Raw genomic sequence first — 72,089 nt, 5'->3', positions numbered from 1 at the left:
CGAAATTATCCACTTCCATCCCAAAATAATGCACTTTTTTCAAAGCCTGATTTCGGCATTAAAAATAAAAAATTTCACCTGCTGCTAAAATATGATAATAGAAGAAGTCTGGACGAAGAGATTATGCCCCAAAAAATTGCTTATTATAATCCCCCGTTTAAGAGGATAATTTTTACAAAAGATGTTTTTTTTCTAAAAAATTCGATTTTTCGAAAAATTTTCCAAATTTTTTTCCAAAAAAATAACTAAAGGTTTGTCAACCTATTACTCATAACTTCACCAAATATCAACTTTAAAATCGAAAAAGAAAAAACGTTATAAACAAATTTAAAAACGAATATTTTCGCTCATTTTTTTTAGTTTTCTCGGCACCTACAAATCTAAATCGGACCAGACAGACGTCAATCGATAGGTTTTTTTGAGATCTATAACTTTTCCATTTTATTTTATTGCACTGGACTTTGTTTTTTTTTTGCAAGAAAACAATTTTTTTCTATAGGGAATTTTGTTGGTTAACTTAAACACTGATTCGCCGTAAAAATAAATGGCTATGTATTGCTATGGCCCAATATTTTGTAGGCCACTATTATCCTCTCTTATTAAATTCAATTATCTTGTATTTAAGAAAAAAGCAAATGGTTGTTCATATTTTTTCAATAGGTCGTTTTATTGACATGTTTTCCGTTTTCCACATTGAAAACACCCCAATTTCCAAAGTTTTTGTAAATGTAAACGTTATAGGTTACAATGAAATGATGCCACTAACGAAGTTTCATATGAGTGTTAGTCACGAAATTATACCCCCCATCTGTACTGTAGACTATAACGTTTTAATCTCAGTAGACTATCTATAACGTTTTAATGAGTTATTTAAATTGAGTATTAACATTTGTTATTTTATAATACATAAAATAATAATTAAAAGCTAAAACATTTTTATGAGCTCTTTAAATACCATTTGAGATGGTTTATAGAAACCAGTCAAGTCAAATAGTTAATTATCGTTCTATATTTACAATTTCTTACCTGTATTCAATCGTAGATGGCTCCTTAATATGGTCACCCAATATAAATTATTTTCTCGATTAGCCTTTTCCATCACAGCTTCACAAAACTTCATCCTGCGATAACGGTCAGGTTTTTCCATATTTTAAATATCGGAAATTGCTCCTATTCCAAAAGTTTGCAACTATAAACTCCCGTAGGCCCAGTTCTTCACCAACTTCTCTTGTCGATTTTTTATCTTCAATAAATAATAAACTACAAACTGTTACATCTCTCTCGTCATATTTGTGTGGGGCTGCATCCATCTTTATCTTTGTAGCAGCATTCTCAACTAGACTTACAGCCTCATTTTTCAAAACAGCTAATCATATGAGTAATTGTTCGAATACTTTGCGACTGCCATTTATTCGGATGAATTCCAGTGCGTTGCTTCTTAAGCCGTTCCAAATAAATTTTTCACAAATATTTTAGTACATAAATTGCATTTGAATGGTTTGCAATTATTGTTTGAACTATGCATTTCATCGTTATGCCTAAACAAGAAAGTTTGCAACTATAAACTCCCGTAGGCCCAGTTCTTCACCAACTTCTCTTGTCGATTTTTTATCTTCAATAAATAATAAACTACAAACTGTTACATCTCTCTCGTCATATTTTTGTGGGGCTGCATCCATCTTTATCGTTATAGCAGCATTCTCAACAAGACTTACAGCCTCATTTTTCAAAACAGGTAATCATATGAGTAATTGTTCGAATACTTTTATTCGGACGAATTCCAGTGCGTTGCATCTTAAGCCGTTCCAAATAAATTTTTCACAAATATTTTAGTACATAAATTGCATTTGAATGGTTTGCAATCATTGTTTGAACTATGCATTTCATCGTTATGCCTAAACAAGTTTTTTGTAAAACATTTATATCGCAAAGAGTACATTTACGGGTTGCATGTATTTGTTTATGTGCAACTGATAAACATTTTTCTGGAAAGTGTTTATTACAAACACTACATTCGTAATATTCCATTTGATTATCATGAATTCCCAACTATGTATGTCAAAATCATTATTATTCTATATTATAAATATCACACACAATTTTTTGCAAAATAATTTCTTTGTTTCAATACATTCTTGATCCGAATTTATGTAATAAAAATGGTCTGCTGGAAGTGTATGTATATATGTATCTAATTTTTTACGACGATCTCGAAATTGATATGCCGCATCTAATTTCGCAACACAACTATTGGGTATGAATTGTAGAAGTCCACCGCTTTGTGATATCTGTAATTCAAAAAGCATAAAGAAAGCATTAATTAAACTCGCTGAAAATGTGGTTTTAGATAGTTAAAGGATTTAAAATGACATTCCGAAGCAAATACTATGCTGGAAATTCCTTAAGAGCTTGAAGCAAAGCTTTTTATTCGACTTTTTATCTGACTTTCAAAATTATCTGAGATATGCTACTTTTTACGATAAGTTCTTATTTTTATGTTAGTATACAGAGTGGACCATTTTAATCGATGGGTAGGAAAATTTGTAGGAAAAGTAACATACGAAAATATTATACACAAATAATTTTGAGCTGAAACATTTTTTGAGAATCTAATAGTTATGGCAGAAATCCAACGCGAAAATAGACAATTTTGAATAAAAAGTAAAAAGTAAGAATAGTCAAAGGCGATAAAATCTTTCCACTAAACTTCACTAGTCTTTTATACACCACCGATCTTAACCAAACCTTTCCAGTTTCTCTTACTACAGTCAGAAAGTGAAAAAAAATTAATTTATCATGAATAATAAGATTTTACAATCAATGTAAACGGGGACTCAAAACCAGATATGTTCGGATTACTGAGATTGTATAAAAAAAGATAAGTTTACAGTGTGTCGCATTTAAAATGAAAACATCCTCATATTTTCGTAATTTTAAGGATATCGATTTGGAATTTTGCACAGTTATACAGGGTGATGGGTCACATGTTTTAAGATACTTAATCGAAATTTGAACTTTAAACTAAGCCTACTACAAAGTGACAAATAGGGCCGATTCTTAATATTTTGCCTAGCGGCAGGGATGGTTACAGATATCGCAAAAAATTATTAGAAAAAGTGACTTAGAATATTTTTTTATACCCATAAACCGATTTTGATGACAAAATTGGCATTTGTAATTAGCAAAGTTTCTTGAAATATTTGAAGACATAACACAATTAAATTATCAATTTGTCCAGTTTTTACATTCCATAGCACACTGGAAATAAAAGTTTATGTTTTAACGTCGTAGACTGAGTTTAAATTTCAAATTTCGGTTAAGTATTTTAAAAAATGTGAACCTTCACCCTGTATGACTTCAAAATTTTAAATCGGTATTCCTATAAATAACGAAAATATGAGGGTCTTCATTTGAAATCCGACATACTGTATATTTATATACATATACCATTATTTAGGAGATTGAACTATCACAGGTGTAAGAAACGCCGCGGAAAGAGTTCGAAATCTTAGAACCACTCTGACTTTTTACATCAAATTAAAAGCTATTCCGGATTTATGAACATTTTTTGACTTTGAACACGAATAACTTTTTTTCTATAATCGTAGCGTGTACTACAACATTAATGAATTTGAAAATAAAACGCAGACAAGTCCAAAGACATCAAAATCATAAAATTTGAATAAATAGAACGCAAGATTTGGCCCAAAACGAAAAAAAAAACTTTTTCCTGCCAAAAGGATTAATTTTCGAAATACACAAAAGGTTTCCAAACAGCCCCCTATTGAACGGACGAATAAAAAAATCTAATGTCATAAACATTTTGAGTCAGTTCGTAAGTGCACAGGATTTTGGGCTTGGATTGGTCAACAGCAAATCAGTCAATTTAAGTGATAGATATATCAAATTACGCGTAATTCACCACTTTTTAAAAAACGTTCCATTGATCAACAGCTGCGGCGCACTATTTAAAAACTATTTGCAATAAACCCGTTACAAAAAGAAACTCTGAAAAAGAAATCAAAAATTTTGATTTCGAACACATAAACTTTTCTATCAATCGTGTACTTTGACATAAATGGGTTTAAAGATAAAACACATGTAAAATCCAACGACATCAAAATCATCAAATTTGAATGAATAGAACGCAAAATATGGGCAAAAACGTAAAAAAAAATCATTTTCCAAAATGTTGGCGAAAAGATTCAAAGCTTTTGGGTCATCCCTCGACGATTTACGTCAGTGCACTGGACTATTATAAGAACAAAGCAATAAAAGCTAACGTATCATTTCCTCTATGGTGATGTTACCTCATCATACAGAGATATGGTAGCGCTCTTTATCTTCATACGATAAATGTCGATAAATTGTTGATAACAAAATTTTAGCTTAAAGATGGAAATTTATTTTATAACGCTTATATTTCAAAAAAGGTGAGGAGAGGAGAGAAAAATAGTCAATAGACAAAAACTAATTAAGATGGTCCGGAATATAATAATATATATAAGATCAAATAAGTTTCAAATCAAATATTTTAACGAAACCAAAATAATCATTAAGTTCGACAATATCAAATTTTCATCAAAATAAGTTTGTTTTTCTTGAATTACTTGCATCTCAAAAACTTTTTTTTAGAGAAAAATGGCACTAGACAAAAAATTCTTAGAATAGCCCAAAATAAAAGATCCAAAGGCTGTTTTTTTTTCAAATTTCATGATTTTTCAGCAGGAAATTTTACTATGTTTACTATGTTTTACATTTGTTTACTATGTTTGAAGTTTTACTGTGTTTAATTAACCATATTCCATCGTCAAATCGTGGCGCCACAGTTATCGTACTCTCCCCCTTTAGATAATCAAAATTATAAAAAAAGAATTAAGTATCACCAAATTTATTGCAAGTAAAAACGGATACAACCATAAAATTAGTTGAAAAGAAAATAGAAAAAATAGTTTTGAAGCATGTTTATAGCATTCGTTGTGTGCGTAGTCATGGTAGGGACAATAAAATCGATGCCAGCGCTTCCAGTGAAAAATTTTGGCGTTAAAGGGGGCGGTTATGACTAATTTGCAGTTCTTTACATGTTAATGTTATAGAAATGTCAAATTAAAATTATTGAAAAACACGAATTAATTAAACTTAATGCATTAAAAATTGTGAAAATAAGAAATCAAATTGCACAAATATTATTTTTCAAATGTAAATTATCATAATTATTTATTTAAATTTGTGAGACAATAATATTTAATTTTCAATGTAAGTCTTAAAAGCAATCCATACAATTATATATGCATCCATAGTAAATAATAAACAAAAAACTTTAGATAAAGAAAAATCAGGTATTTACCAAATTAATAGTGCAGAATGTCCCGTTACGTATGTGGGGCAATCGGGCCTCGCATTCAAAGAAATAATAGAAGAACACAGACCATTGCATTCTAAATGCCCATAAATTTGATGATAAATTCAAAATTTTGAATAAAATCATAAAAAAAAACAAATCAAAAATATTTTTTTAATAAGTGCTTGTACCATCCTGCTATTTTATACAACGGTAGCCACACCCAAACTATCGCGCCAAATTCTAACTATCGTTACCAAATTCTACCTTCCGTGAAACACAGAATGTCTACCTATAATATTTATTGTGAAAACTAATTTCTAAAAATTTTCTTAATAACTGCGCTTGAAGGTTGAAAAAATGTTTGGTATTGGTGCTATAATTTTCTAATTCTATTAATTTTTAAAAAGAGAACTGTAATTTTTAAGCTGATTATCAACCGTGTATAATTTCGAATATAATTTAACGGAAAATTTTGCCACTCACCTTAGATTTTGTCGAATACCATGTCAACCATGTGGGTACTATAATGAGCAAGGATAATTAATTGGATTGAAAGAGAATAATAAAAAAAAACACGTGTCGTTATCGCGCACAAAAAACTAAGGCCTCTAATTCACAATGTACTATTATTTTTAAATTAAATTATTAATATTCACGAATAAATGAAAATTACTAATATTCTAAGCGGTGTAACTATAAAATTATATTTTATATTTTTGATGATTTTGTCAAGCGGTTATATCTATGCGATGTAACTAACTGAACTATTGCTACTGAACTAACAAAAAAACATATTATTCCAAACAAACAAAAATAAATTTGCAATTTGGACTTATATAATCACTGATCGATAAAATTTAAAATTGTTTATCTATTTTTGCAATTTTGCATATAGAGGTCCAACACTATCCAGTACTTATGTCAAAAGCACATAGTTTTTGAATTGAACTGTAAAAACTGAAAAAAGTCCGAAAATTTTTGAGTTTTTCACGTATTACGCAGGAAGCACAACTTTTCTTTATCGGAAATACTGGAATTTAAATGAAAAAATTTTTTTCGAAACAAACTTCAAAAATGTTTTCATCGTTAAATACTAGAAATTAAAAGTTACAAAAAAGTTACAAAAAAAAAAGTTTGAAGGGGTACAATAATCTACGGAAAAAGAGCAAAATTTTTTTCTAAATTAAGTTATCAATTTAGTGATTAAATAACGAGATATGTATTAATCCTGAAAGGAATAAATTGACAAAATTAATTAAAATGACAACAAATTTTTAAAACTATTTAACCGAAACTGTTAATACTTTTTGGGTATGTTTTCAGTATCTTCATAAAGTAAATTGGAAAGCGTCAAGCAATTTTAATTGCCGTGGTAAAGTCATCAGATTTTGTGCGGAATAGAACATGAAAAAAGGTACGAGAAACTTTCTTTTCATTATAACTCCGTTAATTTTCGTGCAAATGATTTAAACCTTTTTTCATTTTCAAGGTTTTTTAATAGTATTTAAAACTGTATGAAACAATTTTTTTCAAAAAAGTCAAATTTTTCCGTTATTTAACGTTAAGTACACCGAATTTCAATCGCCAATAACTCGGAAAGTATTGACTTTTCGAAATATACTTAAATGACACTTTTTGTTTAGATTTCATCGCTCTATTGATTTCCTTTGATATTTTCAACATATGTGTTTCGATCCTTTCGAAGGGATGGTTACCATTCCCTGGGCAAAAGTACCACTAGGCACCATATAACTTTTGATCTGGAGGGTGAAAAAAGCTTAACCTTAAATTTTCAGGTCATTTGGAGCTATAGGAAAGAATTTAAAGGTTTTAGCCTCGTGCACTGCAGTATTTCGATTTAAAATGATATTTTCTAAAGTAATTATAAAAAACTTCGAAAATCGGTATGTTTTGAACTTTGGTTACGAATATTTTTTTAAACGCTCACAGTAATAAACAAAAAAAACCGATTTTATAGATAAGTCAATTTTCTTCAAAAATATGTATTTCAAATTTTGTTCTTCAATATCTTTTAAATGATTAGATTAGTGGACATAGTCTAAAGACACCTCTTTTGTAGAACGTTCAACTTCCTACAAAATATGTGTTGAGATTTACTTTACGTTCAATAAATGGCAAGATATGGAATTTTTTCATAATGGGTCGAGGTAAAAATGACTTTCGGTATCAAAAGTAAAAGAAAATAATCGATTGTTTTGATCAGCCCAAGTGTAGATGCAGATGCATCTCCCTGAATGTAATCCTGACGACGCCCATGTTTGACTTACACATTAAATCTCGGTCTCGATATTGCTTTTACATTTTAAGCTTATTCTTGATTTTGGTCTTTTAGTTATCTTTCTCACAGGGAAGAACTTTAATTTAGAAATTAAAAAAATAATCACCCTTCCATCATGTTACTTTATTTAATAGTGTAGGTATACTGTAGGTAATGTCGTACGATCTACACATGATCTGCGATTTAAAATTATCTATCCCATCAGAAAAAGTACCTGAATGTTTGTAATAAATATAATGGCGGTAATTGTCATGATATCATTTATATACACCTCAATTTCTGTTAGTATACTATAAAATAGCAACATAGGACTTTTTTTAAATAAATAAATACCTATGTGTTTTTACACTAAAACTTTAAAAGTTTCTCTCTATGAACTGTGTTGAGTTTTTTTCTTCTTAAATTTTGTAAATTATCATATATCCATAATTAGATAGTTACGAAGATAGAAGTCAAAAAGGAAAAAAGCCACCTTTAGATAGTTACCCCATCCGAGCTTGTCTTCCATCCTAGGAGACTTATTATATTTTTTAGTGTAAATTTTATATTCCAACAAACAACCATATCAAATTTCAACTTTTGAAAAATGTTCCCAACATTTTTTGTTTTTACACAAAAAAGTAAACATATTAAGGTATAAACAAAATTTAAGCTTTTGTTCTAGTCTTCTGAAAGTATTTATTTACAAACTTACTTGAACAGAAGCACATTCCATGATAACACAATACACTCTTGAAAAAAAAAAAGATGAGAAGTTAAGTATGATACTTGATTATACATAAATATTTAATACTTTTGTAGTGTATGTCAAATAAATTCGGCATGTACGTTTGATTCTACAAATCATCATTTAGTATTTCATATAATTTAATTTTTTTTCGTATGTTTCTGCGTCTTGAAAAACTTATTTATTTATTATTTTCACCACTAGCGGCAGTACTACACAAATGGTACGAATAGGTTGTTTTACCTTTGAGGCACTTGGTTACACATTTTAACACATTATTTTTGCCGATACTTCGACTTAAACCTTTTTTAAATAATGATAATTTTTATTTGAAACATCAAGTGATAGTTAAATTAATGACATAATTATAAAAAAAGTAAAAATAAATATTTAATGTTTAAATATGAAGAATTAATAGACACTTCCAGTAAATTTTTCGATATACCAAAAACACGTCGAATCGATTGTAGCGACCAAAAAAATGATTCCTATAATGAAATATTTACATTTAAAAGTGTTTTGCAATAAATATAATCGTTTAAGAATGTATAAACACGGGTAGTGGGGGTACAAATTTAAAAAATTGATATTTTCAATATTGATTGTTAATTATGTTATAACTTGACGATATAAGAGGAAAAGTAAGAATACAATTTTTCGATATCTGGCGTATTTTTCAAAATATCGCTAATTGAAAATTTTCTTTATTTATTCAGCTTTCGATATTTGGTAAACCAAGACAGGTATCGAAAAATTTTGTTCTTATTTTTCGTCTACATTCATAAAGATAAAGTAAAATTCATCATCAAAGTTGAAAATAAGATAAAAATATTTTCAATCCTAAATCTACCCTGCTCGTACATCCCTTATATGGATGGAGACACTTGGTTTTTTTTTTCAATGTCATTGTTAATACGTTTACTTTCTATTAAAAAGTTTTTTTTTTTAATTTGTTCTCAGCAATGTATTTTATATCGATTTTCAATGATATATTCCTTAAAAATTTCCATGGAAAACACTTCAGAATCGTGCGCCATGAATCATGACTTCATCTGTTATAACAATTCATAGTATACCAAAGAGTTTATACAACTAGAAAACGCCAGGGCCTAAAACTTCCTATATGATGAATGCGAGAGAAGACTGCCAGTGAGTCCCCTGTGTCCTTGTCTAATCTATATGTCGTTGGCTAAATATTGATAACATTATTTAGTTAAAAAACGATTTATGGATTATTATTTAATACATTAAAAGTTATTCAAAAAGTAGAAACGCCAAAAGAAAATTTATTAACATAACAAACACAATATAAACAGTTTATTTAACAATTTTTAATCAAATTAACTAAAATTTTTATTGAGTTTAATTATTATTTAAATTTAAGGGCACTTTCATCTAAAAATATTTCTGAAAAAACAAATTGTGTACTTAGTATAAACTGCGGCCACATATTGGAGAATATGCAAATCTGCATATTAAACACTTTTTCATTTTTCAGAAAATAAAAATAAAAAACTGTATATAACCTCTTTGTACAAAACAAATATAATAGCAGACACAAAATCTGTATGCATCATATGATTCTGACATGTGGCTATGAAAGGGACACAGGGGAACTCACTGACTTTCTTCTCTCTCATTCATAATATCGCATCCACTTACAGTTAAATTTTATTTCCGAAAAGATGTGTAAATACATATATAGGCTTGTCTCAGTTAAAAAGTTAAATAAAAAATTCATTCAGTGTATATGGGGATTTTTCAAGTATCAATCCTTCTGTACAGAAAGAAGAAGCTTTGCAGACTAGCAGATCCCTCGCATGCATGGTTTTGAATCCAAAGAGTTTATATAGATAGTAATATAAACTCTTTGGATTCAAAACCATTCATAAAAGAGGTTTATATTACCTTGCAAAAATTATAACTTTAACATTAAATTTTTAATTAAATGCACGATTAAAAAACGATTTCGATAGCTTAGATAATCTTTTTTTGAAATTTAACTAACTTTTAAGACACGGTGTAAAACTTTTTTCGGATGTGTCTATTACTGTCAGGTTCGGATTTAAATTTCTGCCGCCGTGGGGCACTTAAGAAAATGCCGCCCTATGACTGAAATTTTATTTTAATAGTTTTGATATCTTATTTAAAAAAAATTAGAATAACTAATTAATTGCAGAAAATTTATTATGTATTAGATATTATTTATTACTGTTCTTTTAATATAAAATTATTTAGTGTTATTGGATAATTCTCCAATTTTAGGAAAATTCATTGATCAATTAAAGTTTCTGCTATCAAAAAGACATACATAATTTGAAAATCTTTTTAATTCTTCAAAAAAACTATATTAATTTATCAATTCCAGAAAATAAAAATATCAAATTTTATTTTTGCAAACCTTTATGGAAATAAATTAAACTATTTTAATAGTGTTCTCTTAAATTTCCTATATTATAATATACAAAATTTTGATTTGATACATAATGCATAAATTATATTTCTTGAAAAATAAAAATTTATTTAAAAAAATTAGTTAATTATATATTGTATAGAAAATATTTTCTCACATTCCAAATTTTGCCGCCCTAGAAAATTTGGCGCCCTGGGCACTAGCCCCGACTGCCCCTAGTGTAAATCCACCACTGATTACTGTAAATATCTAAGAATGGATTTAAATATTACAAGTAAAAATAAACAATGGACTGAGTTAATTGTTCAAATAGCCTGTTTACAGTGTCAAATATCATTGCTTGTATTATTTTGAAAGTATAATTACAAATCGATACCTTCGTTGTTTAATTAATATTCCTAAAATAAACGCGATCTGTTTACATACACTAGATAATGGGACAATCCTACTAAGGAAGACTTTATCTACTGATTTTAATAGGAACATTATTATAAATCACTTTATAAGCATAGAATATTATCCGAGTATATTTTTAAGAGCGTCGCGATAGTAAAAAATGAACTTTTAATTAGGTCACCCAGCTGATCATTTACATTGAGTAAAAAGATTATAGAACGATTATAGAATACGTTGATATATTTATTTATTTTGTAGAAACTTTGTATTATTGTGTTTAAAACCTGCTTTTGAGTTTTGACACATGATTCCTTTCGTTAATTAAAAATATTTCTCTCCTGTGTTGTTGATATTTGAAATTTTCCGATTAGTGTTTTTCTTGTAAATTTTGTACTTAAATCGTGTTGTGTGTTTTTATTATACATTTCGACTTTTGCGTATTTTGTGTTTTTAAAAATACTTAGCATTTCTAAATATAGACAACCAAAATTATTATTCGTAGATAATCACTATAAATAGCATATAATTAACAATCATAATTATGGCGAAGCCGTACATCTATATAATATTCTATGTCTATAAAGTGGCCTATAATAAGGTTTCAATTAAAATCGGTAGATGGAGTCTTCATTAGTAGGATTACCTCATACAAATGTACGGCTTCGCCATAGTTATGATTGTTCATTATATCCTATTTATAGTGATTATCTATTTTATCTATGATTAATTGTTTAGGTTAGCTTTATTTGGATATATTATTTTTGAATTGTTTTGACATCAAAATTTCTTGAAATCCATTAAAATTCCTCTAAAAAGAATATAATAAAAATAAGTCAAAAGTACAAAATTTATTTTAAAAACACAACGCGATTAAAGTACATTCTGTAAAATTGTCAGATACCTCTCGCATAATACCCTAATACAAGAATACTGGCCTGGCTGGAGGATAGCGGTATCGTAGAATCCCTGTATTATCAAACATATAACATATTTTCTTGCAAAAAATATCTTTGAGGCAACTTGTATTTTTTTGTAAGTAGACTTAATTATTGAAAAATGAAGAAACTAAACAAGCCAGCGATTTGCTTGCAAAAGTACTATTCTTGTAATTTTCTTGATCAACTGGCAGGTAGAAAATCCCAACAAAATGACCTGCTTTTTATAGAATATTTATTTTTAATACCTCATAGAAATTTTTGGCAACAAAAATTTTATATGTTTAATAATATAGGGTTTCTAAAGATACCGCTACCTTTCAGCCAGGTCTGCATTCCATATTAGGATAGTATGGGAGAGGTATCTGACGAATTTTCAGAATGTCCCAAACACCTACCCAATGTCTACCAGCTCTCCTACTATTTCTGCTGAATCACTGTTTACAAAAAATAAAACATTTTATGTTTTGTAAAATAAATCTTAGTAAAAGAGAGATTGATATAAGATAAGATGAGAAAAGAGAGATGAGAATTAAAATTATGATGATAACATAATAAAAATGTATTATTATTATGTATCATCATAATAATAATGTATTATTATTATGATGATACATAATAATAAATCAGTTAATTTTATTTGAATTAGATTAAAAAAAATGATTGAATTATAATTATGTACATAATGGAAATAGAGAATTAAAATTATGTACATAATAAAAATGATTGAATTAAAATTATGTACATAATGGAAATAGAGAATTAAAATTATGTACATAATAAAAATGATTGAATTAAAATTATGTACATAATGGAAATATATAGCACGCCGTTTTACTATTTAATATGAATTAAAATTATGTACATAATAAAAATGATTGAATTAAAATTATGTACATAATGAAAATGATTATTATTATGATGATAACATAATAATAATGTATTATTATTACGACCATTTTTTTTTCGGACATTAAATAGTAAAATGGCGTGCCATTTATTCAACTGAAAAATTTCATCCTTCTTCTAAAAAAATAAAGTGAGGTATTTTAAATAAAATCACAAGTATTAATAAAATAATGATTTATTACAATATTTAAAACAAAATAGCGTTCATTTTTAATTATTTACAATAACCTTTTTAAAAAACTCATGTCAACTTTAGAGTTTTACCAAACTTTAAAAAACAGCTCTTTTCGTGGGTACTTGCCAATAACTTCGTTGAAATTTTTTTAAAAATTCCTCTTGTTTACTTTTATCTTGTAAAATGTTTACTGGCCTTGGTGTAATATGTGAGAATTTCATTCTTTATCATTACTTATCGGATTCTATTCTCATTTTTTTATACTAATATAAGGATTTTCTTGTATCCATGTTTCAAATTGCAGAGTTGCCTTGATTCAATCTAGTGTTTCTATGGCGTTAAGGTGGAGCAAACCATGTAGTCAATGCGGTTTTTGGAAAGCAATATATTTTTGCCACATTTAGTATTTTTGCAACAGGCATTATTTCAGCATTTTTTTTGCTGATTCCATCACTTTTTCATCTAATAGTGTGGGTTTTAATGCCATTTAATCTCGCTATTTTATCTGTTTCAGTATGGACTTTTTCTTATTTCTTGTCGATCTGCTCTCTGTGTAATGTAAATTGATATTACGCCGTTCGGAATATTATAAAAAAGGCAAAATATAAGGATGATAAACATGCATTAGAGGGACTTGGTTGTCACCAGTTCACATTAAAGATTAGAATTGGTACACGTGTAAGTATTTTGCAATTAGAACAAGAAGAGTTAGACAATCAAAGTGGTAATGACTTACTCAGGAAAAAACTGAAGATCTTGATAGCAAACATATAGAGCTTTCAGATAAAGTTAGTAACACAACTTTACAAATAGAAAAATGGCACGAAAACCTAAATCAACAACAAAGATGAACGACTCTATTATGAGTAATGCAAGTAAAAATTTCTTAGCGGGGAGTGGTCAAGATAGAAAACAAGTAGTGTATGCTTCTGCCTAGGGTTTGACTTTCCTGGTTGTAATGTACGTATATATAATAAGAAGTTAACTATTAGACCTTCGAAAGAAAGTATTAAAAGACTTCTTAATAAAACACGTATATTGATAAAAGCAAATATAGCGAACACTCATTCTATTATAGTAATTAAGTTACTCAACTCTCTACTGAGAGGATGGGGAAATTACTATCACCATGTGTGTGCTTACGAAGCGTTTAGAAAGATCAACAATGAAATTTGGCATAGTTTATGTAAATGGGGAAAGAAAAGACATCCACGTAAGGAATCATATTGGATAAAGAATCGTTACGTCAAAGTAATGAGTCAATGCCAATGGGTCTTTGCTGCACCCATATGCAAGAACAAACCAAAAAAGATACGGTATTTAAGACTGCTTTAGCTGATTCATATATCTATCAGAAGACATGTTAAAATCAGAGCGGATGGATTCAAGAAGAGATTCTCTACTATTAGTATCAACACTATAGTTGATGTGTTCTGAGAATTTATGAAAGACAAGCCGGTTCGAGAAAAGAAGAATTTAAATATGCTCAACCGTAGTGCGGGAAAGCCTGTATGCTGCGTTTTAAAGAAAGGAAGTAGACGTAATACTGCTTCCTCACCTGATCAATTCACCAAGAATAAGATAAGATAGTTGATAGTGGCGTAAATTTGATGGTGTTAGGGTTGTAGAAAAAGAGGCATCCAAATCGGCCATGAAAAAAGATAGAGCGGAAGGCAGCCATCAAATCATTCAAATTAAGAAACAGAAAATTTATTGACTGTTATAGCTTACCAAGCTATTACCTAAAATTTTAAACGTCTAACCCACTTTCTATATTAACATTTTCCACATTTTGATCAGATTTTTTTAATAACTCTAACAACCTACTCGATATATTTCTATGTTTATTAATTATAGCAACTTGCAATAACGTATTTCCTTGATTATTACGAGCATTTGTTATAGCTTCAATCTCATCGTGTTTAACTGCTTTCAACTTGCTGTTGATTCCAATATTGCCGTTTTTTGCATCTTCAAACAGTTCTGCAACTAGCTTCAGTAAGTTTGTAACGTTGTGGTCATTAGAAAGATCAATAGGTATTTTACGTTCTTTATTCTCAATGTTATAAGTTGCACCATGCTTCAGTAAAAATTTGACAATATCTAAAAAACCATTCTTAGCTGCAACATGAAGTGATGTACTACCACCAGAAATAGTTTTGGTATTAATAAAATTATTTAGTTTATCATGACTTACATGCTGAAGCAAAGCTTTGACAATTTCTTCGTAGCCTTTAGAGGTAGCAATATGAAGCGGCGTATTACCCTTATTAGTAATTTGAGTGACATCAGCTCCATGTTTCAAGAGAATGTTTACAATTTCTAAATTACCATTGTTAACAGCGTAATGCAGTAGTGTTCTATCATCATTATCCTTAGTTTTAACATCTCCACCATTTTTAACTAAGTTTTCTACTTTTTCTAAGCTATTGCCCTTTACAGCAATCAATAAATTGTTAGCTGCCATTGGTAATGATTGTATAGTACTCGCAATATTCCTATGTTTATTAACTACAGCAACTTGCAATAACGTATTTCCTTGATTATTACGAGCATTTGTTATAGCTTCAATCTCATCGTGTTTAACTGCTTTCAACTTGCTGTTGATTCCAATATTGCCGTTTTTTGCATCTTCAAACAGTTCTGCAACTAGCTTCAGTAAGTTTGTAACGTTGTGGTAATTAGAAAGATCAATAGGTATTTTACGTTCTTTATTCTCAATGTTATAAGTTGCACCATGCTTCAGTAAAAATTTGACAATATCTAAAAAACCATTCTTAGCTGCAACATGAAGTGATGTACTACCACCAGAAATAGTTTTGGCATCAATAAAATTATTTAGTTTATCATGACTTACATGCTGAAGCAAAGCTTTGACAATTTCTTCGTAGCCTTTAGAGGTAGCAATATGAAGCGGCGTATTACCCTTATTAGTAATTTGAGTGACATCAGCTCCATGTTTCAAGAGAATGTTTACAATTTCTAAATTACCATTGTTAACATCATTATCCTTAGTTTTAACATCTCCACCATTTTTAACCAAGTTTTTTACATTTTCTAAGCTATTGCCCTTTACAGCAATCAATAAATTGTTAGCTGCCATTGATAATGGTTGTATAGTCTTACTAATTCTTAAAGTTTCTTGATGTACTGGCCCACTTCATTACGCCCCTGCTCCACCCCTAAAATAGCTTCTTGAGAATCAAGTACTTTCTTAAAAGTTTTCAGAGCGACGTTATCCTTCTCTTGATTTGAAAGTATATGCGCTATGTTATTCTTTACCGTCAACGTTACATGATGGCCAGGATGTAATGTTTGTAACGTGCTATAAACCTCCCGAAGAATTTGTAAGGCTTTATCATTTTCCTTTTTATTACTAAGTGCCATACCTATGTTAGCTTTTATAGCTAAAGTGGTAGGGTGATTTTCTCCTAAGTTAGTTTTTTGAATCTCAAGTATTTCCTGATAGAGTTGAAGAGCTTTATCATATTCTCCTTGCCTTGAAAATATTAAAGCAATGCTATTATGTACATTTAAAGTATCATGATGATCATTACCTAAAATGACTTTTCTCTTACTTAATACTTCTTGATAAACTTCCAAAGCATCACCATATTTACCTTGGATTTGAAGTATGCTTGCTATGCTGAACTGTGTTAATAAGACCTGAGGATGATCAGGGCCTAGATTTCTTTCTTGTTTATTAAAAACCTCCTGGAAAATTTCTAAGGCCTTATCACATTTGCCTTGCATTCGCAGTACTTCTGCAACATTGCGATGAGTCAATAAAACATCAGGATGATTTTCTCCAAGAACCACTTTTTCAGCATTAAGTACTTCTTGGAAAACCTGCAAAGCATGACTGTATTTACCTTGCTGTACAAGTATTGTTGCTATATTACTCTTTGTGCATAGACTATCAGGATGATTTTTTTTCGAAGTAGCTTCTTCAATGTCAAGTATCTCTTGAAACATCGGTAATGCTTCATTGTATTTACCTTGATTAAAGAGCACTTCTGCAATGCTATTTTTCGTAAGCAACGTTTGAGAGTGCTTTTCTCCTAAAGTAGCCCTTTGGATATTACATATCTCCTGAAACATTCGTAAAGCTTCATCATACTTATGTTGAGAAAGAAGTATTGATGCTATACTATGTTTGGTTGATAAATTATCAAGATGACTCTCCCCTAACATGATTTTACTAATACCAAGTATTTCTCGATAATACTTCAAAGCTTCATTACATTTACCTTGTTTAGAAAGCGCATTAGCTATATTATGTTTTATTTTTAAAGGTGCAGGATGATATGGTCCGAAAATAGCTTTTAGGGTGTTATAAAGCTCTTGAAAAGTTTTCAGAGCTTTGTCGTATTTACCCTGACGTAGAAGTGCTCCAGCTATATTGTTATCTGTTGCTAAACGAACAACTAGAACGTTAGGATCATCTAATGGCAATGCACTTAATAGCTCTGATACCTTTGATCCAAATAAATATGCTTCCTCGAACCTGACGCTGTCGATGAGCTCAAGGCTAATATAACATGAAAGATGAGCAAACTCTTTTACTAATTCATTATATTTGCTTGAATAATTCCAAACAGTTATAGCATGGTCTACAATTTTTGAACCAAAATTGTCTTTGTTAAATAATTTTAGAACTTTTTTTAAAATCTCTTCTTCTCTATTCTGCTCTTTTAACTTTATTCTTGTTGTTTGCTGTACTAACCTATGCATGTTTAGCTTTCCATGTTCTAAATTAACCATTGAGTATTGCTTTAATAATTCAATAGCGGTACCTAGTTTTTCTTCATCGCTTTCTAAGCTTAAAATTATATCTATAGGAATATTTTCGGGAGCTAAATAAGATATAATATTTAAAATTTCTAAAGCATCATTACCATTCTTTTTTTGCCTTATTGCATCTAAAGTAACATTCCAAGTTGTAAATATTGTTTTTGTATAATCATTATCGCTGTTTTCTGGAAACTCGAAATTAAGGCGCTCTCTTGTTTTTTCTCTGCTCCTTTCTAGGTAATTACTAATTTTGAACTCTGATCCAACATTTCTAAAGTTTTCATCCTGCACTCTTATGTATGCTACTGCTTGTTGCAATGCTAGAGGGAAAAGCTGTAGCTCCTTTGATAATTCTTTAATATCCTTTTCCTGTGTATCGTTTTCTATGTTGAGCGATTTCTTTACAAACTCCATTGCCTCTTCTTCATTGAATGAATTCAACGGTAATACTTTTATATTCTTTGGCCATTTTTGATTACGAGAGGTAATTAAAACATATGGCATATTATAATTAGAAGGTACAGAAGGTAAAAATTTGTCAATGCCATGATGAAACTCATTTTGACATTTATATTCTTCAGCATTATCAAAAACAAAAATACTTTTTCCATTAGAAAAAAATGTATACACGTCTTCAATTATTGAGCTTATTTTCTTTTCTTCACCATTCGCATTCTTTGTGCTAATTCTCAACTTATCACAAGCTAATCTACGAAAAGATTCTACGAGAGTTTGATAGCTTTCAGCATTTATCCATACAACCTTATTATCATAATGTTGGCTGTATTTATTGATGTACTTTTTAGCTAACTCGCTTTTACCTACTCCACCAAGACCACTTATGGAAATAACCTGCGGCATTACAGTTTTTTCTTCACCTTTCAATACTCTGTGTAAATTATCCAATTGCTCAGCTCTTCCAATAAATGATTCTACCGGATCTCTTACACCAAACCAAATGGGGATTCCTCTTCTTGCTTCTTCAAAGAACTCTTTCCCTTCCTCATAAGAAAGAAACATACCTCTCTCTTTACCTTGTAACCAATTCAACATTGTTATAAAAAATTTGTTGTATATATTTTCTGTAGTAATAAAATCCAATTCTTTGCCTATTTCTTTTTTAACAATTTCACCTAGCTCTTCTTCATTAGGCTGATTTACAGCAAACACAAGATGATTTAAAAAGTCTTTTATCTCGTCATCGGAACACTCAGCCGTTCTTGCTAATCTAGTTCGACTATAATCCTGTAATTTTAATTTTAACAAAGGAACAACGTCTTCACTGAATCTATAGCGCATAGGCCGCTTTTTATCACTTTTTACATTAAAAATATCATCTTTATCTTCTATCCTCTCAACTCTAATTTGTGCACTTTTCAAGTTTTCAAAATCCAAATCAATGTTAGTACAAATAGTAACGTCTTTTATTGCACCATCTTTAAATAATTTTTCTTTTTTGGAGTCTTTATAAGAAAGGAAGTATTTTATTAAGCTATAATCACCACCACTTTCCATAAATAAACTACCTGCCGTAATTTTTTTAGTCTCATCTAACTTATGTTTAGCTTGCAAAAGTCGATAAACTTTCTTATCACCTTGGGTATATTCAAACACCAAGTCATCAAACTTTTTAGCTTCTTTTATTTCTGTACCTAATCGAAATGAATACTTGTGAGAGACTCCACGATACAAGAATAGCATTAATACCTTTAATTGATAAATATTACCATGAACTGGGTTTACTCGTTTTTCTTGTTTGCTCTGAGTATCTATGTTAGCATTCTCATTTCTTCGTCGGGATTGTACTTGTTCTATTGATGCTAAAGATATTTGGTTAATATTTTTACCTAAAAATTGACCTACTACATGTTTAAGTGCAATGTCATGCTTGTCTGGCAGTTTTCCATGCTGAGGTTGAGATTGTGTTTGTGATTTCGAATCTAATGACGCTTCTAAGATTTTGAGGATATCTTGCCTGTTAAGAAGTTTTACAAGGTCTATTGGAGTTTCATTTTTTTTATTCTCTATGTTTATTGCTCCATTACTTAAAAGCAGCTTAACAACCTTTAAATCACCACTCTCAACTGCCCAATGTAGAGGTGTGTTACCATCTCTATCTTTAAAATTAACATCCACCCCTACTTTTATAAAGTGATCTACTTCTTCCAAATTGGCTTCACTTGCCGCAATAAGTAATTTTCTATTGCTAATACTCATCCTTCTTGCTTTCTTCCTATCTGCTATGTTAGATCCTTTAGGTTGAGTATCACTTGAAGACCCAAGTTGAGTATGATGTGTACTTCCTAATGAATCTGATGATTGTTCTATTACATCAATAGATTGATCCTGAGCTTTTGGTTGTTCTATCTTCGGCATAAAAATCTCTCCTAATTTTACAAAAAGAAAAACTAATTACTTAAATTTCTTGTATATTAGTTGATAAAGATCAGTAAAGCGAGGTATTTTGGTATATTATATATATTCTGTTTTTAAGTTAGAAGCCGTTGTATCTGTTGACTTTATAGCTGAATCTACTGTTCTTCCTCAAGCTGACATTACACAACTTATAGAAGGAACTTTTTATATTAGTCATTTTTAATAAGATTTTTTTATTATGTAGCATTTGGTCTTTGGTGGAAATATATTCTGCCAATAGTCTAATTTAGTCTTGCAGTTTTCTGAAAAACAATTCTAGAAGAATAAGTAAGTCTAAAAAGTTCTGAAATACTCTGAAAAAGTCTGTAAAACTTATAACTATGTAAAACTTATTAAGTTGTAGGAAGACTACATTATTACAAGTTCTAATTTAGTCTTGTAAGTTCTAGAAGAGTTTTTCAGAATTAATAAGAGATTTTATGAAAATTTAGCTAAAGCAAGAGTAAGACTTATTCAGAAATAATGAGAGGAAAATTTAAAACATTTAAAACTTTTTTCAAAAAAATAATTACTGCAGGATTTATCATATTGGACACTTATGTTAAGAAATATAAATTTTGCCGGGAAATTATTTAGAGTTTTTCTGACCTACTTATTCGCTCTGAAGAGGAATCAGAGTGATAGTTGTTTCAATATATATATATATATATATATATATATGTGTATAATTCATTTTTATCTTAAAGAGTGATAGTTGTTTCAATTTATACTGGGTGTTCCAAACCACCCGTCCAGGCTGATTATTCTGAATAGTTTTTAAAAAAAATTGAAACGAAAAAACACGTATCAAATATTTTTTGAAACTCTATCTAACCATACCAAAAACACCCTCCACCCTCAATCCCTGTTAGGGGTAGGGGGTGTAACTTGAAAAAATCAAATGGAAACCCCTATTTTTTCTGCAGATTTGGATTCTTCAGAAGAAAAGACAAACATTTTGTCTAAGAAATTTTTCCCGATTTTCGGTAGATCGCGCTACAATCGACAAAAATCGTTCTTTTAGATTTGGCATAAGAATTGCGCCGTTCAATGACAAAAATCAAAACGAAAAAGTAAAAAAAAATAAAAACACAAACACACAGAACCAAAACAAAAACAAAACAAAAGCAACACAAAAGTTAGAAATTCAACGAAAATAAAAGAGAAGCGAAAATGTCGAATTGCGGTAATTGAGGTAAACCACTAGACAATTGGGAGGATACTAAATAAAGCTCTTAGAAAGAATTAGATATGAATCATTTTAGATTTAATTTTTTTTCAGACTTTCCAAAATAAAAAAAAACATTTTTACAAAAATAATTTTTCTAAATCATAATAAAATATGAAAAACAAAACAGAATAGTCTTTTCTTCAAAAAAACAAAAACAAAATTGAAAATAACTATTCTCGACTCAAAAAACTTTTCTCGCCTTCACTTGAACTGCAATTCTAATGCCAAATCTAAAAGAACGATTTTTGTCGATTGTAGCGTGATCTACCGAAAATCGGGAAAAATTTCTTAGACAAAATGTTTGTCTGTTCTTCTGAAGAATTCAAATCTACAGAAAAAAATAGGGGTTACCATTTGATTTTTTCAAGTTACACCCCCTACCCCTAACAGGGGTTGAGGGTGGAGGGTGTTTTTGGTATGGTTAGATAGTTTCAAAAAATATTTGATACGTGTTTTTTCGTTTCAATTTTTTTTGAAAACTATTCAGAATAATCAGCCTGGACGGGTGGTTTGGAACACCCAGTATATACACATGATGTCGACATTTTATTTGTGCGAATAACCATATCTTTAATATAAAAATGAATTATTCAGTAGATAAGGACCATCATTTCGAAAATATACTCAAACTAATATATATACAGAAAATGTCGACATTTCTTTTGTGCGAATGACAATATATTTAAGATAAAAATGAATTATCCAGTACATAACATAATTTCGAAAATGTACTCAAGCTAAATTATGCTCAAAGTTTAGCAAAAAACTTGAGCTTGAGTATATTTTCGAAATGATGGTCCTTATCTACTGAATAATTCATTTTTATATTAAAGATTTGGTTATTCGCACAAAAAAAAAATGTCGACATCATCTGTATATATAAATTGAAACAACTATCACTCTAATTTCTCTTGAAAGCGAATAAATATGTTAGGAAAACTCCTGGAAAATTTCCTGACAAATTTATATATTTTTTAAGAGAAGTATTAAATTTATAAATATGATAAATTATTTTTATCATATTCTAAGAGAAGTAATTATTTCTTTGAAAATCTGAAATGTTTTAAGTTTTACTGATTAATTCTGAATAAGTCTTAAGTCTGTTAGGTTAGATTAGGTTAAGTTAGATTATATTGACTGGCCACGGACCCATTTAGGCTATAGCGCCCATTGTAATACCATATATGTGTTTTCCAACTTTTCCGCTGATAATTTAATTTATCAGCTCCTCAATTATTTTCAGAGGCTGAGTGCACTTCCATCATGCACATACCATGCACTACACTAGTCAATCACAACTATTAATTACATTAATTTTTGTTGTGACGGCGGGAATCGAGCCTACTACCCTAGACATACCGCGTACAGAATTGATTCAAACTACTTAATAAGTTTTACAAACTTTTTCAGAGTGTTTTAGAAATTTTTTACTTACTCATTCTTCTAGAATTGTTTTTCAGAACACCGCAAGACTAAATTAGACTATGGGCTGAAAATATTTCCATCAGGGGTCTATTGTTTGACTTAGCAATACATTTAGCTTGTTATTAAACGTAATCATAAACTTATAAAATTTCTTCAAACTTAACTTACCTGCTTCTCTGCCGGGACATGCATTCTCTACATATGAGCTTAAAACTCCTGAAATCTCATTAAATTTACCATCCATGACTTTTCTAGTAATTTCTTCTTATACTTTTATAAAGAAATATCAATCAACGTGTTGATATTTTGCTATCTCTTACAGCTTGTCTACTTTAACAAAAAAAAAATTTTAATTTTAATTTTTTCGACTGAACGTAAGGTTTTTCAGTTATCCGCAAAAAACTGTTAAAATTTGGGCTTTTACACATAACATCTTATAAAACATTTAAAAAATACACATCGTAAAATGAATTATATGCTACATAATGTATACTCAATGTCACAAAAAATGCTCGTTTTAAAACATTCTAAGTGTTACTATTATAACATAACATATGATGCGTACGCTTAGAATGTTTTAACTGTGGCACTTTTTCTGACAGTGAGTGTATATCATTTAAAATATCTTAAGTAATGTAAATCATCAAATATTGTATGTATTCATATAGAAGTCATTGTACAAAACTTCACATCTCATATAAAGTTATGAAGAATGTTATTCTTTTGTCATTCTATGATTCATCAAAGAGCACATAAAAATATCCTTTTATAATATGATTCATTCTTAATGCATTTTAAAATTATCAATATCAAAATATGTAACAAGCAAATATTACTCATTATCAATAATACATTGTACTTAATATTTAAAGTAATAAACTGATATGACATCATCTTACTAGTATATAAGCTCAGTGTAAAAGATATTAAGATCAGAATTGGTTAGAAGATTTTGACATACGTTCGTCTTGATAACTCTCTTCTCATTTAAATATCTTAAATATTTGATTATTTGTGAACCAAGTTTATCAACATAATATAAATAAAATTGTATTCTAGTTGTTTTAAATAAAAGTGTATTTCATTTTAATAAATAAAGTTATATTTTTTAACTTTCTAAGTCTTACGAGATTTAAATAGCGCGAGAGAAACAGTGAGAGTATCCGTAGGTAAGAAAGAGAACGCTGTCGATCTGGAGATCTCTCTCTTACCTGGAGACACTCTCACTTAAGGCTAGCATAGACACTCGCGCCCTCTATTCTTTTAATATCTTTATACTAAAAAGTCGAAAAAAAACGACATTGTGCATAATTACGACAGCTACAACTTGTACAACAGTTAAAACAAGTTAATTTTCCTGATCATATTTAAATTATTATTTTACATTAATAATTTAAACTAAATATAACCTAATTGCTTTAAACTAAATATAACCTAATTTTCATCATCATTGTAATTTTTGAGCTAAAAATCTCTATTGTCTGTGCTATATAACCAAATGCCCTTGCACATTTAACATTGGATTTGGCTTTGCGTTATTTCTTGAAACTCTAGACACAATACGGTATTGCAATCCTGATCAACAGCCTATTTGGGCAGAACACTTGAAAAATAAACAAGAACTCTTCTGCGTATGTCTGTATGAATTCATATAATCTAAGGAATGAATCCGGATAAAGTCCAAAGGTTGCAACTCTATGAAACAATATAATTTTCTATGGGACCCGGCTCAAAATGTTCGTATGAGTATGTAAAACAAAGTTATATTGAATAGTAAAATTTACCCAAGCAAATACTGCTCAAAAATCATGAAATTTGAGAAAACAGCCATTGGACCTTATATTTTGGGCTATTTTAAGTATTTTTTGTCTCCTAAAACTAACCGTTTTTGAGATAAAAGTGATTGAAAAACAGCAAAACTTTATTTTGATAAAAGTTTGATATTGTGGAAATTAACGATTTGGACGGTTTTCAACAATTTTTGTCTCTTGACTTTATTCACCTATCCTCATCTTTTATCAGCACTATTCAAAAAAATTCGCATTTTGAAGAAAAAAGATTGAAGTTTATAATTTGGATTATTAAAAGCACTTTTTAAAGTCTTGCCTTTAAAGCCTTATCTCACCGTTTTTAAGATGTAAGCGTTAAAAAAGTAATAGTCTAAAATATAAATTTCAATCGTTTGTAAATCAATTATTTGATTACAATCATATGATAATTGACAATTTTGTTGATAGCAAAATTTTAGCTTAAAAATACGAAATGTTTTTTTATAAAGCTTATACCTCAAAGACGGTGATGTGAGGGAAAAATAATTAATATGCAAAAACTATTTAAAATGATCCGAAATATAATATACAATAAGTTTCAAATCAAATATTTGAACGATACCAGATAATAATCGTTATTTTCGACAATATCAAATTTTCATCAAAATAAGGTTTTGTTCTTTAATTAATCACTTGTATCTCAAAAACGTTGACTTTTAGGAAAAAATTACTAGACAAAATAGCCCAAAATTCAATGGATGTTTTTTCAGGTTTTTTTGCGTGATTGAACTTCAAAGCGTGCATGGAAAAGCACACTTTTTGTTCAATATGTTCTACACATATTGTTTCATTGAATTTCAACCTTAAATGCTTGATTTCCTAAAGCAATGTGTGTGTATAGATTAATGTAGTTGAATACATGCAACTTCAAGCAATAGTCATGTCATCTTAACATTTCAAATGGAATTTGTTTGTACCTCGACCTACCAATTTTTTAATGTTCTGGAAGGTGCATAGATAAAAATCTGCATCTTGGTGCCACAAGGATGTATGAGCAAATAGGCCAATTATTGGAAACCACTTTGGAAAAATTAAGTAAAAAAAGATCCAAAAAGTATACTCGGGGGTTTTTGTGGTAGTTGAGCACGATTAAAAGTCGAGTCGTCGCCTGAGACTACGAAAAACCGTAAGTTTATCACATATTGCACATTTTGTCGAATATTTACAGAATAATGCTGTTTTATTTATGCTCCGACTTTAGAATCGTGATCAGCGACTCGAAAATTTTCGATTTTCGCAGTTTTAAAATTTTTCAATATTATCTCAAAAATATATTCCAATAATTGACCAATTTGGCAAATATCAATGGCCAGTCTATTTAGCGGCGCAATAGGTTGAAGTACGAAAAAATGCCTCATTTGCACTTCTTTGGGGCCATCCATAAATTACGTCACATCTTGAAGGGGGGGCAGGTATCATTCGAATGTGGCATTGTGTGACAAGGGGTAGAGGGGGTCAAAAGCTTTGTGACATTACATTTCAAAATTTGTGATGTCCAAACTCGAAATTTATAGGTAAACAAAAGAGAGATTCTCTGTTTAATGAATGCTGACGATGCTTCATTTAAAATGTGACAACTTGTGACAAGGACGGGGGGAGGGGTTAAAAGTCCTGAAATTTGTGTGACGTAATGTATGGATGGCCCCTTTCTTGTAAAATGGCAAGTTAACATTTAATGTTTAATAATAACCATATGTAAATGTAAGAACAACGCAAACCTTTCAATTAAGGATTATCCCTTAAATTGTCACTAAAAATACGCAAAACTAAAATAATCCATATAATGCGTCTGTAATATGAAGTAAGAAATTTCCATTATATGTTTCCCGAAATAAGTAAGATATGAAGAAATGAATAATACTCCAATCAAATTATTGATTTAGAATAAAAATAATTAGAAAGATATTTTGATATAATTATGGGAGGGAGGGGATATTCTCTTTAAAAATTTATGATAGCACTTTTGGAAAAACGTACCATCATCTTGGATTTAAATATGCGTCCGTTTTAGTTTCCTAGTAATTTTAAATAAAACAAATTGAAAACAAACAAATGAATGAGTTAACTGATGAAATACCCTGTATTGACAGTGTTGACTGTCAGTGCTTGCATTTTTTTTTAAATTAGAAGAATTTAAAAAATCAACACATTATACCCTAAAATTTTTGTATTGCTTCAATCAACGAAAATATGAAGGATTAATATTTACAAAGAGAGAGGAAAATAGCACGTCCTGACGTCATAACTTGCGACTACAATATAGACTACATATCAAAAGTTGTTTCATGTAATTTTGAATTGATTTTTGGCCTGGTATCATGGACCAGGGTTCACAACGAGGATATTAAACAAAAAAAATTTCCTGAAGAAGTTGGAAATAAATGTCAATGAAACGTTAATTTTGAAAATTTAAATTATTATTACACTGTCTAAATTCCCAAGAGTTAGTATTATATTTTGTAATTACATCATGTGTAAGAACAACCAAAATTTCTTGGGACTAAACTTAGTATTCCTTGATATATATTATATATATATGCACAGTAAAAAGTAAAGAGATAAAAAAAATTTTTGAAGTGAAAACTTCTTTAGCGGCGTTGTACACTTTTTTTTGTAATGGGTAAAAAATGTTAAACTCGCGTCAGGGCGTCAGATCGTCAGATCCTGATCGAATCCTATGTCACAGTCATTACACAGGTTCGCGTCCGATCACCGAAGTTAAGGAACATTGAGCACAATCAGTACTTGGATGGGTGACCGCTTTTTTATTAAAAATATAATTTTGTTTTGTTTTTGAAGTGAAAACTTTTGAAGTGAAAACTTCTTTAGCGGCGTTGTACACTTTTTTTGTAATGGGTAAAAAATGTTAAACTCGCGTCAGGGCGTCACATGCTGATCGAATCCTATGTCACAGTCAGTACACAGGTTCGCGTCCGATCACCGAAGTTAAGCAACATTGAGCACAATCAGTACTTGGATGGGTGAGGAACACTATGTGGTTGCCTTTTTATTAAAAATATAATTTTGTTTTTTTTTTTTTTTTTTTTTTAAGTGAAAATATCTTTAACGGCATTGTACACTTTTTTGTGATGGATAAAAAATGTTCGTTCATGAAATTGTCATGTTTGTGTTCGATAGCCCAATAAATAAATATTGTATTCTACCACATAAATGACAGTACTTTTATACTGATAATTAAAGTTTTTTTTTTAAGGATGTATGAGCATGACAACAATGTTTGATTTAAAGGCTCAAAATTTGTTTTTAGGTAGTCTTTTACTCAAAGAATATGTGGTTAAAATTTCAGCTTAGGTACCCGTGCAAATTTTTAAGAAAAAAGTCATTAAAAATCGATATAAAATACATTGGCTCTTATGGAGGAATCTCAAAAAACGACATATTTTGGAAGTTTTTGATAATTTTCATTTGGAATGAATGAAAACAAATTAAAAAAAAACTTTTTAATAGGAAGTAAACATATTAGCAATGATTTAGAAAAGAAAAAAACTAATTGTCGCCGTCCATATAAGGGATGTAAGAGCAGGGTAGATTAAGGGTTGAAATTATTTTTATATTATTTTCAACTTTGATGATGAATTTTGTTATAACTTCATAAATGTAGACGAAAAATAAGATTAAATTTTTCGATATGTGTCTTGGTTTTCGAAATATCGAAAGCTAAATAATTAAACAAAATTTTCAATTTTCGATATTTTGAAAATTAAGCCAGATATCGAAAAATTTTATTCTTACTTTTCGTCTTATATTGTCAAGTAATAATATAAATTTATCATCAAAATTAAAAATATCTATTTTTAAATTTGTGCCCCCACTACCATGCTCATACATCCTTAAGTGAAAATTTCTTTAACGGCATTGTACACTTTTTTGTAATGGATAAAAAATGTTCGTTCATGAAATTGTCATGTTTGTGTACGATAGCCCAATAAATAAATATTCTATTCTACCACATAAATTATAGTACTTTTATACTGATAATTAAAGCAACTCATGCAAAATTATTCCCTAACCATTCCAAAATATCAAAAATGCACAAATGTTAATATTCAAGTTTTCACTTCTGCCGGCACTCCCGGAGTGCAACCCGTCGTTTTTTTTTTTAATAAAAAACCCGACTGAATAAAAAGTAAACCAAACTTCATAAAAATGAACTGAAAAGAAAAAAACAAGTCCAAAAGTTTACATTGCGACTTAAACAGTCGGGACCCATTATAAGGAAGATTTGGGCCGGTAGAGACTTTAATGGGTCCCGACTGTTTAAGTCGCTATGTAAACTGTTTTTTTCTTTTCAGTTCATTTTTATGAAGTTTGGTTTACTTTTTACTCAGTCAGGTTTTTTGATTTTTGATTTTTAATATTTACTTTTTTATTTTACACTTTTTAATTATGATTATAAGGCGTATGGTTTGCGCCACATTGAATTTTAATGACTGCCATATCTTCAGTAGCACTCCAAAGGTTAAGAGAAATCGCTTGACGTCTGAATCATCAAAATCACCCTATGCATTTGGTCTCTAGTGAGCCATACATGCATTCTTTTTCACAACATGGCGTCTGGTGGTAATCACAGGGTAAACGCATGGACTAAAAATCCGCAGACCTGTGCTAACTCGATCCCATTAAAGGCATGGCCAACCAGTAGATCAGTAAATGAACGCAATCGCAGGTTAAACCCAAGAGCTAAAAACCCGTAGACCTGTGTTAACTCGACTCCATTCAGGGAATGGCCAACTCGTAGATTAGTGAATGAACGCAATCACAGGGCAACGCAAGGGCTAAAAACCCGCAGACCTGTACTTACTCGACCCCATTCAAGGCATGGCCAACCCGTAGATCAGTGAATGAACGCAGCTTAAAATGGTTAAAAATGGAAGAAAATTTTATTTTTTACTTCAAAATAGAAAACTTTTTATAGCCAAAATAAGAAATATCTAATGTACTGGAAAATGAATTTTAACTTCAATAACGGAAAAGTACTTAATTTGTTACTTCAAAAGTAGAATATTTGTTTAAAGCCAAAATTGTCTAAAGCATGATTTAAAAAATACAGTTCAGTGGGTGTAGCTATAACACATCTATTTGTCATATAAATAATTTCATTTGCTTTTGTTTATTAATAAATAAAATTTGTGTTGTATTTAATATCGAGACATGTTATAATTTAAAAAGGCATGTTATAATTTAAAATCGAGAAATGTTAAGGAATCTCATAATTTAAAATCGAGGAAAATGTTACAATTTAAAACCGAAGAAAATAAGAAACGAATTCGTTCGACGAAAGTATAATATTACAATTTAAAATCAACTAATGTGAAATTTTGTAATTTTTAAATCAACTAAAGTGGGAAGTGTAGTGTCATAATTGAAAATCGATAATATTAGTTCAAAATCGATAGTTTTAGTTCAAAATCGACATATTAAAAAATATTATAGGTATGTTTTTCAGAATTCTTTCAAAGTATTAGCTTTAAATTTTAGTATTGAGACGATTGGTACCAATATTGATACGATCTGGTACCAATTTTGAGACGATTGAATGGGGTGAAATGAACAAGTACTAATGAGAATGGCAGTTAACCGAGACATTCTCTCGAACTAGATTACTCAAGCCACGAGTTAACAGTATTCAATCTCATATATGTAACAAGCTCAATCCATATATAAATATTTAAGTGGAATTAAACAAATTGTGCACCGCATTTAACAAATACGAAAATAGTTATATTAACGTATACTGGAGTAAATCTAAGCAAAAAAAGGCTGTTATATGGATTAAAAGTTCGAGCAGCGAAACTTTGGGGTTTTTCTTTTCACATTAAAATAAGTATTTTTTGAAATTTTTTACTTTCCCGGAGTGGTGCAACGTGTTTAAAAAACAAAATGGCGTCAAAAATGAAATTTTTTTCAGAAATTTTATCATTTTTATTTTATATTCGCAAAAGGAGACATCGGTGCATATCCAAATTTGGTAGGTTTGTAGTCCATGTTAAGAACTACTCCTCATAATTTTTTGGTGGGGTGTCGTAACTTCCCCTCCCAGTTATATATATATATGTATACATACATATGGTAAAACAGTTCATTTGACTATAACTTGAAAAATATTCGATTGATTTTAATGAAACTAATATCAATAGTAGGTTTTATTACTTACAACTTTCGGTTAAAATTTTAGCGAAATCCGATAAATAGTTCGGCCAAAATTTCCAATTTAGGGAATTGTTTAAAATGGCTGCCATTTTATGCCATTTTGTCCTACGAGGTTAAATTTTTTTTTAAATTGTAGCATTTTTTATTATCTTTCGATTTTATAATAAGTGGCTTACCCGTAAAATGACTCCTTGATCCATATTTTTGCGAAAAACGGAAAATTTAACACTTTCTGGAAATAATTGTTTGGGGGGTGTATGGACTGGCTTTGGGGGGTGTTTTTTGCTTTGGCATGAGAAAACTATTTTTAAAAGAGGTCTATATGGTTTAAAGCAAAATTTTTAAGTTTTAACCCCCGCGCTGTTAGGGGGAAGGGGTGTATGAAAAAAATGTATCTTAAAAGATTTTAAAAAGAGGTCAAAATAGTTTAAAATGCTAAAGTAACCCAAAATTTTAGATGTTTTTTATTAATATAGCACTTTTTACAACATCCACCCCTTCCCCTCCCGCTTTCATATTTTTTGCAAATTCAAAATTTTTATGACGTATAAAGGGGTTTTTGGGGTCGCTGATCTCGAACTTTTGGCCCAAATAAGTACACCCCCTAAAAATATTACAATTGTTTTTGATAATCTATTGCAAAATTCGAGATCAGTGACCCCAAAAACCCCTTTATACGTCATAAAAATTTTGAATTTGCAAAAAATATGAAAGCGGGAGGGGAAGGGGTGGATGTTGTAAAAAGTGCTATATTAATAAAAACATCTAAAATTTTGGGTTACTTTAGCATTTTAAACTATTTTGACCTCTTTTTAAAATCTTTTAAGATACATTTTTTTCATACACCCCTTCCCCCTAACAGCGCGGGGGTTAAAACTTAAAAATTTTGCTTTAAACCATATAGACCTCTTTTAAAAATAGTTTTCTCATGCCAAAGCAAAAAACACCCCCCAAAGCCAGTCCATACACCCCCCAAACAATTATTTCCAGAAAGTGTTAAATTTTCCGTTTTTCGCAAAAATATGGATCAAGGAGTCATTTTACGGGTAAGCCACTTATTATAAAATCGAAAGATAATAAAAAATGCTACAATTTAAAAAAAAATTTAACCTCGTAGGACAAAATGGCATAAAATGGCAGCCATTTTAAACAATTCCCTAAATTGGAAATTTTGGCCGAACTATTTATCGGATTTCGCTAAAATTTTAACCGAAAGTTGTAAGTAATAAAACCTACTATTGATATTAGTTTCATTAAAATCAATCGAATATTTTTCAAGTTATAGTCAAATGAACTGTTTTACCATATGTATGTATACATATATATATATAACTGGGAGGGGAAGTTACGACACCCCACCAAAAAATTATGAGGAGTAGTTCTTAACATGGACTACAAACCTACCAAATTTGGATATGCACCGATGTCTCCTTTTGCGAATATAAAATAAAAATGATAAATTTTCTGAAAAAAATTTCATTTTTGACGCCATTTTGTTTTTTAAACACGTTGCACCACTCCGGGAAAGTAAAAAATTTCAAAAAATACTTATTTTAATGTGAAAAGAAAAACCCCAAAGTTTCGCTGCTCGAACTTTTAATCCATACACAAGGCGTAATTTCACTCTACTAGTAGTTCCAGCGTGGTATAGTATAATCAGACAATTTACTATAGATAAAAATTTAGAAGCCTCGGCACACAGACATTCACACATACAATTACATATGGTTAGTGAGTGAACAGGTTGGAAATGGATCGAAAATTAATTTTTTTAATTATTACATCTCGATAATAAAACGGCGAGGTGCTATTTTTATTTTTTTAACTTATTCGAAAATCATTTCTCAACACTCTCCTAGTTTTTTTTCCAATTCCGTCGAGTGAATTTTTTAATATAATAAAAAATAGTTGGAGAGACCGGACATTTTACATGCTTTAAATGGGACATGACCCTCAAAATCGCGAACTTTGTCTTTAAATATCTCGCGATCTAAACGGCCAAAAATTATGAAATTTTAGGAATTCATAAATAAAGCTATTATAAACCCGAGAAAAAAAATTCGGCCAAATCTGTCGAAAAGTGATTTCATGCTGGAACTACCTTAAGAAAAAATATTACAATAAGTGCATACTTAACCTACACAATTTGTCAAACCAAGTGACCGTTTTAATTTATACAACATGATATCGTCCCTATAAAGAGAGTTAATCATATAAACTTTTAAAAAAATACAATATATAAATGACATAGTCAACAAAGAGTTAGTCATATCTAAAAGAAACAATATAGTTTCAACAAATTAGTATGTATGATTTATGCAACATCAAAAATTAGTTACATTGTTCTCATCTGACAAAACAATATAACAAAAAAAAATTGTTCATGCTAAATTAAATCACGGCGCGGGTGTGTTAAAATCACCACACACCAAAGAATACACGAATTACCCAAAAAGTTACATAAATCATTCCCATACTATAAAATGATAATTTTAAATCATCTATCTAAAGTAGCTTACTAATCAATAAAAATAATCATTTTTGATAGTCATTTAGCACTTAGATTGAATTAAAAGAACTATTATCAAATTTATTAAATGAAATAAGACAAAGTTCAAAATTTAAATTAAAATAAATAATACATAGTAATTCTCACATTCTTACATCTGTGTTGTATTAGAGAGGTATCTGCTGCTTACTAGTTATTGAATTAGCCTGATGTCTTTTTTCCTCTGCTTGTATGACATTTAGTGACAAGCTTTTATATCTGAATTAAAACTATTTCTATTATTTTATATGTTAACCATGTATATATCTTTCCTTGTCCAACAATTAATTATTTTTTTCCTTTTTATGCAAAATTTATACATACAAAATTACTGTAAGTATTTTTTGTATTTCGGAAATTGAAAATGAAAATAGAAAATGTTAATATTTTTCATAACATATAATTATAAGGATTTTTTTAAGAAAAAAGAATTTAACTTATAAAAGAATTTAACTAAAAGAATTTAATGTATGTCTGACATCTGTGCATCGGTAATAGTCCAAGAGCTAATAACACCCGTTTCATGACGTGTTTGATGCACAGTGAAATTTTTATATTGTATTTATATTGGATTGAGAGGTAGATTTACCTGTGTTTGCCTGACCGATCCTGGGACAACAGGTACTGCGCATAATGAACAGGTGTAAAAAAAATTATATCCAAAAAAAATGTTTGATTCAGAGGCCAACAAATAAAAATTAAAAGTTTAGAATATTTTAAAAGTAAAAAAATTTCAGGCAGACTTTTTCTAAGGGGTTGATATTGAATAAATTCACCCCAAAGTTGATTTTCTTTAAATATAATTTGGAGTGTTTGATTCACGCTGCCATTTTTTTAACGGTCTAATTAAATATAAAGAAAATTATTGGCAAAAAGCCAGACACTTTTTCCGGGGTTTAATCACTGGAAAATGCGAAAAGAATTATTAAAAATAATAGAAAGATATAGGCTGCGCGCGACCGTCGGTGTGAGTGAGAACGCCGATCGCTTTACTGCTGCGGTCCCTCTCTACGTTCTCATGGGCTATTGGTCACGTGTTTCATTCTCTACATATGAGCTTCAAACTCCTGAAATCTCCTTAAATTTACCATCCATGACTTTTCTAGTAATTTCTTCTTATACTTTTATAAAGAAATATCAATCAACGTGTTGATATTTTGCTATCTCTTACAGCTTGTCTACTTTAACAAAAAAAAAATTTTTAATTTTAATTTTTTCGACTGAACGTAAGGTTTTTAAGTTATCCGCAAAAAACTGTTAAAATTTGGGCTTTTACACATAACATCTTATAAAACATTTAAAAAATACACATCGTAAAATGTGACATCTCTGAAAATTTTAATGCTAAAAAATCATGCAGATATTGTAGGAATAGAGAGCGAATTATATGCTACATAATGTATATCATTTAAAATATCTTAAGTAATGTAATTCATCAAATATTGTATGTATTCATATAGAAGTCATTGTACAAAACTTCACATCTCATATAAAGTTATGAAGAATGTTATTCTTTTGTCATTCTATGATTCATCAAAGAGCACATAAAAATATCCTTTTATAATATGATTCATTCTTAATGCATTTTAAAATTATCAATATCAAAATATGTAAAAATATGTAAACAAGCAAATATATACATACTATCACCTGTGTAAAAACTAAACTTAAACTTTATAATATTATTTAAGCTAACAAATATTGAACGCAAAATGCGAATATTTTTCAGATGTAGCCTGTAGTTAATAAATAATAAAAAATTTTATTCTTAATCAAAATTATTTAATTCAGTTATATATCAAAACTAAATAGATAAATTCTATAATAAATTAAGTTATTTTTTTTGCATAATTCTAATTCATAAAAATGGTATGGTATTATATTTTTTATATAAATTAATTTTGTCAGATACAGTAAAAACAACCATTCGTTTAACTAACTTATACAGAACATAGGTTTCTTAATTTTTCTTCCTTTCAACACCCAGTTTTGGATTAAAATTTTGAATAATTTTAAATAAAATAAAAATATTTTCTATTAAGATACTGATTTTAAGTTTTTATTTTTGTATGGATTCAGAGGCTCAAAAAACCCTGAATATCGTATTTCCGACATTTATAAATAACAGATATTTATATAAAACAAGTGAAAACAAATAATTGACTGAGTTAATTGTTGAAATACAAAGTATAGATATTGTTGATTACTCTACATTACATATACATGCATGTCACACATATATAACTGATATTATCATATCATATATACTATACAATTTGCGCTCTCACGGGTAAACAGTGATGTAAACGAACAAATGTTTCAAACAAAAGTTGTTTATTTTTTTATAACGAACATTTAAACTTTTGTTATATCTCTAAAGGTATCCTCCAGTGTTTTTTGGGCCCTTGAATCCATACAAAAATAAAATTTTAAAATTGGTATCTTAAAAGAAAATAATTATATAATATAAAAAATTTTAATTTAAAACTGGGTATTGCAAGCAAGGAAAATTTAAAAACCTTTAAATAATTTAAAGGAAGATTTATATTCTGTAAAAATTAAACGAATGGTTGTTTTTACTGTATCTGACAAAATTAATTCATATAAAAATATAATACCCATTTTCTTTTTAATAAATTAGAGGTATGACAAATTAATAATCGTTGTGTGCGTAGTCATGGTAGGGACAATAAAATCGATGCCAGCGCTTTAAGTGAAAAATTTTGGAGTTAAAGGGGGCTGTTATGACTAATTTGCAATTCTTTACATGTTAATGTTATAGAAATGTCAAATTAAAATTATTGAAAAACACGAATTAATTAAACTTAATGCATTAAAAATTGTGAAAATAAGAAATCAAATTGAACAAATATTATTTTTCAAATGTAAATTATCATAATTATTTATTTAAATTTGTGAGACAAGAATATTAAATTTTAAATGTAAGTCTTAAATGCAATCCATACAATTATATATGCATCCATACAATTCTATAATTAGAGTAGTGTATCGTTACCATGGAAACGAAACGAGCGATTAATTTTGATTAAGAATAAAATTGTTTACTATTACCGACACCTGAAAAACTTTTTTCTGATCATTCGCATTTTGCATTCATACATTATTTTAAAAAAAATATATATAATCAAGTTTATTTATTGAATTTTTAAAGATGTTATTTCACAATGAAATATTAGAAATATAGAAATAATAAGTAAATAATTAAATACATGCCTATGATGGAACAATAATAAATAAAAAATCACCAGGTGATCACCAGTGGGTAGATTACCGTTCAAGTTAACCTTTCAGTCACTTGATATCTATTTATAGTTCTTTTAAGAACTGATAAAAGAAAATAGGAATTATATTTAAAAAAAAATATTATGCGCGTAGAGTTATCTATCGGTGAATATAATAAACCAGTACATATCTAGTCGTTATACATATGTAACGCTTAATAGTGTAGTAAATAAGCCGGAAAATACCATCAAATGTGGAAAAGTGGTGGAACAGCTCCGATTTTAAAAATTTTTGTGTACGTGTTCCTTAGACCTTTAGGAACATTCAGCCGCACTAACCTTGGCATAACAGAAAAAAATGAGTAAATTAGGGTGGTTTTCTCATCCTCAGAGCATTCCAAATAGTAACAGAGAAAACAAATCAATATTTCTACTCGAAAATCGTCTCTCGAGGGTTTTTGAGGTCCCTAATCATAAATTCAAGGTTAAAAAGCAACTCAATACAGTTGCAATCCCACTAAAACTACCCCTAGAAGTGATAAACAAAAACTTTACTATATTCAAAATTTTGCTTCAGAAATCGTCTCTTGTGGAGCTTTAAGGTTCGCTGTTCAGTAATTTAAGGTCAAAAAGCAATTGAGGATGGTTTCAACCCCATTTAAACTACCCCTAGTGTCAATGACAAAAAAAATTGAAAATTCTGAATTTCACCTCAGAAATTGTCTCTCTGTGGTTCTTGAAACCTGTTAGTGCTAGGTTAATTTGACCACAAATTTGAAAAGTATGGCCCAAATTTAGTAGAATTACATAGTTGGTTTGTCAAAATTGGATAAAATTTCGATGTAATAGAGCAAAATTAAATATTTTGAATTTTGATGACGTCATCAAGTTCAAAAATTCGATTTTTTTAATAACACAGGCAATTTTGATCCGATCTTATTGGAATTTTTTTTGAAACTTACTAATTTTGGGTCATTCTTTTCAGCTGTGATGTCAGTTTTTCGCTAGTTATCACTTATGTGCTTAATTCCGGGACCAGGCCTCCACATTCTTGAAACCTAATAGAGCTAGGTTAATTTTGATCATAAATTTGAAAAATATGGCCCAAATTTAGTAGGATTACATACTTTGTTTATCAAAATTGGATAAAATTTCGATGAAATAGAGCAAAATTAAATATTTTGAATTTTGATGACGTCATCAAGTTCAAAAATTCGATTTTTTTAATAACGCAGGCAATTTTGATCCGATCTTATTGGAATTTTTTTTGAAACCCACTAATTTTGGGTCATTCTTTTCAGCTGTGATGTCAGTTTTTCGCTAGTTATCACTTATGTGCTTAATTCCGGGACCAGGCCTCCACATTCTTGAAACCTAATAGAGCTAGGTTAATTTTGATCATAAATTTGAAAAATATGGCCCAAATTTAGTGGGATTACATACTTTGTTTATCAAAATTGGATAAAATTTCGATGAAATAGAGCAAAATTAAATATTTTGAATTTTGATGACGTCATCAAGTTCAAAAATTCTATTTTTTTAATAACACAGGCAATTTTGATCCGATCTTATTGGAATTTTTTTTGAAACTTACTAATTTTGGGTCATTCTTTTCAGCTGTGATGTCAGTTTTTCGCTAGTTATCACTTATGTGCTTATTTCCGAAACCAGACCTCCACATTCTTGAAACCTATTAGTGCTAGGTTAATTTTGACCACAAATTTGAAAAGTATGGCCCAAATTTAGTAGAATTACATACTTGGTTTGTCAAAATTGGATAAAATTTCGATGTAATAGAGCAAAATTAAATATTTTGAATTTTGATGACGTCAAAAGTTCAAAAATTCGATTTTTTTAAATAACACAGGCAGTTTTGATCTGATGTTATTGGAATTTTTTTTTGAAACCAACTAATTTTGGGTCATTCTTTTCAGCTGTGATGTCAGTTTTTTGCTAGAATTTTGAAAAATTCTAGGCCACAATCCAAGTTTCCTCCCGCAGCTTGGGCAGAGTTATGTCAAACGGCTGTTTATATTTTAAATAGGACTGGAAAATCGTCAGTACAGAATGTTAGAATTAGAGTTGTGGACTGGGAAGAAAGCCAGAATACATCACCTCCGTGTCATAGGCTCTACTTGTTATCCCCATATTCCGAAAGAAAAAAGAAGGGAAACGGACTATAAAGCTGTGAAAGGATATCCTATAGGCTAAGGCGACGATGAAAGGTTGACAATTGTGTAAAATCACTAATTTCGTATCTTTGCAATAAAAAACATCAATTAATTAAATTCAGTTTACGTTTTTTATTACAAACATTAAAAGGTAAATCCATGGTTGCACTACAGCTAAGCGAAATAGGCCAACGCCAATGTGTAACTTTGTTAATTTGTATTTTATTTTACAATTTTTATTTTTGTTAATTTTTATTAGTATTTTAATTGTATTGTTAAATTTAATTTTGATTTTCATTAACAAATGTTAATAAATATTTTTGAAAGAAGTTAGTAAAATCCAGTCGCGTTCTAAATATTGTACTAGAGATATTTTAATAAATAAATGTGTTTAATGTTTACGATGTACGATGTCGCACCTTCTCTATCACTATCCAGCTCTTGTTATGAGGAGGTGGGTTCACTTGAGCGAGCCTTTCCTTGATGCCCTCTACGCCTGAATTTAGTTGACATCAAAGCACTCCTGCTGTTCAAAATGGTTCATGGAGTGACTATTGGAGGACAACGGATCCATTGTCTGAGTGTGCCCCATCCCAGGAGAGCCACCCTAACCTAACCTAACCTAACCTAACCACATTGTGACAGTTTATAAGCGCGCTGAAATAAACATGAAAAATTATATCTGACACATTTTTTATCGATTAAAATATGATATTTAATAAATTGTTTTTTATTTATTATTCTTAAAAAACTAATATTAAATAAATTAAATGCTATCTGATACAAATAACCAAGTTTTTTTTTATGTAATATTTTATAGAAAATTTAAAAAATGTCACGTGAAAATTGATAGAGTGATTCAAGAGGAAGGTTTTTATGTATAATACATCCATATTATAGTAGAGTAAGGGATTGAAATAGGGGTTGAAAGGGATATGCTTCAAAAACTAAAAAGTTGTGCATCGATTAAGCTCAAATATTGACACGATATACAACCAGCTTCAAAGATCTATTGTTTTTATCTACTTTTAACCTTCGGAGGGTAGAAAGGTGTAGCGAGAAAGTGGGAAGGAATTATCGAATATTTACAAATATACCTAAGTGGGGTATCAAATAAAAGAGCATGACGTGTACATTACAAAACTGTTATCCCACGAAAGGAAATGTGGAGGGAGGGGTGCAAGTGGGGATGTTGTCCAGCAAAGCGGGTAGTTCACAGCTAGTACTATATAATGTCAAACTTCGGCAGCTTAGTAGGTAGAGCGCCCTATTTTTTTAGTCCCAGTAAATTAACAATTAAAAACTTAATTACGAGATATCATGATTGGAATGAAATTTGTTTTAATGAATCTTAAAATATTTAAAATATGTTTTAAATTTATTCTGAGCATCTGACGTTCATAGTTATATCATCTTTTAAATGTGGTGTCGCGCTTATCGCGCGATGGACACAGGCTAAGATATTACCATTATTTTATCCATATTTTATCTATGGACACAGGGTTAAAATCGTTCGTCGGACTTGACATGGGTGTTATATAAATATTATTATGTATAGTATTTGCTTAAACCAAATACTTTTATATCGTGTAACTAAGTATATCTTACAGATGGCAGTATATTCGAACGAAAGCACACGTGTGTATGTTCATTGTAAATAAAAGCTCCATTTATAAATAGTAGTTACAGAATAACTGTTCAAACTGTGATTTTAAATAATTAAATATATAAAGATAGGTTTTAAAATAAAATTTTGTTATTATTTATTTATAAATATTTACGTGTGGTGTTAAATTACGAGTGGTATTTTAATTTTTTTTTTTAAATGGAACTCTTATAAGAATTTTAGAATTAGATAATGTAATGTTTGCAATATAATACGAACAACGTGACTGACTGGTTGACTAAGTTTGGTTAAAAAATATTATTTATTAAATATTATATCATCGATGTTAAATCAATATGAATGTAATTGACATATCCATGTAAGCTACATTTACATAGTGAAAATTCTTTTTATTTAGATACATTATACAGCAATTTATCTACACTTTAATATTAAAATAAATTTATTAAATAGTAGTCACGCTACAACTAGAATATAGTTTATGGTTGAAACCTATTTCATTCGATAATCGTTCATTCGAATGTCTTCACATAAGTATCAAAGTCGTTTATCTTATTGCTAAAAATAATAGTGTCTTTTTATTGAGTTTACAAAAATTAAGATAAAACAATTAATAGGTACCTATTTCAAATAAAAATTAACTAATCATTGATCACGAATATACATTTTATAAAGTCTTTCAATATTTTCCTTTCGTACCAGATACGAACAAGTGCATTTATTAACGGTACCCTTTTTTAAATTGCAATAAAATACTATAATATGATATTTATTATAGTCACGACTCATATTTCAGTCTGTTTTATCAATAACTGGAAAAAAAAAACTTAAGGATACGGTTTGTTATTTTCCAAAGATTAATAGAAAATTTATGAAAAACTAATTAAAAAAAATTGATTTATTCATTTCTAACAATGAAGTACGACCTCTTTAAATTATAAAAAAAAACTTATAAATAAAACATGTGGTACATAATAAAGCATGGTGGAATAAAGTAATAAAAGTGTACTCGTACGGAAAAAACTGATGAATCACTCTATGGGAAAAACTATACCCTTCATTTTGGATTACCAGCCAATTAGCACTTACAGTTTCTAATTCAAATCAGAACTTTAATAACGATTTATTGGAAAAGGTAAACTCTAAAAATAAGTATCCTAACCTGACCAAACGGCACTACAGTCCTGGGTGTCAGAACTTTCATAACGGTTTATTTGAAACGGCTTACTCTAAAAATAAGTATCCTGACATGACCAAACGGCACTACACCTTGGCTGTGCCTTGGCCTCCTCAAGAATTTACCTCCATTGCATTCTGTTTTGGGAGTTACAAACATTTGGGAGTGACCCATGCGTTGTTTGTGGCCAATGCATTCAATTCTTTGATGAAATGGACAATGTCTTTATTTTGCAAAATGTTACTTAATAGGGGATAATCTTGATGTCGAATTGACCTTATTACTCATAAAAATGAAAGAGAAGACTTGATACTATAATAAAATTTGCAAACTAATTTAAAATTGCATTCAGAGGTTGCCTATGTCCTTTTAGCAAAACAAAGTTTTAAATGTAATTTTTATGGCGATACCCAGGTATGACCTCACTAGTGGATATCTTCCCCTTTCTTTAATCAGAAATTTTAAACGTTCATATCTTGCATACTAGTAAATATTTTTTTAAACCATTTTCACTTTTCTATTCGCGAAGTGAGAATTCGCGAATTCTTCATTTGAAGTGATTAAAAAAATTTATTCCGATCCTCTATTCTGTGTTGTATCGGATTCTTCCTTCGTCGTTTTCTTTCACTGCGCCGCACATTTTCCTCATTACCTTACCTTGGATTACCTTAGGTTAAGTTTTATTGGCTGTCCATAAGAGACACACTTAGGCTATAGAGCCCATTGTAATACCATATATGTGTTTTACAACTTTTCCGCTGATAATTTCATTTATCAACTCCTCAATTATTTTTACAGGCTTGGTGCAGCTCTTTTATGCATATACCATGCACTACACTACAACCATTACTCAAATTAAATTTCTTGTTGTAACGTGGGAATCGAACCCGCTATCCTAGGCATACCGCGTACGAAATTGGTTCCGCCTTTGGTTAAACCATTTAATTTTGCGATCTTTGATGGACAATGTCTTTTTTCTGTACTGTTTCGGATGCTTCATTCGTTATTTTCTTTGACTCCTGGTTACCTTTCCGTCGAATTTTTTCCAATCATTCCTTATCATCCTCAGTCAGCGTTTATATTTCCCGGCCATATGTCACTTTGCATCTTTGCATTATGATTTAATAGGTTGTTTTCAAGGATATTTATGTTTATGCTACAATCTTGAAAGTTATTTTATCAATTACAAGATCTATCCTGAGTTTTGTGTTTTGCCTGATGACTGGTAATGAACACCATGACCAACACAAGACTAATCTGGCTGTCTTTATCTTTCTGTCTACCATACATGGTATTGTACTTTTATCATGCTCTTACACATAAGATCAGATCAAACAAGACTCGCAAGACTAAGACCAATGAGTAAGACAAGTATGCTAGACCCGTTACACTAAATTTGTTACATAGTAGTAAGATAGTCGAATACAGCCTTGGTCTTGGTCTCGCTCATCGCTACCGATGAAGCGATTATGTATTGTGTTTTTATACTCTGTATTTATGTAATAAATATATCAAGGTTTACATAGTTTAGTCCCAAATTTGTAACGCTTAAAAAAATTGGTACTTCGAACAAAATTTTGGTATAAGTGTTCTTAAAATTACCTAATTGGTCTCTTTGCGGTTGTCTGCCTGCCCGTTTGTCGTTTCTGGTTTCTCAACCTTTTCTATTCCTCGAGGCACAAGAAACCTCGATCAGGATTTCTCGAATATCTAGAGAAATTTATAATAAAACCCGATATTATTTCCAAATTTTTTTTTTGCTTTATTACAAATCGCGCCTCGAAACAATGGTTCAGAGCACCTTGCCAAATAGACCCTTGTACTCTATCCCCTATCGCCTACTACTCGGGAGCAGTATAGTTGTAATTAATTCTATCATTTTGGTTTATGGATAAAAAATGAGTGATTTAACATTTTAGTTCAGAAGAATTAGAGAAACAGCAAAAGATTTTTTCGGTTTAAGTCTTTTAACGATTTTCTTTATTTTCCTCCTAAGTAAAATATTGTCAAGTTTGGAGAAAAAATCCATTAGTTTACATAGCAACTTAACATTCGGGGGACTCCGACTGTGTTTAGTCGCTGTGTAAACTACTTGGCTTGTTTTTTTCTTTTCAGTTTTTATTTAAGGCAGTCAGGTTTTTTGATTTTTTAAATTTTTATTTTTATTTCACACTTTTTAGTTAGGATTTATACTCATTCAACGATACCCTACTTACCATAATTTGCCGACTTTTAGTTTCATGTTAGCATGTTCGCTCCTTTTTGCCGTTATAGAGACCAAACGCGTTAGTTGATGATTCTTACGTCAATTTATTTGTCTATTTAATCTTCGAATTTAATTTTTTTCTCAATATGGAGTCTGGTGGCCATATTGAATTTTCATTACTGCCATATCTTCAGTGACACTCGCAAGATTAATATAAATCGATTGACGTTAGAATCATCAAGATCGGCCGATGCGTTTGGTCTCTAGTGTGCCGGAAAGAAACACACATAATTATAAACATACTGCATATATAGATTGATAAAGTTAATAGATAATATTTACAATTAGAAGTTAAGGATGTATGAGCATAACAACAATGTTTGATTTAAAGGCTCAAAATTTGTTTGTAGGTAGTCTTTTACTCAAAAAATATGTGGTTAAAATTTCAGCTTAGGTATCCGTGCAAATTTTTAAGAAAAAAGTCATTAAAAATCGATATAAAATACTTTGGCTCTTATGGAGGAATCTCAAAAAACGACATATTTTGGAAGTTTTTGATAATTTTCATTTGGAATGAATGAAAACAAATTAAAAAAAAACTTTTTAATAGAAAGTAAACATATTAGCAATGAATTAGAAAAGAAAAAAACTAAGTGTCACCGTCCATATAAGGGATGTAAGAGCAGGGTAGATTTAGGGTTGAAATTATTTTTATCTTATTTTCAACTTTGATGATGAATTTTGTTATAACTTCATGAATGTAGACGAAAAATAAGAATAAAATTTTTCGATATGTGCCTTGGTTTTCGAAATATCGAAAGCTGAATAATTAAACAAAATTTTCATTTTTCGATATTTTGAAAATTACGCCAGGTATTGAAAAATTTTATTCTTACTTTTGGTCTTATATCGTCAAGTTATAATATAATTTATCATCAAAATTGAAAATATCTATTTTTAAATTTGTGCCCCCACTACCATGCTCATACATCCTTAATCATAGTCTATAATTATAATTTAGAACCTTTTTTCCTTAAAACCCAATATTTCAGCAGTTATAATAAGATATCAGCCGGCGTAGTATTTTAGATACTTAAGTATGTTCAATAGAAAGATCCATTCAACATTTATACCAAAATTTTGGGGTGTCTAAAATCAAACTATGATATGAACACACCTTTAGAACATTATTCCACCATGGGTAAAAGTATTACTGTTTTAATAGTTTTACAAGCTTTTTGATTGGTGTAAACTTAATAATAAGTGTGAAAATAAATAGTCCTATGGTACAATTTGTACGAATTATTGATTTGAATTATAAATGCTCTACTTTCAAATAGTTTAAAAAGGACTGACCCTCTACTTTAGAAACATTTCATTTACAAATAGAAAATATTTTAATGTCTTATTTTGCGTGATCAATTCTAATGATAAAAATTTTATCAATTTGGAAACAGTTACAAAAAAAAAATGATAGAAACAATATTATCACTATAAAACTTGCCGCTGATTCTACTTGATATTCTTTTATTGAATATAAACACGAATATTTTTTATTATTACCTGCAGCCGACCATAGTACAGTGTTGCGGTATTCGGTATTCGTATTAAGTATTAGGTATAAGGTACAAAATAGATTATGAACTTGACCCAATTAAATAATTACTTATTAATTTTAATTATTTAAATGCAGCATCTATTATGCACATAACAAATATGTAATAGCAGTTGCATATAAGTATAAGCAAATAGTATACATATAATAGTTATATCAAAAAATTGCTCCTGAAATGTTTCTTCAGAATATTTAATTGCTCCACTTAAATAATTAATTGGATTTTAATACTAAGAAAGACTCTATCTAGCGATAAGAAAAAGAATTAAAGTTTGCAACGACCATGGATACATAATATTTAATCGAAATGTTTCTTTAAAATCTTGTTGGCCATATACATATAAAAGAGGTTAATGTAACAATTTTTATAACACAAATTTTGTTAAAGAATTATGTCGGTTGGAAACGTAAATCGCGAGTAAATTATGTATAAATTCCAAATTGTAGTTAGGAAATACAAATTTCACACACAACCATAAATAAACGGTCCGAAACAACGGACAAGACTTTATTATATTATAAAATTGATATATTATTCTTGTAATATTTTGATTGAAAGCAGCCAATTGTAAGAATTATTTAAAAACAAGGAAAAGCTTTAGTTTCTTAATTTCACTAATTTGGCTTAATTAAGTTTTATTTATTTCTTTATTTGATTTATTTGATTATGTGAACAATTTGAATAATAATACGATTTTATCATGCGATTTTTGAGGTTTTATTGCACTTTCACTTGAACGTAAACAGTATCAAACCTAGGACCTTGTTGATATAAACCCTGATACGAAGTTTTACTGCAGTCCCCTCAGCCTCTCTCTAGAAAATCCCATTTTCCTGTATTTTGAAATGTTTTCCCTAGGGTGTACCCTTTTCGAATTTTCCCGGATGTGTGGCTTATACCAATCTTAGGAACACCTTATGGTTTAGCCTTGTGCCAAGTTTAATTGAAATCGTTAAAGCCGTCTTTGAGAAAACCCAAAAAAAGTTTTCCCAAAAGTGTGGGCCTTCTCGAATTTTCTCGGATATGTGGCTTATACCAATCCTAGGGACACCTTAAGGTCTAGCCTTGTGCCCAGTTTAATCGAAATCGTTACAGCCGTTTTTGAGAAAACCCCAAAATACTTGTTTTGGCCTCGAGGGAAGTACCCTTAAAAAAAGACCTAGGCAAAAAATGAAAAATTCGTCTGGAATTATGACCAAACTGACCCTATGTACCGAGTTTGAGAAAAATCGGTTGAAAATTGAAGGCTCTAGCTTGGTAACAGACATACCGACATACCGACATACCGGTATACCGACGGACGCATCATTTTTTAAAAACCACTTTTTTGGAATCAGAAACCCTCAAAACGTGTATTTCCGTTGAAACCCCGATATCGATTTTTTTTCGATTACAATACTTTATTATATTTATAATATGATAAAGTAAAAAATTAAAACTAAAAATATATATGACAAACATTGAACCTAAAAATTAACAGTTCAAATTTCAAAATGTAAATCAAAAACAACATTATATTAAACTATCGCCATCATAAAAGACTCGGGGAGCAAATATGGGACATCACCTTGAGATGTATAATTAAGTAGACATCTTTAATCTTGTTATTCAATGAAAAAAAAATGAGCTGAGTGTATATAGTAAGGTTTGAAACATTTAATTAGTTATTAATTATTTAAAATATTTGACGCTTTAATCGGCAAATGAATTTGTCTTTTAATTCCCACTAACGCTATCTTGATTTTTTTTTAAATATTAACGATTAAAGTTTGTGTATGTAAATGTAAATGGAGACAAATGGGAATTAAAATTATTAATTATGAATAACTATATAAGTATCTATTAATTATTTAAGTGGAGCAATTATATATTCTGAAGGAGCATTTCAGGAGCTATTTTTTTATATTTAATTTTTTGTAAATATTAAGGAAGTTCCCTCACCAGTAATAGAAAAAAATAAATTAGTAGAAAATGATCCAAATTTTTAGTATGTTGTAGTTAACGATACATATTATTAAATCAAAAAAAAAATTGGGTATCTTATCTATCAATTAAGAGAGTAATTAATTAATTAAAAATACACTAAATAACATAGCATGATATGAGATACCATCCTTATGTTATTTAGTGTATTTTTAATTAATAAAAACTCTCTTAATTGATCGATAAGATACCCAAATTTTTTTTTTGATTTAATAATATGTATCGTTAACTACAACATACTAAAAATTCGGATCCTTATCTACTAATTTATTTTTGAAGTGAAAACTTCTTTAGCGGCGTTGTACACTTTTTTTCTAATGGGTAAAAAATGTTAAACTCGCGTCAGGACACGTGACCTGATCGAAAAAGCGTAAGACTATGTCACATTCAGTACACCGGCTCTCGTCCGACCACTGAAGTTAAGCAACATTGGGTACAGTCAGTACTTGGATGGGTGACCGCTTGGGAACACTGTGTGCGGTTGCCTCTTTATTAAAAATATAACTTTTTTTTTTTGTTTTTTTTTTTCTATCACATAAATGATACTTTTATCACATAATAGTACTTTTATACTGATAATTATAGCAATTTGTGCAAAAATATTCCCTAGCCATTTCTAAATATTAAAAATACACAACGTAAACATTCAAGTTTTCACTTCTGCCGGCACTCCCGGAGTGCAACCCGTTGTTTTTTTCGATTACTGGCGAGGGAACATCCTTAATATGTAACTAGTTTATGGTTTATGCAGGTTGTTAGAATTAAAAAAAGAACTAAAAATAGAAATATAAAAAAATAAAATTGATTAATAAATTATATAAATATGTTGTAAAATCATATTTGATAAGATCAAATAACGACATTAATTTCTTCATATATGATTAAATTTAGGATACAAAAAAATATTTTAATGTTAATGTATATGAAAACTATATATGCAAAAAATCGCATCACATCGCGTGATCAAACAATATAACACAAACACAAATAAACTTTAACAACTGAATAACAAACTTTGTAAAAGTGTCATTAACTAACGAAAACATTGAAAAATGACTGCATTACATTTATATAAATTAAAACCGGGTTAGTTTGTTTGAACTTGATAATAGTTATCGTTAAACTTTTATTATAAACAAAATACCCATATATGGCATAGAATAAAGAAAAAACTAATGTCGAGAAACACTATGAACATTGCTAAATGGCTGCCAATTGTAACTGAAGAAAATAAGCGGCTGTTTATTAATTGCAAACAATTAAGACAAGATAGTGATTTGCTTATATTACAGTTACTTAAGTTTCTAGAACATATTCAATTACAAAACATCACACATCAAGCACAATTAGAGGTAAGTGAGTAAGTTTTAATTAAGACTTACATTGAAAAGTTAATATTATTGTCTCACAAATTTAAATAAATAATTATGATAATTTACATTTGAAAAATAATATTTGTGCAATTTGATTTCTTATTTTCACAATTTTTAATGCATTAAGTTTAATTAATTCGTGTTTTACAATAATTTTAATTTGACATTTCTATAACATTAACATGTAAAGAACTGCAAATTAGTAATAACAGCCCCCTTTAACGCCAAAATTTTTCACTGGAAGCGCTGGCATCGATTTTATTGTCCCTACCATGACTACGCGCACAACGAATAGGCCAATCAAATAAAATCCATGAAAAGCGTTTTGAGGAATTAATTTCCAGTAAGGTGGAAATCGTTTGAATACCTTCATTTGGTCCTAAATATGTGTAATAAAAGTTTGCTTAATCCCACGAAGTGTGCATAACTTTTGGGAGCCAAATAACCGCATTGTTTTTGTTCTTTTATCAGTTTTTTGCTTGTAGCACAAAAACGGTACGCCGAATGGAAAACTTCATTCGGTTCAATATTAAAGAGGGTCAACTTCTGCGTTGAATGAACCTCTTAGAATTTAAAATTCGGTTCAGTGTTGTAGTCGAAATCAAAGGTTAGAAATCGGCAAACTTACATTTTTCGACTTTCCAAGACCATATACAACGTGTTCTGTTATCGCCTGCAGATCGTCGGCCTACAGAATAAGCTCATAAAGACGAAGGACAAAAAGTCATTTACCAATTTTGCCCTAATTTGGACAAAAATTGATAAATTTTTTCATTCACTGACTATGATTCGATAACCAGCAGCCAATGATAATCAGTAGATATTAGTAAATAAAAAAAGGAGGATTTGACCAAACCAATCAAATACTTTTTTAAAATGTTTTTTCAAAATAATATAATCCAATTGAAATCAGTTCATATCCCTTCTTTAGTTGAATATTATTAAATGAAATTTACTAATATCTACTGATTATCATTGGTGTATATTTGCCTTGAATTTGCCTTGAGTAATGCCAAGTTTCAACGAAAAAACGAAATGGTTTTTCTTAAAGCTTTCAACTCCAAATTCAAGATTCAAGGCAAAGATATACCTGTAAACCCAAATATACTTTTCCGGCGCATAACATTTCTTAAAAATATAAAAAAAGATTAACAGTGCAAAAACTCTTTTAGATGCTCATTCGACGCAGATTTTGATCCATCCGACGCGACGTACCGTTTTTGTGCTACAATTACACGCATTTAGGACCTAATGAAGATATTTAAACGATTTTCAACATGTTGGAAATTAATTCTTCGCAAAATTTCAATATTTATAAATATAAGGTAAAAAATAAATATTTAAGTAGAATTTAATGAATAATTAAAAATATAACCGCATTAAAGACTGGGATTCACGATTGACCCTGTCTATTATACGGTTTTTTTACTTAATTATTCCTTGAATACTATTTAAATAATTATTTAATATCTTGTATTTTTAAATCTTGACCCAGCACTAAAGTACATTAGACTGAGGTCTCTTTCTTCTTCGCCCTCTATTTCAAAAGCGGTTCGCGAACAAAACAAAAAAATTCAGACAAAATTTGTAGAAAATTTTATTCTCTACAACTTTTATAGACAATGTAAATACGATTGAAGGCAAAAGAAACGAGATATTATCAAAAAACTGCTTTTTGAGACCTTTGACCTTGAATATCTAAGGACGCGCACACGTGACCATATGTGACTTTTTCGACAACATTTGTACTGTCAAAATAAAGGTTTATACAAAAATTCAGCTTATTTTGTTAGATTCCAAGATGAAATCCTAAGATGATTGGAGTAATATTTAAATTTATTTATTAATAACAAGTCACAGGTATTTATGGAGCCACGTGTAGAGAAAATTTTTGTTTTTTTTTTTTTTATTTCGTTAAGCAATGAGGGAATAAATCAGAATAGTTTGCTAAACAAATGCCGTCCCCCAAAACCTTTCTGCGTGATGCGACCAAATTATCTGGATTTCGGAACGTCACCGCAAAATTCGGGCTGGGTGGCAACTCTACTTTCGATCTAACTAGTCATTCAAATACAAAAATTATTGAAAAATAATGTAATAAATTAGCTGGTACCTATGATTGTTGTTTTATTAGACAAATGTACTATTTTTTTTTACAGAAATTGGAATTAATTGTGGAAACATTACAAAGAATAGTAGTTAGATATAAAAGTACAACATTTAAAATAGATATTCAACCAATGATTGCAATGTTCAAAATGCAACAAATAACTGATATTGTGTGGAAAAATAAATTAAAAATATCATATTTAATACAAGAGATAATAACGGAAACTTTATTTTTGTATGAAAAAATTGGTGATAAACCACTTGAATTCATTTTTAAGTAAGTTTTATTATAATGCCGATTCATTTGAGATTACCTACACTTTCAAACTTAAAAAAAATGCATATACCTAAGCTTTATTTTTTCGGTGTCAACCTATGAGGTCTTTACCAAAGAGCTCACTGCTTAAATCCGGCACAGAGTAAATGCCATATGGGTGCTCTGACTATGAAATTTCTCCTGCTTCTTTTAAAGAGACCACTAAACTATATGGAAACGATTGTTACCCGTTGCAAATATGAAGGGCTTATCCACAACCATTTTTGGTGTGGATACAGCAACTCCTAAAATTTGATCAATCTGCAATTTCGTACACAAAAAAATCACACTTTTACACTTAGATAGTTTGGAATGAGATGAAAATTAATTAGGTATAATTGACAAAAACAAAGAATTGTTAGTCCAATAAGTTTGTTTCGCCTTAAAAATCTTTCAAGCGTGCACTGTGCTATTAGGTGTGTCCTTTCTTATTGATTTATAAGTAAATCTACTTTTTATTCTTCAATATAAAAAACAAAATTTTTATATAGTTAAAATTAACCAATAGTCAAAAAAAATCAAAATTTTTAATATAGTTTAAATAAAATATTTAACTTTTTTAATACAGAATGTCACAGTCATTTAATGACTTGTTATCATTAGATGCTAAATATAATTTAAGTAAAAAAGCATTGTTTTCAAAAAATAATTGCCCACCATTAATGTATCCAATGCGAAAATTGTCAATTACACGTATATTACAAATATTAGCTCAAAGTCGTGCTGAATTATGTTGTCATCGTTTGATTGACAGTCTACTGGAGAATTATAAACCAGCTGACGGTGGTGGAGGTGTTACAAATAATGGCGATGACAATTCAGATAGTTCCAGCATTGAAATTTACAGGTAATGTAACAAATTTATTAATAATTAACTAATGGACACCGTATTTTTTCCTAATAAATCTCTGAAGTAGATTCTTGATTAGTAGATCAAGAATCTTCACAGGCTAAAAAATTTGGAATTTTATATGTACAGGGTGTCTAGCTAAGTTGGCTACATATGGAAAACTTTTTTATGATAACGTTTACGAAAAATTTTTTTTTTCTATAAAGAGCTCTGCTTTCAAAAATATTGACATTCAGCTATTCACTTTTGGCATCGAATATACATTATGTCCACAAATTAAGGAAGTTCGATAAGCATGTTAATGGTCGGATCAAAATGTGCTTATAAAATTTTACTAGAAAAATGGTTATTAATATTCCCAATAGAAGTTTCCCTTTTTAATTTCTGATTAAAATATCTACATAGACCCCAAGATGTTAAATAAAAATTTAAATAATTTAATAAACATGACTGCTTTTTTGAACTAAGAAGTATATTTGAAATATTATGGCTAATAAGTATAGTTTTGTAGCTAACCAAACAAAAAATAATTTAGAAGTTAAAAGTTGCAGGGTTTGATGGGGGCATTATGTTCTGACATCAGATTGGACCGGCACTCCGAATTGCTTTAATAGTCACTTTAGATCATAAAAAGTAAGAGAAAAACTAATTATTTTTTTTCGAAAATCGTTAGCCCTCGGAGGAAATACATGATATTAAAAATATGTCATTATTGCATTTAATCGAAACAAATACGCTAGCTACTTCAAAAATTTTTTAGACAATAGTTATCATGGATCAAGGTCGAATGATCTTGAAACTAGAATTTCAGGTCAAAGGCATGGACACAGGCGAATGTCCTCTATTGCCCTTGACAACTTTTGGCTTAAGAATTTTTTTGTAAATGATTACTTATTTTTAAGTTGTATTTCCTCCGAGAGCTATCGATTTTCGAAAAAAATTTTATATAAAAATGTTAGTTCTTTAATGAAAATCAACTTTTTAATGGAAAGTGTTATCTCTTACCGTTTAGGATTTAAATTGACTATTCAAGTAACCCGGAGAACTAGGACGGAGAATCTCATGTCGTAACATGATGTCCCTCATCAAACTCTGCAACTTTTGTAAAAGTAATTTTTTGATTGGCTAACTTCAAAACGAGCTACTAGTCATAAAATGTTAAAATTACCCACTCTGTATACCATGTGTGTTTGTACCATCTAGGCATATACATATCTGTAGTATGACAGAATACATCCGTTTAGTAATGCATCTAAGCGAGAGGTATTATATACATATATTGAACATTAGTTGGAAGACGCTTGGAGAGTGGGAGTTTTTTAGTTACAGATATCTAGTAAGTATGCAACAAAACTCCCACTGTCTGCATGCATACAACAGAAGATCTGTCGTATCTTATCTGTAGTCTTACAACTCATGTATATAATACCTCTCGCTTAGATGCATTACTAAACGGATGTCTGTCATACTACAGATATGTATATGCCTAGATGGTAGAAACACACATGGTATATAAATTAGATATCCATTTCCTTTTGAATGATGTGTCTCCAACTTAAATAATTTTCACACAACCTGCAAACTAATACAGAAGTTTAGTACTTATAAAGATAGGCAACTCTGTTGCAATTGAAATGTTGCATAAAAAGACTCCTGGCGACTGATACTTAAAGTGCGCAATTAACAATAATAAAAAATGGTGGGAATTAGTAATTATTTGAATTATTTCTGTTAATTCTATATATACTGTTAATTCTATTACTTTTTTTTTACTTTTACTGAATGTTAATTAATTGATTATGAAAATCATATTTTTACAGAGCTTTAACAAGACATATGACACCACCAATTGAAAATCTTACTACCGAATCTGTGAATCCACAATCTAAACCAGATGATAATGTTTCAACAGCATCATTTATAAGTAATGAAGAAAATTTACAAGCCGTGGAGATATTAATAAATACTGAACAAAAATTAGTTAATAATTTATTAAATATTGCCAAAATAATTGTTCCAAAAATGTTTGGAGCTGATGGTGTGAAGAAATCAAAAACTACTGGTAAGTGAACTATATTGTACTTACCTAATATTGTCCTTGAAATTTATAATAAAACGGATATTATTTGCAGTATTTTGGTTGGGAAAAACTTTGTTTTTTGGGGTTTTCTCAAAAACGGCTCAAACGATTTCGATTTAACTAGGCAAAAGGCTAGACCTTAAGATGTTCCTAGGATTGGTATAAGCCACACATCCGGGAAAATTCGAGAAGGCCCACACTCTTGGGAAAACTTTTTTTTGGGTTTTCCCAAAAATGGCTCTAAAGATTTCGAGGCTAGACCTTAAGGTGTTCCTAGGATTGGTATAGGCTACATATCCGGGAAAATTCGAGACGGCCAAAATCCTTGGGAAAAACTTTTTTTTGGGGTTTTCTCAAAAACGGCTCAAACGATTTCGATTAAACTAGGCACAAGGCTAGACCTTAATGTGTTTCTAGGATTGGAATAAGCCACGTATCCGGAAAAATTCGAGAAGGCCCACACTCTTGGGAAAACTTTTTTTTGGGTTTTCTCAAAAATGGCTCTAACGATTTCGATTAAACTTGACACAAGGCTAGACCTTAAGGTGTTCCTAGGATTGATGTAGGCTCCATATCCAGGAAAATTCGAGAAGGCCCACACCCTTGAATTCTAAAAATGGTTCTTAGAGAATTTTAGTTCCGTTCACCCCTAGCCACCCCAACTTTGAAATTGCAAATCGCACCTCCTACCTTGAGATATCTCATTTGAACGGGCATAAAATTCTTTATTCAACCATGATAAAAAAATGAAATCGATCCATTCCCACCCTTAATAACTCTTGACCTGATATAATCATTGTTTTGAGACGTTGATTTAGATATTGAGCAGGAAGTTCAAAAAAAGTACCTAGAGAATTTTAGGTTTTATCCCTTTCTTCCCACCCACACCGGATTGAAATTTCAAATGACATATCCTACCATACGATACCTCATTTGAAAGGGTATACTACACAGAAGATTTTTTTTCGTATTTTTGTGTGTTTGAATTTTAATTCACTTAATTTACTACGTTTTAGAAAATAAAGTTAAGAAGAGCCGATTTGAAAAGGCACTAAATTTTCTCATATATGTTTTCATATTTTTAGTACAAGTTTGAAATTTTTAAATTTTTTGTCTCATTACTTTGTATAAAACTAATTCAAAATTGATTCTATTTTACTTATAGGTGAACTACGAATAAGTCAAAAAGTGTCGAATAAAGTCATAGAATACTATGAACAAATTTTATGGGGTGAAGTAGGTAATTATTTAGAACATGTTGTTTTATGGTGGGGTGCATCACCATTAGCATCAAGACCACCTCATTCGAGTCAACATTTAAGAGAATGGATTGTACAATTTACACCGACAGGTATGTATTTTTTGTATGCATTAAAGCTTTAGCTGTGGTGAATAACTCAGAAAATTAGGCAAATATAGGTGAATCAATTATATATTTATATTAGGTGTCTCAATTAACTTATCTGATACTGATCTGTCGAAAAAAAAACTTCTTATAAACAAGTGAAAACAAACAATTGACTGAGTTAATTGTTGAAATACCATGTATAGACAGTGTTGATGCGCAATCGTATAGACAGTGTTGATGCGCAATCGTTTGTTTTTTTGACGTCACGTAAATAACAAAAGATATTCACTTTTAAATACACAACACACACACAACTGATATTCCTATATTAATACATACTATAAAATTTGCACCTATTTAACGCCCTCGTGGGTAAACAGTGATGTTTACAAAAAAATGTTTCAAACAAAAGTTTTTTATTTTTTTATAAGGAACATTTTTTTCAATTTAAAAATTTAAAAATTTCAGCTCGATATCTTTTTTCGTTTTTGAGTTATCGTGTCCACAGACGGACGGACGGACGGACAACCGGAAATGGACTAATTAGGTGATTTTATGAACACCTATGAAAAAATTTTTTTCCTAGCATCATTATTTTTAAGCGTTACAAACTTGGGACTAAACTTAATATACTAGGTATATTTCATATATACATGGTATAAATATACTATCACTGATTTAAGAACATAATTCCGGGAATAATAATTTAAAGAAAATAATTAATTAAATTAATTTGAAAAAGCTTTAAAACGATTTATTTATTCATTCTAAGCAATATTTTTGCAATAAATAATTAATAGATTTATCGGTTTTACTGCAAAAATAATAAAATAAATTCATATCAACACATAGGCATTACTTGATTAATAGATATTACCAAAAATATAGATTCATTAGACCAGACAAAATAATTAAATTAAATTAAATGAATATACAAATTATTCGTTTAGATAAACATTATAAAATCTATTTATTCAATTAGCAAAAGAACATTTATTTTATAATTAGATATATTTTACGCTGTTGATAACTGGGAGTTGCCACTCGCCAAATAGCGATAATAATTCGTACTAATTAAAATTCAGAAGAAGACCCGAATTCAGTAGTTACAATTTTGACTACCAAATGGCAATACTTCTACATACTATTTTTTCAGGCCAATAAAAATATACCAATTCAAATCTGATGAATCCCGCGAACTGGCGATAAAAATTTGTACTAATACGACTGAATATGAAGTTCCAATTTAGACCACCTGATATCTTATCATTTATCAATTATAAGTAAGGGAACAATCTTCCGAATTGTTCGACTTTTCCATATGGCGAATTTGTCTCTTTTTATCCGTAATTTATTCTCGAAATTTTTATTTTGTCGCTCAATTATTTTTCGAACAATTAGAGTAAAGGCTAATTTTAGATTAAGTTACTGGACCACTTTAAGATTTTCCCAATTTTTTTATTCGTGAAAGTTTTAATTTTGCCGCTCAATTATTAAAGAAAAATGCTTGGCTCGCTAACTTAATACATAAGTCTGCGAACCACAGCCTTACAAAAAGAAAATTTCCTGACTTTACAATACTGAGATTTTGACGTTTTTATTCGTAAATTATTTTTAAATACCTAAAGCAGTTTTGAGCGATAAAATTAAAACTTTCACGACCACTTAAGGTGGTCCGTTAACTTAATTTGAAGTAATCTGGATACTTTAATTTTTTTCAAAAAGTAATAGAACGCGCATATTAAAAAGTTCCACAAATAATTTGCGGATAAAAACCACCCAATTAGTAAAAATATTGGTAAGTGAAAAGTTGTCAGCTAACTTAAGATTAAGTTAGCAGAACAACTCGATTTTTTTAAAAATAATTGAGCGGCAAAATAAAAAATTTCACGAATAATTTATGGAAATTGGTCCGCTAACTTTATATAGGTTATTATTTAGATATTAATGAAATTCAAACCATATAGAGCAAGAGGGACATGCAAGTTTTACTATCGAACGGGTACGTCAGTTTTCTGTTGCGGAAAATAAAGATTTAAGGTTACTCTAACAAATGCCGGAACATCAGCCAGGCATCCGGGAACCCTAGGTCTGGGCAGAGGCAAACATTTTTTTACAGGATTGACTCTCCACTCAGACTTACGTTCCCCGCTTACTTAGCTGATGTTTCGGCAAATTTTTTTTAACATCTCTGTTAACATTCTGACAAAACATCATCCACGTACCTGTTTGTTGCAAAATAAATTTTTTTTACATGTTTGGCTTTCCACTCAGACTTACGGTCCTCGGCTACCTGGCTCATGTTTTGGCAAACTGTTTTTAACCTCTCTTTTAACATTCTGACAAAACATCACCCACGTACCTATTCATTGCAAAAAATTTTTTTTCTTTTTTGGCTCTCCACCCAGGCTTACAGTCCCCGGTTGCCTGGCTGATGTTCCGGCATTTGTTAAAGTAACCTTAAATCTTTATTTTCCGTAACAGAAAACTCACGTACCTGTTCGATAGTAAAACTTGCATTTCCCTCTTAGGCTAATAATACAATTTTTAGAAAAACAAAATTATATAATGTTGAATATATTTACGAGTTATTGCAACTCAAAGCATTAGATTTTAACAAATCCAATATTATCGGTAGAAATATTTATTTATCAATAAATATTTCTATTACATGTAATAAAAATTTAACAAATATAAATGGAAAATCCTCATTAAAATGAAATTTTGCAAATTTGGTATTACGTACGGAACATTGAACAAATATACCGAATCAGATTTCAAATTTTTTTCAACATCAACTATACCAGTAACACTAAATGTTATTGTAGTTACAATTAACAGAGGAAAATTTAAGGCAAAGTAGCACATGCCCACAGGCGTGCGGTTGTAAAGGACCACGTTGAAGATTTAAAAAACATAAAATTAATCATGTAAGCACCTATGCCAAAAAAATTACAGTCCGTTGATATTAACATTTGTACAATAATTCAAATGTTAGACAGTTTAATTGATAGAACTTCTACACAAAAAGGGAAAATAATAAAATGTACAGCAAGCCTTTGAACTCTTAAAGAATATGAAAATGTGATTGTGCCATGTATGGGAAAAATGTAATGCGCATGTTGAATATATGATAGATAAAGCAAAAAAAGTTTTCATGCATATCAGAAGACATGTATGTATAGAAATCGGAAAATTTTCCAATACAGGCGATAAGGAATATTTATAATGCCTTGGTAAATGACAAGTGCAGAAGACACACTTGTAGATGATAAATACCGTACTTGATAAAGATAATAAATACCGAATTCTTTCGAGGAAAGTGATATTGTAGACATTATTAATTCAGCTAAAATAGCAAAATCAGGAAGGAGGCTTTGGTGGAATAACTAATGAAATTTTAAAATCAGCCATGAAAAACTGTCCTCAATTAAATAAATACAAAGGGAAGGATAGCATAAAGGAACCAAACAATTATCGAGGTTTACCCCTAATGCCAGCCATGAAAGTGTATACGAAGCTTCTAGCGAATACAACAGTGGGCGCAATATAATAGTATAATTAACGATCTGCAGGCAGGTTTTAGGCCAAGTTACCAAGTTATGGACAATGTTGTGGTCCTTTAAACGATAATTGATAAAAACTTGGCTACAAAGAGAAAGAAATTGTTGAAATATTGTTGTTTTGTAAATTTTCAAAAAGCTTTCGACAAAGTCGGCAAATAGGCAGTTACTCTGGGAAAAGTTATATAAAATGGAACTACTTAAGAACGTCATTGCTATTTTAAAGTCAATATACCTCACTACTTCTCTTCACCGGCAAACATTCAGCTGTTGGATTTAATTTCTATATAGGGTGTTTCAGCAACTCAGTCAATTGTTTTCACTGTTATTTTTTTCGATAATATTCAAAACATTAAACAATAAAATTTAATGTATAATAATTTAATTAATCATAATTTTGTTTGTTACAATTGTTACAAACAAACCGTAGCTACCATTCCACAAGTGATAATTGGCGCATTACATAGCTTAGCAGATGCATTAGGGTGTCATGTAACATCAACATCTTGGGATCAACATTTTCGTAATACATTAGTGGCTGCATATGGTAATAATAATACTAGTAACAATAATAATAACAATACATTGAATATGAGCATACCACTCAACAACGTAGCAGTATCGTCATCATCTGAGACAGCCGGAAAATTATTTGCTGATATGTTACATGACTTGGTAACACTATCAAATCAATGTGAGGTTACGAACGAATGGATTGTGGGTGCACCAGTAGAAGAATTACCATTAGTTGAACAAATACCAGTTTTACATCGTTTAGGTAAGTAGTAGGGTTTGAGGTATCTCGACCTTTTTTGTTTTTCGAGGCACGATTTTTAGTTGCCATAAATTGCTCTTATTAATTAACAAATCCCCGTGGCTTGAGAAAACGTCGTCCAAGCATCATATCTCAAAAACTATTAGACATACGGAACTGTAGGTCGGCTTAAATTGTTCCAAATTTAGTATACCTTCAAAAAGATGCGGGCAACTAATGTCAAAAAGCTCAAAGTTTTTGAATTGAACTGCAAAAAGTCCGAAAATTTTTCAGTTTTTCGCGTATTATGCAGGAAGCACAAATTTTTTTGCTTGCAAAATGTGGTTTCACACTTCCCTAAGGGGTCCAAATAACATACTAAAAAAGTAGCTTTACATCGCACTTTGCGATTTTAATGTAGGATTTGTCTGACGTAAAGGTATTTTCAAAAATGTAGCATTACATCACGTTTTGTGATTTTAGCTGTTTTTATTGTAAGATTTTACTGGCGTACTTAACTAATTAGCTACATAATTCATATCGTAAAACATGTAACAATTGTCACACCAAGAGGAACAATTGTAAGTGTACCTAAAGTCAAATGTTACACACCACGTTCGACTGTAACATTTCCAACAGTTGAATTGATCTGTCCAACGGTTGAAGCTTTTGTGAAGTGTGATGGAAAGTTTTGTATATTTAACGAAATGTTGCATGTATAACAGATTCATTAGAATCAATAGGACCATGCGTTATAAAATATTGATGAAAATTTTTGCTGCGGAAAAGAAAAAATGGCGATACATAGTTACCAATTGCATTTACAGCCAAACTCACTGTGATTAATGTTCCACGTTCTTGTGAGGTAATTGATCCAACTTTTTTTGTCCCTCTTTCAGCTAAAATCTTGCGTGGTTCATGAGTTGTAGTTGGCCCTGTTTCGTCAATATTATATGTGTTTTGCGGTGGAAAATTCCAACGATCAAATAATGTACGCAGATTGGTATAAAATTTATCAACATTGGGTTTATTAAAGGTCATGAGCACGAGTCAGGCTTGCTACTTCTGGACTTCTTACCGATAGAGTAGGATTTCTTTGCATAAAAGCCTTATACCAATCCACACTTGCCATTTCTAATCCGTTCCATTCGGCGCACAAATTGTTTTCTTTGGCAAAATCATATTCTACCTTATGCAAATCTCTTATTGTTAAACCAAGATATACTTTCGAAGCGGTAGTACAATATTTTACCAGTTCTTTCTCTAGTTTTGTGGTAAAAATCTTATTATGTGGATTATATTCTGTACATAGAGATCCAGTTCGCTCATACTGCTTAACGTATCTTGTAAGCGTCATATGATTTATACCAAACTCTTTGGCAACGGGTCGAACAGGCTGTTTTACATATAATACATTATGGATGTTTGAATATTATTTATTGAACAATACATGCTTTATAAAAGCTGACACACCTTTCGCCTACAATCCCGGTTCACAACTACCGATTATATAATTAATCGTATAATCATTTGACTGAACTACTTTTTAGCGAAAAAACTATTGCATACTACTAATTGAATAATATGTTTTTAGATCACACAATACATACTACAAGATTGTGGGCAGCAAGTGAAACACGTAAATTAGCGAATTGTTGGAATGTTGATAGTTTTTTTATAATAATTCAATGTGATATTAAAGCATGCTTATCAGAATTAAATGGTTTGCGTTTAGATGATCACACTATTGAAATTGAAAAAGGTGGTTTGGATGTCCATGTTCAAGTATGTGCTAATATGCGTGAGAAATTAGTTAGTGAAGTTAAAGTGAATATTGACAAACTCAAGGTAAGATGGATGGAAGGTTCACAAGGAAGATTTCATTGGACTGACTAACTTACTTTGTTTTTAATGACAATCTTCTTCTCTTATAATAGAGGAAATAAATAATAATCTAACCAAGAAATTGACTCCTCCAACCATGAAGGTTATAAGAAGGAGAACGATCGCTGTAGAAAATATTGTCCCCGAAATATGGATAAAATAAGTGAAGCGCTGCGACCGCTAAGTAGTATCAATAAAAGCGGGCTGTTGTGCGCTAATTTGAAATGATATATCAATTTGTACATTATGCAACTAACTTCATCTACTTGTACTCATAAACAGCTAACTTCGCAGATACTACTTCTTGATGACAGCGCGGCTGGTGGCTGAAAAATGAACTATAAATTATACAAATTTTCAGGGACAGGCGCGCTAATGCTTTAACACGTAACGATCGTTCTCTTTCTTTATAACCTTCATGCCTCCAACAAAGTCGTATACAAGCGAATTTGTTCTTTTTCGATTTACCCCAATTGGGTGGAACAGAAGTAACCTACTTTCGGACACCACATTCTCTTTACTTCAAATTAACAGAAACTACTGGATTTCATTTTTTGGACAATTTACAGCATGTTTTTTTACTCTTGGCATTTTTTACCTAACAGTTTTCGAGATATAAGCATTTGAAAAACAAAAATGTGGATTTGTATCGACAACCCACATAATTTTATGATTTCGATCAAAAATTTAATTTGAAAGCCATTAGAAATTATATTTTTTATGATTTTAAGTATTTTTTGATACGTAAAAATTTTCAATAAAACTCGTCGTTTACGATATATTAGCGTTTTAAAATTAAGTATGGATTTTTACCGAAAATTCGTTATTGATGAAAAGAAAAATTATTTTGTGGTTGTGGCCAAAAATTTGATATGAAAACTATATGGCTTTATATTTTGACAAACTTTTAAACTCGTGACATTTTTTACCTTTCCTCATCGCCTTCGATATGTTAGAAAAAAATATTTTCTAACGATTTTTTTATGAAAATTTGTTACTGATGAATATAAAGATTATTTTGTGGTTGTGGTCAAAAGTTTCATTTGAAAATCATATATTATATTTTGGACTATTCTGAACGCTATTTTACTCTCGACATTCTTTATTTTACCTCACCGTTTTCGATATATAAGTATTTGAAAAAAAACTCGTATTTAAGCCTCAGTTTCCGCAATACAAAATATATATCACAAACGATGAAGTAAGATTAAAAATGTAAAAAAAAATATCAAATAGTCCAAAATCAATTGGTTTTCAACTCAAATTTTGTACCACAACCATAAACTAATTTTTATCTTCATCAAAAAAACGAATTTTCGGCAAAAATCCGTTTTAAACGCTTATAAATCGAAAATAGTGAGTTTTACTGAAAATTGTTACGAGTCAAAAATACTTAAAATCGTCCAAAATATAATTTCTAATGGCAGTCAAATTAAATTTTTGACCGGAACCACAAAATAATCTTTATTTTCGTCAAAACAAGTCGTCGGCGAAAATCCGCTTTTTTGTTTTTCAAATGCTTATATCTCGAAAACGGTGGGGTTAGGTAAAAAAATGTCAGGGATAAAAATGCTGTTAAAATTGTCCAAAATATGAAATCCAATAGTTTTTTTTTTTTTTTGAAGCATAAGTTCTCATGTTTTTGATTTTGTTGACTACACTCAGACTCGCATTTTCCACCGGCTCCCATAAAAATCAACTGACGACTAGTCGATTCCTTGGTTAAATGCTTTATTTCCTACAGTATTTGGCTGATTTTTCTGCGATTTACCGATAACATACGTTTGTGGCTTGTTTTAGAGTTGTAAATTACTAATCTTAATTTCAGTTAATACCTCAAGAATGTTTGGATGTCTTGGCAAAAGTATGCCGTACTTTATGTTTAGCAAATTTACAAATGGTATTTCCAAGTCATAAACATTGGAGAAAAGTATCGAATGAAATACCAAAAACACCATTTTCGTATGTTGCAACATATTTAGGTAAGCATTTTTTACATTAGAAAGAAACTTGATGGCCAAAAAATGAAATAAAGAAATCTCAACGTGTACCAAGTATCGGTGTTTTCTTTTTATTTCGTTTTTTCTAGAGAAAAAATCAAAGTAAACAAAAACGGAAGTTGTTCGTTGAAAATATGTGAGGTTTATTCTAATTTTTTCGATGGTAAAAAAACCTTTCACTATACCTACCCCATAATTTTTTTATTAAAGTTGTAAGTTCCAAAAAGATATTTAAGGCAAGAAAGCCGTATTTGAGATATTGTACAACATAATGTTTTATCAAATGACATCTGAAAACTGCTGGCTGATTATCTGGTGGTTTCTTTTTTCAATTTCACGTAGTTTATTTTGTTTTATTAGTGCAGAGCCGTAAGATTTATACCTCGGAATCCAAGAACAGTCAATGAATCTTTATAAAAATTGTGGCGACTGCATTGTTCAAAGCTTGTTAAAGAAGTTAAAAACAAAAAAATTTGTACGATCTTGTCCAGGGCGCCACTCCTTCTCGGGGTTGGAAAAATTTATGCTGATAATGACAACGGGAATCGATATAGGAATGGATTCTAAGCAAAAAGTGTCTTTGAAACATATTTCGAAAAGTCAGTACTTTTCGAGTTATTGGTGATTGAAATCCGGAGTACTCCCCTTGGATAAGCTCGCACAAATTTTGTTTTTAACTTTTTTAAGTAAGCTTTAAACAATGTATTCGAACAGTTTTTATAAAGATACATTGACTATCCTTAGATTCCGAGAGTTTTACATATTTATACCTTACGGATCTCTGTTACTTTGCAAACAGAGACAATAATGAAATTGATATTCGATTGGACTTATCAGAATCTTCCTGAAAGGAATTTTAGTTTACTTCGATGAATATCTAGAAAACTGCAATAAATATTTGACCTGCAAAAGTTTGGCTGATTAAATTATCCATTATCTATATGAATTTTAGATCGAGTTCTATTACCTGTGCTCGAAGCAACCAATGATCATGTCACAAACAATATGATATTACGTATAATGTGCGAAGCGTGGTTGGACCATATTTATATAAATAGAATAAAATTTACAAGATACGGAGCTTTACAACTATTAACAGATTTTGCGAGCGTCAATGATTGGTTAATAAATTGTGCAATTATCACTCAAGATGTTCGTAAACATATGCTGCGTAATGAAGTGTTACGTCGATGTGAAGGTGTTGGACGAATATTATTACGATCGCCCGGTGAACATATTGATATGGATGAAAAAGTTAAAAAAAGTAAGTAAAGTATTGGTAATATTTAGAAATTGTTTTTAGTAGTATAACAGTCGAGAAAATTGGAAAATTCGTAAAATTAGAGAAATGACAGCCAAAAACTATTATTTTGTCAGGGTGTTTTCATTATGTCGTTTTTAGAATTTAAAAATATCAAAAGGTGTGCTATAATGTGCCGTCGATAAAATTAATTCGGAAAATAGGGAAATGGAAGCCAAAAATAATTTTTTTGTCGGTATATAGGGTTGTATTAAATATAGCTCTGATGATATAGTCTATTGATTATGTCTTAAAAAACAGAGCAATAATAGACTGTGATTCACGATTGACCCAGTCTGTTATACGGTTTTTTCACTTAATAATTCATTAAATACTACTTAATCAATTATTGAATACCTTATATTTATAAATATTGACCCAGCACTGAAGTACGTTAAGCTGAGCGCTACATTTTCTGCGCCCTCTATTTAAAAAACGGTTCAACGTATAAAAAAAGTATCAGACAAAATTTGTAGAAAATTGTATCCTCTACAACTTTTATAATAAATGTTAACGATTGAAGGCAAACTGAGATATTTACCAAAAACTGCATGTCGCGACCTTTGACCTTGAATATCTGAATACGCGCACGCGTGACCATATGTGACTTTTGAGACAACATTTGTACAATCAAAATAAAGGTTTGTACAATAATTCAGCTCCGTTAGATTCCGAGGTTGACCACTTATTGGACTAAGATGATCGGGTTATAAATATAAAGTAGTGCAATAAAATCAATGTTATTACAGGTGAAACAAATGAACAAGGACAACAAAAAGCTAATGGAAATAACGAAGGAAATCAATCAGAATCAGAAGGGGAAGGACATGAACGAATGCCAGCCGAAATGTATGTACCAAATCAAGAACAATGGCTAGAATTGCGTGCAATTAAAAAGAAAAAAACATTATTCTTACCAACCTTATGTTGTGAAGTTGATAGTTGATGATATTTATTCGAAATAGTTCTATTTGTTTATTTCGTTTTGTAATGAATTATTTATGATATACAACCAATTTATATTGTTTAACTGAAAACCAAATATTATGTATAGAAGTAAAAACAATATTTTTGAAATAAAACAAAAAATTATTTTTAATTCGTTGAACGATGCCAATTTTAAAATGAAATTAAAAATGAAATCCATATTAACAAATATTCCCGAGGAGTTTGAAAGGGAACTATACGATACTGATCAGATTTCGAAGTTGAAAGCCACCTAATTCCGAATTTTTTTTATACATTGGACCTCAAGATTTCAAAAATGTAGAATCTGAAAATGAATATCGTCATTTTTTATGATTATTTAAAGCATCTAGAATTTAAATGACGAATTGAATGCAATAAGTTTTATTGACTTTGCTCAAAACAGTTGAGAATATTTCTTGAATTACTGCCTTTTTTAAATATCGGCATTTTTCGGAGAAAATTATATATAAGTCTGTATAGAAATTTAGTAAAATTGCCAACAAACCACTAGCCCAAACAGCAAATTGGTTGGACGAAGTATTGAATGCTGACCATTAGATAAAAAACTTTATTTCGAGGTTCAAAAACTTCATTTATGCGGTTTTACTCCTTGTTATCATCCTTGTTATTATCATTGATAGTATATTAAATATACGAAATAATTATTAATACGGTAACCTTGTCATCTGAATGTAAGGGCAGTTTGAATCAAATTCGGCATTTCTGATTTTTTGGAGACTTGTTTATGATGTTGGTCTGATGAATAATCCAAGCTTGTCACAAGCCAAACGCAACTTGGTCAAAAATCGAAAAAAAAACGTGAAAATTTCGGCTTTTTGTTCAGATTTTTGCGATTGTAGCCTTAAGGGCAAGTTTTTGATAGCACTTTTTCAATATTTTTTCAATATTTCAGACGTCACTCGAATTATTCTAGCAGGGGATAGTACTAACCTCCGGCGGAGTGTGATAGTGTTTCTCAGGGTCAAAAATCTTTTAAAATGACAGAATATTGCAAAAAACTGAGATGTACGAAAAAATCATAAAATTTGAAAGGCTTCATTTCGGAAACATTAGGTTTAAATTCTAGTCCATTCTAGTTTTATATTATACAAATTTAGTTTACTTGAAAGCGTCCTGAATAGGTACTATCAAAAACCAGTTATTTTGGTTTTTAATCACCAAAAGAAGAAAACAAGCGGAAATTTTCACGGTTTTTTCGATTTTTGACAAAGTTGCGTTCCGCGCTCGAGGTCACACACTTAGATTATTCATTGGGTGAATATCAGAAACAAGTCTGCAAAAAATCAGAGATACTGGATTTCACGCAGACTGTAATGTAAAGTTACTGGATTAAATACGATTAAGGAAGAATTTGAACAATTTTCTGAACGGTACGATAGAAAATCGTAACACATTTTTTGATATACCTACTTCGTCTATTGACGTAAGTGTAATAGTGGCCATTTCTTCGGAAAGTACAAAAAAATTATTGTAATTAATGAATCTAGTACATATTAACTTTTGGTGCGAATCCGTAATTATTTTGAAAAGAAAACACGGCCATGTCACTTGTTGATAATGTAGCATTCTATTGGTGAAATAATTTTTAAAATCGGTTTGGTAGTGAACTAAAAAATGACATTTTGTACATATTTTCATACAATCATACCAATTTTCATCCCATATTTCAACCTTTTAGGAGGTGAATTTCGAAAAATCCTTTCTTAAATGCAACCTACAGTATAAAATCAATATCCTCTCGAAATTTCAAACTTTTATCATTTAGACTGGGCGTCGATATATCAGCGATTTAGACTGGGCGTCGATATATCAGTTGGACCATTGCGTATTCTCCCTCCAGATTATTTCCCCCCTCTGACATGTTTCTGATTTTAAATAATATACAAAAAGAATCATTTTGAAACAAAATTCATAAAAATCGGAGCTGTTATTGAGGACTCCTGGGAAAAAACAATCATTGATGCGACTAATTGTGATGTATGTATTGTATACATACATGCACAGCATTGGGAGAGTCGTTTGTCTGGTAGATAGACGGCAAGCTGTGATTGATGTATGAGAAACAAACAATTAAGACAAATCCCTTAACAGTTATATGTTATGATGAAACGTACCAATATATTACAATTATTAACTAATTAATAATTTTATTTTCTTTTATATATTTAATTTAATTATTTAGATCTGTTTAATTAAAAAAATTCTGTCGTCATAAATAAATGATTATTACTTTTTTTTCGAATTCATCATAGAATTATAAGATGAAAGATAAAAATAAAAAACTATGTTTTATTTCACGTTGGAAAGTTTCTTCTATCTTTCTCTTATTTATATACATACATTTTTGACCGAATTAAATGACCGTGTGTTTGGGCATTAATTTTTGTGATGTAAAACTACATAATTTCTCACATTATGGGACATACATTTCTCCAAAAGTAGTCGCAGGAAATTAAAAAAATACTATTTAAATTAAAGTTAAAACATAATAAATAATTGAAAAAAAAAAATTCGTTGTGCCCGACTAATTAAAAATGTAGGAGGAGCACGGTAGTGGGGGCACAAATTAAAAAATATATATTGTAACAATTTTGATGGTGAGTAATGTTATAACTTGACAATATAAGACGAAAAGTTGGAATAAAATTTTTCGATATCTGGAGTCATTTTTAAAGTATCGAAAATTGAATTTTTTTAAAATTATTTTGCTTTTGGTATTTCGAAAACCAAGGCAGATATCGACAAAATTTATTCTTATTTTTCGTCTACATTCGTAAAGTTATAACAAAATTCATTATCAAAGTTGAAAACTAGATACAAATAATTTCAACTACAAGTCTAAACTTACCTTGGCGCTCGTACTACCTTAATCAAAAATTATTCAAATAATATGCTGTTTCTAAATTTCTATGATTTTAAATCTCTCTCTCTCTCTCTCTTTGCATACAAGCGTGTTTGGACCATGATGTGCTCGGCCACTTGCTTATCAAAAAGCTTTTCAAAAACCTGAACAACATTAGGGTTAAATACCCTGATAATTCATTTACCACATTTTCGAACCGTTCACTGGCACCGCCTCTAGATAACACATGAATGTTCAGTTCTTTGCGAGTCCACCTAATGGGAGTTTCCGTTTTACGTTTAATTTTTCTGAATTTTTTCGCAAGCTCTCACAATGAGGGATTGATTTTTTCATCTTCAGATTCGCTTGCCTGTATTTCTACTTTCTAGTGAACCGGGAACATCAAGTCGTCGTTGTTAAATTCTTCCTCGTCGGTCTGAACATCAGGTTGAGGAGGAACATTAACAATATCGACTTATGATTGATGTGAAGCCTCAACTTCAATTTCTAGAAGTCTTGCAAAACGCTTTCCATTTATCACAATGGGCTTATTTGGTTTCAAAATAAAGTATATCATAAAACTACTTGCTTTCGCCCATTGTACTCGGACGAGCAACTTTACCTGCTTGTAAAATCCAAACTAGAGCAAACCATTCAATTTTTGTATAAGATAATGATGAATCAGTACTTCCGATAACAACATATAGGAACCAAATCACCTCACATATCATAACCTCGAAAACTACTCCCCGCACAAGAATATACCCACATTTTTTCACAGATATGAACCCTGGCATGATAATAAATATCGCCAGCTATCTATTTCTTTCATTGCACTCAAACGAGTACGGTGGGCGTAAATGGGTTAAAATCTGAAAAAAAAAAGACTACAAGCAAGGAACAAATATCGCCAATCGGGTGGATGTTGCCCAGCAAAGCGGGTAGTTCACAGCTAGTATAGTATAGTTTATTTATTTTTCTTATTGAGTGCTAATTAAATAAAAATAGCAGAACTAAAACAATTTTTTAGCCGAATTTGACGAGAAAATAAACGAGAAAAAAATGATTAAGATTTGTCCCGATTTCTTAGTTATTTTAAAACGAAACTTTATGTTTTTGGCCACCTAAAACCTAGGACGAGAAGTTAGGGAGTTACCAAAAATACAATCCAATACTGAAGAATCGCGTGAAACCTATCCCGTGGAGATTGTCACCAAAGCAAGTAAGTAAAATCGTACATAAATTACTCATTTCTTTTATTCACTGGTCTACAAATTTTGACTTTAAAAAAGTATTCTTCATGTAGAGTAGATTTTTTATTGATTTTCACGTACTGAATACAAAAGTAATTAATAAATATTAAATTTTATATTCTGCTTTTGTAATATCTCGACAAACAGACCAGTAATAATCCGACCACATTAAAACACTCCAATGGCCTTGATTTTTTTTCCATGTTTGCGATATCCTGATGGAAGCGCTCCTCTTCTTCATCGCTAAAAATTCCACAATTATCCGGAGAGAATTCCAAATGAGAATGTAAAAAGGATTTTCGAGGACAAATTACCACCAAGTTTTTGGAATGGTGACAACATATTTTCTATAAGTTCAGCATCCCAGGCTTTTTTTTCTGTACCTTCTATAACCGAATCAAAGTTAGGTCATTAAGTCATCCTTAAATAAATTTCTTATTTGAGGCCTACGAATGTACCTTAACCTTGTTTTTTCTGGCATAGATATTGAAAAGCAGCTTTATTTTTGTTCATTGGTTTTACGAAATTTTTCATCAGTCCTTGTTTAATATGCATGGCGGAAGTAACACTTTTTGTGGGTTAACTGAAGGGTCATTTTAAACAGTTTTTTAGTCCAGGTTAAAGTTACTGACGATGGGATCCCAACTTTTTTTTTTATAATGCTCTTTTTTATGACGATTTCGTGAAGCCTAGTTTTAGTCTAAGCAGCAGAGCAACAACTTTCAAATGCACACAGATTTGCCATTTGTGTTCAATTATATTTAATCCGCAACAGAAGGATTTTATCTATTTTTTTATTTATGGCATTATCAAGTTCAGTGAGGTTAGAATGATTCAATTCGGAAAATATTCTAAGAAACTTTTTCAAAAAGTTTTTTTCGATATGTCTAACCATCTCCGACGCTAGGCAAAATATTAACAATCGGCCCTATTTGTCAATTTGTAGTAGGCCAAGTTTACAATTCAAATTTCGGCTCTTAAAAAATGTGACCTATCACCCTTTATGACTGTGCCTATAAGTAATGAATATTACAAATCGATATGCCTATAAGTAATGAAAATATGAGAGTGTCTTCATCTTAATTGCGACACACTGTATACAAATTAGTACAAATCAATTTATAACAAATTAATTCAAAATGAAAAATACATTAAGAATACAGAAAAAGAAAAGAAAAAAAAATCATCATTAAAAGAACATAATCACGGAAGTATAATATTTATAGCATTTCATTACGCCTATACAATATATATCTCAAAGAAATAACAACATCATTAATAAGATCATTATCTTGAATATTTAAAATATATATTGCATTTTGCATGTTTAATTGATGAAGTTTCGTTCCACGTTTCCCAGCGGTACCAGAACACTCCTCTATCAAGTATTCGATCGTCTCAAACGCACCACACATGCCACATATCCTGCCATCATTTACTTTTTTATTTTCCATTTTAAAGTATATATCCTAAAACTCACAATTACTCTTCTTAAAAAAAAATCTAGGGTTGGGTTAATTAACGCTATGTATACATCAAAAAACGATTTTTGGCCAATATCTCGGAAACCATTAACTTTATGAAAAATAGTTTCAAACAAAAATTGACGGGAATTTTTTTTTGTTAATAAAATTTAGAATCAAAAATTTTGATATCTTCGAAAATCGGGAAAAATGGTCAAATGTATAGATTTATATGCTAATTAACAATATCTTGAAATCAATTGATTTTATAAAAATTTTTAAATTAAAATAAATTTGTTGTCCTAAAAAAATATAGTGAACAATTTCGATA

The 72,089-nt window shown here is 30.0% G+C and overlaps 2 protein-coding genes across 2 annotated transcripts; one reads left to right on the top strand and one right to left on the bottom strand.

Moving 5' to 3' along the window:
* Positions 1 to 14,192: 14,192 nt before the first annotated feature.
* On the bottom strand, positions 14,193 to 23,307 carry LOC123290678. Its single transcript, XM_044870940.1, has 3 exons — positions 23,232 to 23,307; positions 16,481 to 20,379; positions 14,193 to 16,268 (listed from the first exon to the last, which is right to left on the bottom strand). The coding sequence occupies exons 1-3, from the start codon at positions 23,305 to 23,307 to the stop codon at positions 14,949 to 14,951; spliced, it is 5,295 nt and encodes a 1,764-aa protein (XP_044726875.1). The 3' UTR covers positions 14,193 to 14,948.
* Positions 23,308 to 48,823: 25,516 nt separating this feature from the next.
* On the top strand, positions 48,824 to 66,217 carry LOC123290677 (coiled-coil domain-containing protein 142). Its single transcript, XM_044870939.1, has 10 exons — positions 48,824 to 48,985; positions 51,166 to 51,350; positions 52,000 to 52,278; positions 54,102 to 54,343; positions 55,527 to 55,712; positions 59,703 to 60,050; positions 61,621 to 61,874; positions 63,739 to 63,892; positions 64,863 to 65,174; positions 65,960 to 66,217. Exons 1-10 carry the CDS (start codon positions 48,824 to 48,826, stop codon positions 66,154 to 66,156), a joined length of 2,319 nt encoding a protein of 772 aa, XP_044726874.1. The 3' UTR covers positions 66,157 to 66,217.
* The last annotated feature ends 5,872 nt before the right edge of the window (positions 66,218 to 72,089 follow it).

The sequence above is a fragment of the Chrysoperla carnea genome, chromosome 1, assembly GCF_905475395.1.
Source record: "Chrysoperla carnea chromosome 1, inChrCarn1.1, whole genome shotgun sequence".
NCBI lineage: Eukaryota > Metazoa > Arthropoda > Insecta > Neuroptera > Chrysopidae > Chrysoperla > Chrysoperla carnea.
This window is presented reverse-complemented; position numbering and strand designations above follow the sequence as displayed.

Excerpts from the sequence above, each read along its gene's own strand:
- LOC123290678 (XM_044870940.1), bottom strand. The coding sequence starts at position 23,307 with ATGGATGGTAAATTTAATGAGATTTCAGGAGTTTTAAGCTCATATGTA. Across the intron at positions 20,380-23,231 it reads ATGTCCCGGCAGAGAAGCAG|GAGAGATTTTTATGCCGAAG; the intron begins GTAAGTTAAGTT and ends TTGTAAAATTAG. Across the intron at positions 16,269-16,480 it reads GCCATCATGTAACGTTGACG|GGCAATAGCTTAGAAAATGT; the intron begins GTAAAGAATAAC and ends ATTGCTGTAAAG.
- LOC123290677 (XM_044870939.1), top strand. The coding sequence starts at position 48,824 with ATGAACATTGCTAAATGGCTGCCAATTGTAACTGAAGAAAATAAGCGG. Across the intron at positions 48,986-51,165 it reads CACATCAAGCACAATTAGAG|AAATTGGAATTAATTGTGGA; the intron begins GTAAGTGAGTAA and ends TTTTTTTTACAG. Across the intron at positions 63,893-64,862 it reads GTATGTTGCAACATATTTAG|ATCGAGTTCTATTACCTGTG; the intron begins GTAAGCATTTTT and ends TATGAATTTTAG.